We start from the raw sequence: 68,416 nt of genomic DNA on the forward strand, positions 1-68,416 counted from the left end.
CCGAAATTTTGTTGAGTTACTCGCTCATATCGCCAGTCTTTCGTCGTCTCGGTTACTCGTGAACGGCCACCTCTCAGCTGCTTTCCCGATAGAACGTAGCGTTCGTCAAGGCGATCCAATATCAAGCCTGCTCTTCGCTATCTATCTCCAGCCACTCATTAGCAAACTAGAACGTATTCGAGGTAACAGCTTGGTCGTCGCATATGCCGACGACATCAGTATAATCTCAGTAAGCACTCAGAGCATCGTCGAAACAAATTCGATATTTTCCCGTTTCGAGAGAGAGTCTGGTGCGAAACTCAACCTGGAGAAAACACTCTCAGTGGACATTGGCGACATCAACGGACCGAACACTCTCGACGTCTCGTGGCTTCGAACAGAGAACACCGTGAAGATTCTCGGAATTGTTTTCGCCAACTCTATACGCTTAATGATAAAGCTAAACTGGGATGCGATGGTAAACAAGTTCTCTCACATACTCTGGCTACACTCCATCCGATCACTACCGCTTCACGAAAAGGTTAATCTTCTCAACATGTTCGCCACATCTAAGGTGTGGTATCTCTCCTCGGTTCTCCCACCAGCAGCAGTTCATATGACAAAACTAACGAAAATCAAGGGCAACTTCTTATGGAGAGGAGTTCCAGCACGGATACCAATGTACCAGCTTACACGTTCCAGAGAAAAGGGAGGTTTGAAGCTGCAGCTAACAGCCTTCAAGTCCAAATCGCTGTTACTAACACGTCATTTGCTCGAGATTGACATTACACCCTTCTACAAGACCATGCTGCTCCCAGAAAACGGAACCCTACCCCCATGCCCTGCCGACTTGCCTGACATCAAATTGATACGACAGCAACTGAACATCGTACCGCCGCATCTGCTGCAAAACCCTTCAGCCAATACGATCCATCGCTTCTTCACGGAACAAACTGAAGAGCCGAGAGTAGAGAGACTGCATCCAAACAACCAATGGACCCGAATTTGGAAAAACATCGCCTCTTCTCTCTTGTCACCCCAGCAAAAGAGTGACATCTACATGATCACCAACGGGAAAGGTAATTATCGAGAACTCTACCACACTATCGGGCGTGCAGACAGCAATGTTTGCACACATTGCAACCGAGCTGTAGAGACACTCAAGCACAAATACAGTAACTGTCCTCGGGTAGTACAAGCATGGAGACACCTTCAACACCGACTCTCAGCGGTCGCTCCCGGCAGACAAGAATTTCTTTTCGAAGACCTGGTGAAACCAACTCTAAACGGAATAATCCACTCCACGAGAGCCTTCATCCTGAAACTTTTCATTGCTTACATAAATTTCATTGATGTTAACGTTAGGATAGATGTAAATGCGTTAGATTTCCATCTCTCATGTGAAGCTTAAGAATCTGTCACATAATTCATATTTTACTTTCACCAAAATGACCAATAAACGTTTTATAAAAAAAAAAAAAAAAAAAAAAAAAAAAAAAAAAAAAAAAAAAAAAAAAAAAAAAAAAAAAAAAAAAATTCAGTTCCTCAATTTGAGTTCGACATGCGATAACAAGTTTCGACCTTGAGTTGGCCGAAGCGAGAGCTTTTATAGCAGCCTGACTATCTGAACAGAAGTATATGACTTTACCCATTACGCGCTGTTGAAGTGCTGATTGCACTCCACACATAAGGGCAAATATTTCCGCCTGAAAAACGGTGCAGTTTCTACCAAGTGAGTAAAACTGATTCAGCCTTAGCTCACGAGAATATACTCCTGCACCAGCTCTACCTTCAAGAAGGGAGCCATCAGTGTAACATACTATATTGTTTGATATAATTCTTTCCAAATAGCCAGACGTCCACTCTTCCCGTGAAGGGAATTGTGTGATAAATGTCCTGTAAGGAAAGTGACAAGCAATTGTGAGATCACTTGGAGCAAGGACAATTTTGTCCCAATTCACCAAAAGTGGAAACAACGAAGTGTGTGTAGATCTACGATTCACTGGATTTTTCTCCAGTAGATCCAGTACCCATAAACGGTAAGAGCAAGAAAGTGCTTCTTGTTTAAGATATATGTGTAGTGGCGCAACGTCGAAAAGGGTCTCGAGCGCTGCTGTGGGAGTTGTAGAGAACGCACCAGACATCGCCATCAAGCACATCCTTTGGAGATGGCCCAATTTTGATTGGATTGTTCTCACTTCGCCCTTTTGCCACCACACAAGACATCCATATGCCAATATTGGTCGAACAACTGTTGTGTAAATCCATTTGATATATTTGGGTTTGAGGCCCCAAGTTTTACCAAAGGTTCGCCGGCATTGACCGAAGGCCATACAAGCTTTTTTGACTCTGAAATCAATGTGAGCTGTCCATAAAAGTTTGGAATCTAGAATGACTCCGACATACTTTACTTGATCAGTCACATTAATCTCAGTGCCAAAAAGACGTAAAGGTCGAATTCCATCGCGGTTTCGTCTTTCCGTAAAAAGAACAATAGATGTTTTATTCGGGTTAACCGAAAGGCCATATTGGCGACACCAACTCTCGACTACCTGAAGAGCACTTTGCATCAGGTCGAATAGGGTGCTTATGCACATACCAACTATCAGAGCTAGATAGTCGTCGGCAAATCCATAAGTTGGAAAACCGCAATTATTGAGTTGCCTCAATAGCGTATCTGCTACGAGATTCCACAAAAGTGGTGACAAGACTCCCCCTTGGGGGCATCCGCAAACACTCAATTTTCGAATCGCTGCTTGACGCAATGTCGAGAAGAGATGTCGGTTTTTGAGCATTTGATGAATCCAATTGGTAATCATTGTAGGTAGCCCATGGTTTCGTGCGGCTTCCAATATGGCATCGAAAGACACGTTATCAAAGGCACCCTCAATATCCAAGAAAACACCCAAGCACGATTGCTGTTCACAGCTGTTCCGTTTCCCAGATTCTGACAATCAGCCAGTGCAGACAGGCTGCCAACCTCTCCGGGCCCATTTTTATGAGTTCAGCTCCAATACCATCCTTACCAGCGGCCTTGTTATTCTTGAGCTGGTTGATGGCATCCTTAACTTCCCTCAATGTGGGGGCAGGTTGGTTTCCTTCATCCGACGTGCTGACGTAGCCACTTCCTCCGCTGTCGTGACCCGCGGCGCCTGTGTTCTCCGTGCCATTCAGGTGTTCATCGTAGTGCTACTTCCACCTTTCAATCACCTCACGTCCGTCCGTCAAGATGCTTCCGTCCTTATCCCTACACATTTCGGCTCGCGGCACGAAGCCTTTTCGTTATGCGTTAAGCTTCGCGTAGAACTTTCGCGTTTCTTGTGAACGATGCAGCTGTTGCATTTCTTCACATTCCGCTTCTTCCAGGCGGCGCTTTTTGTCCCGGAATAGGCGTGTTTGCTGCTTTCGTTTTCTTTTATATCGCTCCACGTTTTGTCGCGTTCCTTGCTGCAGCATTGCAGCCCGCGCTGCATCCTTCTCCTCCAAAACCTGTCTGCATTCTTCGTCGAACCAATCGTCACATGTCCTCCTTTCCAAGTACCCGACGATGCTCTCGGCTGCGTTGTTGATGGCTGCTTTTATGTTGCTCCAGCAGTCCTCAAGAGGGGCTTCGTCAAGCTCGCCCTCTTCCAGCAACGCTACCTCGAGATGCTGCGCGTATGCGGCAGCGACGTTCGGTTGGGCCAGTCGCGCTAGGTTATACCGAGGCGGGCGTCGGTACCGTACATTGTTAATGACGGATAGTTTTTGGCGCAGTTTCACCATCACCAGGTAGTGGTCGGAGTCAATGTTAGCGCCATGATAGGTTCTGACGTCGGTAATATCGGAGAAGTGCCGTCCATCGATCAAAGCGTGGTCGATTTGTGATTCCGTCTGCAGTGGTGATCTCCAGCTGTATCGATACGGGAGGCTGTGCTGGAAGTAGATGCTGCGAATGGCCATGTTCTTGGAGGCGGCAAAATCTATCAGTCGTAGGCCGTTCTCGTTCGACAGCCGGTGGGCGCTGAACTTTCCAATCGTCGGTCTGAACTCCTCTTCCTGGCCAACCTGAGCGTTTAAGTCTCCTATGATGATCTTGACGTCGTGGCTTGGGCAGCGGTCGTACTCGCTTTCGAGCTGCGCGTAAAATGCGTCCATGTTAACACTACGGAACAAGATTTTGTCTCAAGCACCAAAATATTGCTATTAACTGAATTAAGGGTTGCTGAATCCATTGCTGTTTTTAAAAATATCATAGCACGTCTAGATTTTGAGATATTCACTGTTGAAAATGCAAAATTTTACTATTTTAGCTAACTTGTATGCAAGTTTGTCAGCTTGTATGGCAATTTATTTACTTAATTTGTCACAGAATTCAAACTTCATGTGTAAAACAATTCATAATACTTTCGATGATAAAAATATATTTTTTGGGGGTTTAAAAAGTATTGTATTTTGCCATATAAGAGAAACGAAGAATTTGGTATGGAGACTGCAAGCACGTTGAAAAAATCGATTTAATCTAAATTCTATCGTGCAATTTTAACTAAATTATATCTAAATTGAAAGTTTAAGTCCTACTATGCATGCTTGGTGGATAAGATTACTAAAAAGTTTGATAAATCATACTTCTCATCTCATCTTCGTCTTCTTTCTGGCGTTACGTCCCAACTAGGACAAAGCCTGCTTCTCAGCTTAGTGTTCTTATGAGCACTTCCATAGTTATTAACTGAGAACTTTCTTTGTCAATTGACCATTTTTGCATTTGTGTGGCAGGTACGATGATACTCTATGCCCTGGGAGTCGAGAAAGTTTCCAACCCGAAAAGATCCTCGACTGGTGGGATTCGAACCCACGATCCTCAGCATGGTCTTGCTGAATAGCTGCGCGTTTACCGCTACGGCAATCTGGGCCCCAACTTTAAATCTCATGTAAACATTAATAAAACCATAGTTTTATAGAACTTTGGCGATCTGTAGCTAAAAATTGTGATGTGCTGGAACTTTTCTGAGTAGGGCATTAGATACAGCTACCCTAAATCTACTAGAGACACATAATTTGATCCTTGAGACTCGCAAACATGTCATTTTTGTTACGCTGTGTAATATACCGAAACATAATAAAAGATCCTCCGCTTGAAAGCAGCCGTTTCATGATAAATCATTAACCGTTATAGGTGTGCCAAAGTATTGGGAAAGTGATATGTTTTACAGACGGATATTATTAGGGTGCAACTTCTACTTTGGCACCGTCAAACCCTGTGATCTTGGCCAGGGATATTTTAACCCACAAGTTCTCTAATGATACTTCCTGGAGTTATTCCAAACAATTCTCCTTGGCTTTCATAATTTTCTTCAGAGATTCTTGCAGAACTTTTTTCTAAGATTTTATCAATGAATTCCTTCAAAACATCGTCAAGAATTTTTTTCAAGAACAATGGAAAAATTTTGAAATAAAGTCACTGGATCCGATATCAACTACACCAGGTTTAGAAATCTCATCAACCCGTATAGGCCTAAGTGAAAGCAAAAATACTAAAACCCTCACCGCTCAGCGAATACTTAACGGATTCAAATAATTTTTGGCAGTATACTGGCCCACATATCTAGTTTCTAAAAGTGACCAAGGAATCTGGGGAATGTTCATGTGGTCGGAGATATGGAGGCAAATCCGGCTACGACGGGTGCGGGAGAAGACCACCAATCAGCTATTGAACCGATGAGCGACCGGCAGCTGCGGAGGTAGCGGTGAGGATTCGGAGAGATGGTTGATCCTGACAGCATCCCTGATTCAGGCAAACGATATGCCTTATGTAGGAAGCTGTTTCTCTCCTCCAAAAAACGTATCGTGTCGGAGAGGAGATCGACTGACAGCTTGGGGTGAGTCGGGTATAAAGTAGCTTAGTTGTGCCCAATTTAATAATTTTTATTTCTTTTCAGGATCCGGGTTTCTTTCTTGTTGTATGGGTTGGGTTATTCAGTTTATTGATACAGTCACAGACGTGGGACTTACCACCTATGTTTTGAGTGCTCAATGTGCCCAGTTACGATATTTTGTTGCTTTTTATTGCGTTTTTCTAGATGCGGGCGTGGGTCTTATCTACCAAGTTTGAGTGATTAGGGTGCCCAGGGGAATCAGTTTCCTTCATTTAAAAACACAGCCGCAGACGTGGGACTTACCACCTGAGTTTTGGGTGCTCAGGGTGCCCAAACAATATACAGATGACAACATGAACTTAGGCACCTACGTGAATTTCACGAAAGTGCGATAGGTAACATCAGTAACAATTACCGAGTCACTGTCTGGTGGTTATGAATGGCTTAGTGATGCTCACCTTTGTCAGGTGAAGTGGAGGTAAAATTAATTTGGAATGATCTACGTGATTTTTCACGTAGCAATAACGTTTGGATTATTTTGAGTGTAGCAAAAATCAACGGCGTGTTCTATTGCAGTTGTTACGCGCCCCCAAGGTGGTCGATTGAGAAATTTGAAGAGCTAGTTGCTGTGATATCACGAGAGTGTGATGCTTCCATGCCGAGAAAAGTCCCTCCTAGAGAAAACAGGCCGCCGGTGTACTGGTGGTGCGAATCAATTGCAAATCTTCGAGCAATCTGCCTTCAGGCTAGACGAATAATGCAACGCGCACGCACAGAAGCACAAAGAGAAGAACGCGGTGCAGCATTCAGAGAGGCAAAGTTGGCTCTCAAAAAGGAAATCAATTCTCGAAAACTGGCATGCTTTGATAGTCTATGCGAGAGTGCCAATTCTAGTCCATGTGGTGACGCCTACAGAGTGATAATGGCTAAGACCAAAGATGCCATAACGCCCCAAGAGAAGTCGCCCGAGTTGCTGCGACCGATAATCGATGTACTCTCCCGCACCATCCCATAAGCCCATGGTCCCCAGCGCCGTATGCGGCAGATGAAGGAGAAGATGTGGCGAGAGTGACGAACGAAGTCGTGAAATCATTCGCGTCAAACAAGGCACCGGGACCCGATGGTATCCCGAATGTTGCCTTAAAAGCGGCAGGGAACGCGGATCCATACATGTTCAGAACCACGATGCAACGCTGCATTGATCAAGGAATCTTCCCGGATGTATGGAAGCGACAGAAAGTGGTGCTACTACCAAAGGCGGGGAAAGCACTTGATGACTCGTCGGCGTATAGTCCTATATGTCTACTAGATACGACGGGCAAGTTATTGGAGAGGTTGATTCTCAACAGGCTACACTGAACGAAGAAATATCATAGATAGTATTAAAAACGTCGCATACTTCTACGATTATCGAATTCACATTCATTTTATGTGTATCCATTAAATTTTATGTACAAAACACGTAAAAATCAATATGATACCTAATAATATTTATCTGTTATACCGGTAAATTATACATGACCAAGTGTTATGGATGTTACCGGATAAAGTCTATGTGATGTGCACATGTGAAAACTTATAGCAGAGTTTCAAGATGGCGCATCTTTTTGATCCACTATTCGCAGATTTGGGATTCTCGGAGATTTCATGGTAAGCTGTTTAGTGTAAATTTCGTAGAATGCCAAATAACTAAGCACAATTATCTTTTAGAATGCATTTCAGAATTTTACTGAAAACTTCGGGTTCATCTTGTTAAAGCGACGTGTATTGGAATTTTGGATATCGAAATGTAAGTTGAATGCTTAGAAAAAAACTAATTGGAGTAAAATTAATATTTTGTATTTAAAATTACAGAAAAGCAGCAGTTCTAAGAACTTTATCGCCCAAGTTACTGGTGCAGCAAATCAACAATCTGGAAACACAACACTGGTGATAAATTTGGTAGTCCACCGAATACGTTGCTAATGTAGAACATTATTTTCTGGTTCAATTCTGATTTCAATGAAAAGAATGTAATAAGAGTTTTGGAGCAAAAGCGGATAAATTATCAATAAATCGTTTCGAAATTCAAATATTTTGTTTGTTAAATTTTGTGAAACAAAAAAAAAGTTCATTTAAAATTTATTATAATATCACATGGAAATTATTACCCAAATCAATTATTCTCATCTGAATTTTACATGAAATTCATTGACAGAATCCCATAATTCGTATATATTTATCACATCAAAGGTATGTGTTCCATCAGATAAATCCAATCAAAACCATCTCGACACTTGATGAACGTCATGTGAAAAACTACATGGAAAAAAACTATATGTGTTTTCAGATAAATCGGACATGATTCCTTGGTTCAGTGTAGTACCGTATACGGAGAGTGCGGACGGCCTGTCCAACAACCAGTATGAATAATTCAGAAAAGATAAATCTACTCTGGACGCCATCCAGTCGGTCGTTCAGACAGCTGAGGTGGCAATCGAGCATAAAAGGAGCGGCATCTGTTACTTCGCGGTTGTCACTCTGGATGTGAAGAATGCGTTCAACAGCGCAAGCTGGGAAGCAATAGCACACGCGCTTCACCGCCTCAAGGTACCGGTACAGTTGTGTAAGCTTCTAGAGAGCTATTTTGATGATAGGATTCTAATGTATGACACAGAGGAGGGGCAGAAAAGCGTTCGAACAACCGCGGGAGTACCTTAAGGTTCAATCCTGGGCCCGCTGTTATGGAATGCGATGTACGATGACGTACTGAGGCTGCCCGACGGGTGTTAAGATTGTTGGCTTCGCCGACGATATCACCCTAGTGATCTATGGTGAATCGATGGAGGAAGTATAGTTGACAGCAGCGCACTCTATTTCCATAGTTGAGGAATGGATGAAGTCTAGGAAATTAGGACTGGCTCGTCACAAGACTGAGGTGGTGGTGGTCAACAACCGCAAGTCCGAGCAACGGGCGCTTATCTCGGTAGGTGATTGCCCCATAGAGTCCAAGCAATCCCTTAGGCATCTTGGGGTACTGATCGATGACAAGCTCAGCTTCGCTAGCCACGTTGAATATGCCTACGGCTATAGCGGCGCTTTCGAGGATGATGCCTAACAACTTTGCTGTAATTGCCAGCAAACGCAAGCTACTGGCAAGCGTGGCGCTATCTATACTAAGGTATAGATGACCAATCTGGTCAAAAGCGCTTAGAACAAGCAGAAACCTAAAGCGGTTGGAAAGCACGTACAGGATAATGTGCTTAAGAGTAGCAAGTGTGTAGTATATTACACATACACACATTTATCACCTCGTATCTTTGAATATAAGAGTACCTTATTATACACTACCTTATTATTATCTACCTTGGTTCTCATGAGATTGTATTAGTAAGAACGAAAACGGAAGACAATGAACAAAGCACAGCGAAGGGAGAAATCTGACGACACTGGTCAGAAGAGGACGCGTTTCTACAAAGTGCATACCGGACGGTATCTAAAGAGGCCGTGTGCATCATAGCCGGGATGACGCAAATCGGGCTCATCATAAAAGAAGATGTTCAATGCTTCAACCAAAGGGGTACCAGAGGAGTCCGCGACACGTGTAAAGAGGAAACGCTCAGAAGCTGGCAGCAGGAATGGGATAACTCCACTAAGGGTAGATGGACCCATCGGCTAATACCAAATGTGTCAGATTGGTATAGTAGAAACCTGAGAGAGACTCGCGAAGAGGAAAAATATCAACGTCATATGCAGCCCAGATTCCCCTCTCACGAAACGTCAAATTCAGCCCATCGTTTCTTATGGATGAAAAAGTGAAAAGTATTGTGTTCAAAGTAAACTGTTAATAAAAACCTCAGTCGGCGGGGCAGTTTTTTTTCCAAAGTTGCTGATAAATCTAAGCAGAAGATTAATTATTTCTAATGTCTGCTACGTTTGCTGGCATAAAATTTCACTCAAACGGCTATTTATGATTCGATGTGATGCAAACTCAATCATTTTTTGCCGAGAGGTTCATGTGAGGATTTGAACAGCATGCGCATAATTGGTATAAACACAAAGTGGAATAAGAAAAAAACTCAGCAATCACAGAAAAAGAAGACCGTCTTCGCGAGTCTCGTCTCAGGTAGAAACCATAGGGAAGTGAACTTCCACCTGACGCAGTTTCTGTCAGGACATGGTTGCAATAGACAGTACCTGCATAGGTTCGGGCACTCAGAATCTCCTGCGTGCCTCAATCGTGCTGGGGTGGAGGAAACAGCGGAGCATGTCATGTTCGATTGCCCCCGTTTCATTGTAGTGAGAGGTCGCATGCTCACTACATGCGGAGGGGACACGTCCCCCGACAATATAATAGAGAGAATGTGTGCGGATGCCGAGTGCTGGAATGCAGTAACTACGGCTGTCACTAAAAATAATTCTAAAAGAATTGCTCAAGCACAGTGCATAGGCTGGTTTTAGCGGGTCGTCGTTGGTGCGTCATCCCCGCATTCCCTGAGTTACAGTGGCCCAATTTCATATTCGTACAGGATACTGTTTCCACATCAAGTTAGTAAAAAACTATTAAATGAAGTATTGAGCTACAAATACTTTATCCACATTGAAGGTAATAGGTGTCATCTATTGTTTGCCAGTCACAAAATGTTTCCATTTACATTCATCTTTGGATTAATAGAAAAGTATTGAATTGATGTCTAAAATTCACCCAATTCCCAAGGCTGGTAGCAAAAAGTGATGCCGAAAAAAGTTATTTTAGTGACCAGATTTGAGAAATAAGTGACTAAATAGTGACTTCCGATTCTCGAAAAAGTGACTAAAAATGACTTGAAAATCAAAACGCAATTAATTTTTTTTTTTCAGTTCTACAACACTGTTTTACGATGAAGAAAGGAATACCCAATATGATCTACTGTAGGTAGTAGGTCTAGTAGAGTAGATACCAAATTTGGTTATTTCCAAAATTTCAAGATATTGCCACCAATTTGTTTAAAAAGAAAAATTAGCATCAACACAAATAATCCTTTTTTATCAGATTTCCAAACTTTTCAAAATTTTAGAAACATGTTTTGAAGAAGATCACCGTTTGTGTCTTTTATATCACCAAAATATTTTATTCAATAATATAAAAAAAAATTAAAACAACTTGGCATACCTATTTGTGAAATCAAATTTTTTGTCATTTTACATTTACATTTAAACTCTCAAAAAATGACTTCTTTAAAAACCGCTAAAATTGAATTCATTGTAAACTGTATAGATCTCATTTTTTTCCATTACTCCAAGTCTATAATAATTTAAGATTTGGTTTAGAAAAAATATAAGCGCATATATGAAGTTGGATCAAATATAAAATGCGCGTGAGGATACTTTCTATTAGCTTTATTTTGTGTAACTAGATCAAGATTACGGAAAATATAATATTTGGCCATCAATCAATATTTCAATTAAAACGATGATAGAAGATCGAATATGATTTTTAAGACCAATGTATCATAGATGCGTCCTACGAACGCAGAGCGAAATTGAAATTTTCCATCAGCAAGTTTGATGGGAGGTACGTTTGGCCGAAATGACATTTAGCATAAAGACGATAGGTTTGTAAGGGCGTTCATCTGGGTTATGCTTTTAAAAAAGTTATTAGCACAAAGCTTCTGATATTTTAATCAAAATTACTAAGACACGTTCATGATTCACTTGGTATTGGTGGATATAGTTGGTCGAATTGTCATAAACTATATAATTAAAAATACTTCAATACCGCGCATATTATTGTCAAACATAAACTGCGTGGTTTTCTAAAAACCTCCCGCCGAAGTGAATCAAAAGTACCAAGAAGAAGATCCGACTCCCCATATTACTTTGAAGAAAACATACATGATTTCATGAGCGATTCAATGAAAACGATAAATTCTCAGAAGCATTTTTGTATTATGTATTAATCCATTCTCAAACAGCTTCAAAAGAGGTTCTTTTAAAATTTATTCCTAGAAAGAATAGATAATATACTTTCCTGAAAGATGCTTAAATACATGCATAAGAAAAACAGAGGAAGAAAAATGCTTATACTCTACCCAAGGTCTATCCGGCCATTTTCAAAGGTTTGGTTTGTAAATAAAGACTATCCTAAGAAGTATGTGTAAGTTTCTAATCCCAAATAGAACATTAAATAATTATTCTTTGTTTTGTGTTTTAGTGTTAAATATTTATATGATAGATTTTGTAAAATTTAAAAAAAGATAATATGGTTTGGTTAAAAAAGACGAATTTCAAAGACAAAGAGAATAATTTGGATGCATATTTTAAAGCGTAGTGTTCGATAATAGAAGACAAATATCACAAAAGTTTTTCAGAGATTTTCAAAAGCAATACTTAACATTTCAACCTTTAGTTTCACAACAATGAACTTACACCATACTAATGATAACTTAGATACTCTTATAAATTACGTGGAATTCTATGAAAAATAAACTTTTTTCACAAGAAAACCATGAACTAAAGTTTTTAACTGACAGGAAGTTAAATTAAAACTTAGCCTAAATAGAAAGAAAGCCGATTCGTAATTTTCTCTTGAAAATTTAGCTCAAAATAGTTGAGAAAAGTGACTTTTTGACGAAAAAAGTGACTTTAGTTGAAATGGCTTCAAAAAAGAGACTTTAAAGTGACTGGCTTAAAAAAAGTGACCAAGTCACTAAAAAGTGACTCGCTACCAGCCTTGCCAATTCCATATTCGTACATCTACCAAAATTCAAACGCACAACGTTCAAAACTAAATTTAGAAGCTCTATTTGATTACTGAAGTGCTTTATTATGATGTTCAGATGTAGTGAAATACATTTGGACAATTTATTAGTGGACATATATGAAATTTAGGTAACATTATGAGAAATGCCAGTTTTCCAATGATTTTTGATATAATATCCTATAATTCGAACAATTAAAGCTTTCTGCAAAACCATTGCAGAAAGATTTTTTCCATAATATCACTGCCGGACAGTGGGTGTTAGTTGGATTACACACACACACACACACACACACACACACAATATCCTATAATTCGAACAATAACGTTTATTTTTGTCATTGGATCCAATCTATAGATTATACTCGTAAGCTCTGATAGAAATTTAGTTGAAATATATACAGTTTACAGAAATCATAAACAGTTTTTATCCCTTTTGAGTTCAGGAAATTGTTGTGCCATAAGCTCAAAACTCTTCTAAAATGATATTTTTAATCAATGTAAACCAAATTTTCATTCTAAACAACAGTTAAATGTTAATTTTGAATTTGTCTATAAAAATAATTTGAACTACGAACTTCGTTTTACAATAAAGTACCCTAAACTACGCTGTACATACCTTCACATAATTGATGTCATCGTAATATTCAATTATCTTTGAAATAATGTTCAAATTATATTCAAAATAGCACCCTATTTTGCAATTTATTGGTTTTATAAGAAAAATACAAAATAACTTGAATGAGCAGAGAGCATTGATGTACTATTTAATAGAATATATCATGTTGTTTTCATCATTTTAAAAAACGTTTGTGTTGCGGTTATGGCAATAATATTTATTCTATAAATCTCTATAATCATGTTTGGTAGAAAAATGTAAATTAAAAATGATAATTACGCAATGTTTTGATAGGAGCATTAACTATGGGTTTTGTATATACATTTAGGAGCCAAACATAAAGAAATTGACTAATATGTTTGGTTTTGGATTTGTTATAAATGTTATATTACCTAACATTCAAAAGTATAAGTTGTCGATATCCACTCCTAGCTATTCTAAAACTGATTATAATTTTTTGAAACTTGTGCAATATTCGCAGTTATCATTCTTAAGGAAGTGATTTTGAAAAAAATGCAATTTATTGTTCGATTTACCGAAAATTTTAGCAAAAAACATGGAAAAACTGGTATTTTTTCTTAAATTTACTTAAGTTTCAAATATGTCCGCTTATAAATTTTCCAAACGTATTCTACTGCATCTGAACAACACAACGAAGAGCTTAAGTAATCATCTAGTCCATTAAAAATTAGTTTTGAATGCTGTATATTTATTTTTTGTTAGGTGTACGAATATGGAATTGGGTCAATTATAGACACAATCTCAATACTTTTCCATTATACCAAAGATTTAAGCCAATTGATACAGTTTGTCATTGCCAAACAATAGATGACACCTATGACATTTGTTTTGATAAAGTATATCGAAGTCCATGCACCATTTAATAGATTTTTACCAACTTGATATGAAAACAGTGTCCCGTACGAAAATGAAATTGAGTCACTGTACCTTCTCAGGCAGGGGATTTATTTGCAGATTTCCCCCTTGTAAAAAACAAAATAACAAAAAAAAACACGTATTGGAGCACCGATATATAACGAATTTTCTTTTGAAATTTGTGTTTTATGATGAAATTCAGTTATTATTTACAATGTGTTGCAAGTCACCCCACGCCCGACGATACCCGATCAAAAAAATCCCATTTTTATACGAAAAATCCGTTTTTATACTAGTGAGCAGTAATAGGGACATGAGCGACTATTGGTACACTGATGGTAATCATGATACTACAACAAGTATCACTGCTCGCATTTTTAAAGATTTTTTAAGTAATTTCATCGGAAATCAACTCATATTACTCCACAGATATCTTCAGAAATTTACATTTTGAATCATTAACGGCATTCATAAATAATACTTCTTTGAACAATTGTCCAGCACCTTTAAGATCCCAAAAGGTGTTTTTATAGGAATTTCTATAGACATCCTATGACCTCAACCAGTGATTCTTCTATCGATTTCGATAGGATTTCCATCCATCCAGATGTTCTATCTTCAAGAAATCAAGCAGTATTTCTCCAAAGATACCTCCATTGATTACTCAAAATTATTTTTCGAGATTTCTGTAACATTAGCCAGGAATTCCTGTTACGATACTTTTTGGGGTTTCGCCAATTCCGACCTAGATTCAAAGACGATAGCGACTTTTGGAAGCACACTAAAATCAAAATTTAATAGTTAAGTACAATGATGGTTCCTTAAAACAGCTTTCCAAAGTATGCCTTGATATTTCCATGAGTCGATGGTCCCTCCCCCCTGAAGGTCTCCTTCCAACTGTGATTTCGGAAGATGACAATAAATTATAGAATACTACAACAAACATTCAACAGAGCATTCGAGAATTTTCGATAACATTTAACTCTAATTCATAGAATCTTCTGGTTCTTCTGAAATGTTTCACAACAAATGAAACACTACAACAGCATCTGAGGTCGTAATTATTTCAGATTAGAACATTACAACAGCTTTATGACCACGGGCTCGATAAAGAATGGTCGAAGCATAAATTTAGGCGATTTTGTGTCATTTTGTTAGTATCATGCGCTTTAAAAGATTATACATAGCTTTTCGCTTTAAAATTTCGTTGTAACGTTCGGTAACCTCAGAGTTGTCAAAGGTGAAAAGGCACAGAGTACACTGTGTAAGACGCGTAATGCGAAACCATTTAAATGATAATTTATATATCAGTCAATATACTTACCCTTATTTCGGCTGAAAATTGAAGAAATTATCGCAGAAACATAAGGTCATCAGGACTGTTGGTTCGCAAAGAAGAGAGCCTTTCCAGCACAGCATGCCAATGCAGTCATCAGAATAAAGTCCCCATTCGCTTCGCATCAATTTGCAACGCATTATTTCGTACATTTTCGACCATAATCTACAAAAATCAAAAGTTGTTTGTTACCGTATGCAACTATATCGGAGACTGCTTAAAGCCTCGGGCAGCGTAATCGGCTGGGGTGGAGCGCTGGGGGAAGTTGGGATAACCCTCATCGCCAGGAACGACCGCTTTTCGGGAGTGAATCACCCGCCAACCGCCCTTTCGGGTCCAGTCCTAAAAGATACAAAGCCAATGTCAATCTCTACGCGGCCGTTGGAAAAGGAATTCACTTACGTTTTGGTTATATTTAAAATAGTAAGCTCCCGCGTAGATGCTGAACCCAATGAGAGCAATTTTCCCGGTCCAGAAACGGATTGCATGAGCCCATTCAAGTCCCTGCGGTATGAAAACCATTCATTACATAATCAACGCTTCTCCCATTTGTATCCCAAATTAAAACATACCAAAACCGGCGTCAGGCCCTTCTGCACCATGTCCAGGGGAGCGCGATAGGCGCGGCGAATCGGGTTCAATCTCTCCTTCCAGTATTCCGGTACGTGACGGGGTTCGTTGTGGGACAACTGTTGGTCCTTTAGCCACTGAGCACGCCAGGCACGTTCCTCCGGGGACATTCCCAGCAAACGCTCCCGCTCACGGACCATGCGGCCCGTAATGGTCATGGGCTTCACACCACCGGTATTCGATGCCATCTTGGGGCTGGCTGTTACCCGTTTCCAACCGGAAAGATTGAGGAAAACTCCGAAATTGTTACGTTTTCACGCGAAAAAGCCGAGCCACGGACACTGCGATGGATGTGTTTTTCTTCCGCGATGAGGATTGAACTGTCAAATTTGAGAGAATTCGAGCACCATATCAGCTGATCGAATCGAGCACAAAGACCGAGAGCTGGGTGCGCTTCTAAATTAACCCCAGTGCAAGTTGGTTTGGTTTCTCTACCTCGGGTCAGTGATGCCAATTCGTTTTCGTTTTTAGTCCAATGGATCAATGCACGAGTTCACTAATTTGACGTTTGAGCGGTGCCGTTCATACGTGACCAAATAACACGGCACCGCTCAAACGTCAGATAGTGAACTCGAGCATCGGTCCATTAAACATTGTGCTCTGCACAAGCAGCGAACTGGACTATCGAAATTCATACATTTTGCCTTATAAAAGATGAAACGATTATCGCAATAGGGGTCATACACAAATTACGTCACGCTCCAAGGGGGGAGGGGGTCGAGCCAAGCGTGACATGCCTTACAAAATTTTCGAAGGACTCATACAAAAAGTGTGACAAAGGGGGAGGGGGAGGGGGTCGAAAAAGTTGAAATTTAGCGTGACACGAACGCTTTATGTATTGTTTTAGCATCACTCCACACCAAGGCATCGATAGGCACGGGGTGTACGCGCGAGCCTATCGATCGCAAGGTCCTTGGTTCGATTCCAGGTTGTCGCGAAAACTATTTTTGTTTTCAAATTTCGGTTTCATAAGGCAAATTTATGAATTTCAACCCGATTCCTTGTGGCGAATTTTCATAAGGGGTTCTTATGTTTATCGATAGTCTATTTGCCTGAGTGCAAGAAAAATCCAATGTTATATATAATATTTTTTCATGTTATTGTACTGTGCAAAAGGATAGGACAAGAAACGGTCAAGGAATGATTCCACTACCGAAATTACTTGAGCTGTACACTGCTAAGGGCCTGTTCACAAATTTCATAACGCTGAAGGGGGTGGGTGGGTGTCCCATAAATGTTACAGCTCATAAAAAATTCGTAAATTATTCATACAAAAACCGTTACAAGGGGGTGGGTGGGTGTCAAAAATGGCCATTTTCGGCGTTATGAAATTTGTGAATCAACCCTAAGAAGTAGAGCTGATTTCATAACGTCGGTAACGCCTGCCGTACAAATCAAATGGAGCTATCACTTTACCGTGCGGAAAAATGTGCCGCTCAATTACTCCGCAAAAAGGCCCAAACGTAATGATAGCGGAACGGCAACGGAAAGCGGAACCGGTTCGCCACCATGAACTACAACATGCTTGTCGACTCAGACTTGGTTCACTTTCGTTTGTTGACAGCTCAATCAGGAAGGGGGTGATTTTTAAATGTGCTTTTTCGATTAAGTTATGAAAAAACTGTACATTTTCAGCACTAAACAACCTAATTATATTATGATTCTTTTCAGGCAATCAAGTTCCGTGAATGTTCTTGTAGAGCTCTTATTAATTCTGATTGTAAAATATTGTGTGACTTTTTTTTTTTTCGTGCAACCATGTTTCGCCCTAATTGTAGAAAATGCTAGAAATGTCTGGGAAATCCCAGAAAAATCTGGAAGATCGGCATCACTGAGTTTGACACAGACAACCATATTATTTACGCCGGGGCCCTTCCACAGCAGTTTGACATCGCCTTTCGAGAAAACTTCGGAAACAAAAAAACGCGTGAAGGCAAACTGCAGTCAAAAATCGGACGAAATTGTCAGTCGTCAGAAGCGATAGAAGTAAACGGGAGTGAAAAAGTTGTTTTCCACGCAGTGGAACGAAAAATACACAGCAAGTGTGATTCCGGAGAGGAGGAGATAGATTCAAGTTTTCGCCATTGCAATTTTCGAAGGGGAGAAAAAAAAAGCATCGGTGACCTCGGGCTCGAAGAAAAGTGCGCTCCGTAAAGGCTTCGTGCCTCGCCGTTTTTATTTTTCTAGTCAGACCATCGGCAGGTAAGTCTCAGCATGGAGCATTTTGTTTATTGAGCTATTTTTATGTAACTCTTCACCTCCCCGAAACGGAATATGTATCGTGCATTATCTGCTCTGGGGGGTGCTCGTTTTGTTGCATAGGGCAAAGAAAGATGAGAATGTGACACGAGACACGAAGACGGACGGTCGATGTTTCGTCTCCTCCCCAATGTCGATCTTGCCGAAGGAAAACGAACGAAACCCGGTTGCCAGTTTGTCTGTTCAAATGTTGATGAATCCCGCTCTTAGACATCTGCATATTGTCGGCGCGGTAAAAAGTTCCTCGCTGAAGTTGGATTTTTCTCAGAACCTATGCGAGATACCTAACATCGGATGCGCTCGAATGCGCCCTACTTCCCTACTTCTGATGTTTTTCTATAATTTTCTGAGAAAATTTTGCGATTTCCAAGAATGTTTCCGTATCATCTTAAAGCAATTTAGCGAACACTAAACAATATTGGCAACCATATCAAGCATAATTCTTCAATCCGACGTATCTGCAAAAATAAACAAACCGAGATTTGCTTTGCATGGGCTTGACAAACGCATAATCTACATATTGAGCCAACAAAAGTATTCCTAAAACCATTTTTCGATTTTTTGAAATAAATTTCAATTTTGCCCTATGTGCACTTTACTCAGTGTTTTTAATTTGGCTACATACACCCTGTGTTTGTAAAGCGACTCAACTGTCAACATTTTCATCCTAGCACATACACCGTACATATGCTCATAGTAAAGCGACCTATATGCCGAATCAAAACATAAAATTTGAATCAGCAGATACGTCATACCGTTTCCGAACTACTAAACATGTTGGAAATCGAGAAATTCGGATTTCTACAATTGTAGCTAGGCTGACGCGTCGGCAAACTGATGTGGAACATCATCAGTATTCGGTTCTAGACAATATTTCTTACCAAATTTCTCACAAGAACTGTTCTCTATCTACTTTTGTTACTCACAGCTCCGTCCAGTGCTCCTGTTAGTCGAGTTGAAATTGGAAACATTCGCAAACCAATATTCGTTGTAGTTGAACGTAGAAACTGTCAAATTAACGAGCTCTATAGGCCTTTTCATGTGACAGATCCGTCTATGCTTTTGTTTACATCGGTGGAGGACCGGTGCTAACACGGGCCTGTCATTTTCATAGAAGAACTGTCAAAGTGCTTCCCGATCAGCTGATTTGAGACGTCATGTGAATATGCCTATTAGGTTTTAAGGGAATTTGCAAACCGGTGTATGTGCAACTTCAAAACAATACTGGTGTATATGACGTGACGCATGTGAAAAACGAACTGTCAAACCGACGCATCAAGCAAGGTGTATGTATCAATTAAGGTATGGTATCGACGAATCATCATGGTGTATGTGAGCAGCACAAAGCAAAAGGGTTTATTCGATAATTTCACCAGTTTTTCAATCTAATTCAAAACGAATCGGAATTGTTTAATAGTGGTTAGAAACAGTGTTCTTTTTTTCAACTTGTACAAGACACAACAATAGAAAAAATGCAAAACATTTTAAATAGGATTTAAAATGCTTTACAATATATTGCATCGCATTTTTCTCGAATCCATCAAAATGTTAGATACGCCTATTTGAAAAATTATGCTTGATATATGTAGTAAAACGGTATATAAAATCTGGGGTGGCGAATAACTGGTACATGGCGAATACCGGTACACCTTCCCTATTTGTTTGACTGAAATAAGCATTTAGATCATGATTTGGACCTAAAATGGTTGTAGAATACACATCCATTACAGAAATGTTTGATTGGGAACGAGATCTGACAGAACGTCCCGCGTTTCGCGGGACATATATGGTCGCTTTAAACTCCGGTGAAAATAATTTTCTAACAATTGGCCGAACTTACAATAAATACAAATAATTATTGTTTTGAATGGCAATTTGTGTATTGTTCTATGTTCTACAATACACAAACAATTCAACAAAATGCGTTTTGATTTGATGGTGCTAGAAATAATATCTGTATGAATTGTTCCCCGACTTACTACTAGATATCTGTGCTAACAGTAGCACGTAATAAAACTCAAAGCCCCCCTTCCACCCATAAACCCTTACTTAATAAATGTACAGCCCCAAACTACCTTTCAAATTTATATGTTCACCCAATTATAGCGCATTGCGCATATTAAAAGTGTGGTTAGAAGAGGGAAATCGCAAATATATTATGTGCGAGATTATGTCGCATCTTATTCAGCATAAGATGACGAATCAGTGCGGCGAAGACACCAACCGATCCGACGTTATCCCGCACTTTTATTTACGATTTCGCACTTATAGGGAGTCCAGTTTCCAATGCAATCCTGAACTTGTTTAGTTTATTTCAGTCGGTGAATCTACAATTGTTTTACACAAAAATATAAATTTTACCAAAATTGAAAGGTTAAAAAATTAAAAAATAATAAAAGTGATATGTTACATAATACTAAATTGTTTTACCATTCTTTCTCTGCTCTGCTCGTTCTTCGATAGCAGTTGTATCTACCCTTGAAAGATGCACAAAAGCCTTTAGACGTTAAATACGTCTTACGGCAATATACTGGGTGTCAATTGAAAATCTAAAATGTTGCGACCGTCACGAAATTATGTAAGATTTTGAATATTAATAATTCAGCCATTTACCGGTAGATTTTCAATATTTTCCCACCAATCGGTCGGATATTTATACAACATTTTACTCAAATTAAGAAAACTTTTGATTTTTGACGATAGACTGTCGAAAATTTTGAAAATGTCGACCCCTTTCTTACGCAACCAAACACGTGGGTTGGGAAGCACACTATAAAAGCAGACCAATTTCTGCTTCTTCGCTCATTCTTCTTTTGACGTTAACTACGTCTTACGGCAATATACTGGGTGTCAATTGAAAATCTATAATGTTGCGACCGTTACGATATCATGTTATAGTTTGAACTAAAGGAAGGCTGCAACTATGACAATCGACTCAAAATTCAAATGCAGAAAATCACTTGGCGTAGTTAACGTCATGCGGTCGTGTCTTGTACACAACCCTTTCTGATTTTTTAACAGAGTGATTAGAGGCCGCGGCTATAATGCAAAGCCTTGTTAAAGGTATCTGGGCTCGATTCCTGGTCGGTCCAGGATATTTTCGTAATGGAAATTTTCTTGACTTCCCTGGACATAGAGTATAATCGCATCGTACCTGCCATACGAATGCGAAATTGGCAACATTGGCAAAGAAAGCTCTCAGTTAATAACTACACTGTAAGCTCGTCATTACTCTTTAATGTGGTAAAAACACCCATTATTTTCTGATCTATGTAGACGTCAAAATAAAGGGTAAATTATTTTTTCTAATAATGGGTGTTTACTACCCTTTTATATATTCCGTTCATTTACTCTATAATGGGTGAAAATTCTCTTGCAATCAGATTAAATTTCTCTCTCAGACTAGCAGCTGTTTTAATAATTTGTTTAGTTGATCCCGTACCAATAAAAAAATCAGAATTGGCAGTAACTCCAAGGTATGTGAATTCAAGTTCATTCCCTGTCGTGTTCTAACTGGTTAAACTATCAAATTTCACAGGATGTTTTTTACCAGGCTTCTGCTATTCCATATGGTTGTCTTGCTGCACAAAACTTCCAAGTACTGTTACCCAGGCCTGCAAATTTGCCTTTAGCATACGATTCTCTTACATTGGACCTATTATTATGTGTATTTTATTATTAAATAAAATGTTTTTATTGTCATAGGTTTGCACTAATGTTTTTTCTTCGAAAAAAAAGCATAAGAATCGATTTATATTTTGAAAATGTGAAGAGTAAATTTTACTCTGTTTCTTAAAAAAATGTTTTTGAATAATGGGTAAAATTCACTCGTTAACTGACGTACAAGCCGTTTACTCTTTAATGAGTACAGGCCCTTTACTCTTTTAATGAGTTAAACTAGTTTCTCTCAAAGAGGGTACTTTTTTACCCTTTAAAGGGTACTTTGATCTTACAGTGTATATGAAAGTGCTCAAAAGAACACTAAGCTTAGAATCAGGCTCTTTCCCAGTGAGGACGTAATGCCAAGAAGAAGAAGCCTTAGGCCTATTGCACTTATGGAAAATATATATTTTCCCTTCAAGATTTCTGGTTTTTAAGGGTCATCGAACTGGTAGTTTACTGTCGATTTGATGGATCTACAATTGATTTGTCTGTCTAAACCGTTATAAATCACACCTTGTTTGGTTACTCCCGAGCGAGAGGCACTCCTATAGACTAGTGAATTGAAAATACGCTTCCGAAAATAATACATTTAAATTACAAAAATAAATGTAACATTTGTTATTCGAAAATTAATGCAACAATAGTTACATGAATTGTAAAAATGCACAAAAATTCTACACTAAGTATAAAAATCAAGAATAAACATTTTGCAACATGTTGAGATGCTTTTTTTCAGCACGAGTCGTACCATAAGTAGTGCTGAGAAGTAGCACTTTCTAGTATTATTCAATTTGAAAGGAATGGTGGTTCAACGGAATTGTAAAAAATAATTATTACATCCTCATTATAAAATCCGGTCTAAATTACATCGAAACATACTTTTATAATCAATCCATCCGACCACCCCTCAATTTTCGAATCGTGCAGCTGGCAGCTGGGTGTCAACAACAGCTGTTTTGGAAATCTGATTAGACGTCCTCTTTGCTCTACTAAAGAAGGGGTGCTCATCTGCGCGCGAACATTTTTTCGCTCGTCGTTGTTGCTGCCAAATCAAATCTGACAGCGACTGTTTTACCAATCGTTCACTCAGGCAAATGGACTATCGATGAACCCCTTATGAAAATTCGCCACTCGGAATCGGGTTGAAATTCATAAATTTACCTTATGAAACCGAAAATTGATAACAAAAATAGTTTTCGCGACTATCTGGAATCGAACCAAGGACCTTGCACAGCCAATTCAAAGTACCGACCCCAATAAAATTTTACTGGGTTTTAGAACTACGGATTATTCGGTAATTTTTACGATTACCGAAAAACCCCCGTAAACTAAAATATGGTTTGATTGATGAAAGTTACTGACTTTGTTGCAGTCGAGAGAGGTGCTGGCAAATACCGAGTCTTTGAGCAAAAAATAAGACAATATTCGTTCATCTCTGATCAGTTACAAAGCTAGAAGTAGTTTTTATTAATATCAATTATATAAAACATCAAATAGACCTACAAATTCAGTGGTTTTATTCGGGGCACAATTTTGTTCTTATAGTCACCTCCTCACAGTAGCTATTCAGTCTTACTTCTAAGCATGAGCCTATTTATTATTCATTAGAAGTCGAATCTAGTACACGACACTGAAGACGGCCTTACAGTTGAGGTCGAAATACGCGTATCTGTGAAAGAATACAAACTCTAGTGGAAAATAATGGTATAGTACGTAATTAATGGACCGTCCCTTAGCAGAAGCATTCTAGGTGATGGATCCGATTGGCCATATGGTCATTGGTACCGGGCCCCAAAGAGAAGCGGTCAGACGATAGCTTCGACCTGAGGGAAGAAGAAGAAGATACATCCGAGCTCTAACCTTTTGCTCCCTTTTCTTCGCTGTTGACTACATCTGGTAAACCAAATGAAATTACCTTAGTAGACTACTCTGATATAACTGCTACGTACCTCATGAAATGCTAAATAAATGTGCTGGTAAAACTGTATATAAATGCCTAAACGTTTGTATTTATTCCAAAAATTTAATTAGAAATATGCAGTGTAACCCGGAGAAATCGCTAATTAAAAATCTAATCGTTTTCATTAGAGAAAAAAATGGTTTCATTTGAAGGTTATATGATTCAGTCTATGACTTCAGCTGCAATTGGTTTCACTAGATATCTACTTTTTATATAAAAGTTATGTGAAGTTCGTAATGAACTCTATATATAGGATTTCAAAATGAAAGTTGTATTAAAAGCATTATGGAAGAAAGCTATATGATTTTTGTAATGATTCGGATATGATTAATATTTGGCGTGTATGTTTTACTGCATATATCCAGTGATGCCTGCAGAACAGCCCAATAATTATAGCTAAAGTTTTACAACTCATTCAAAAATCAATAACTAATTACCGGGGCGTCCGATTTAAAGACGGTCTTCGGCAAAGTTGTAGCTTATTATTGTACCTCACAGTATCAACATACACGCAAACAAATTTTGTTGTATAATCTACCGAATCCATGATAAAATTAAGAACTGCACCAACGATTTTGAGGCTTTGCCAAACTCGAAGCTTTGACGTCGAAACGTCATTGTTCTCATGCTCCAGCTGATTGTGTTCTCGTGTCAAAACCAGCTGATAGTAACTGAAATCAAGGATGAAAGGTAGATGGTGTTTGAAAATGTACCATCAGTACATTATTGGCAGCTTCTTAATTTCGTCATGAAGGTTTAATCATTCGTGAAAATTACATTATTGTTCTTAAGAAGATTCTTGAGAAACACATTTTGGTTTGGTGTCGATAGATATGTTTGTTGCGAAACGATAGCATATCGTCCATTTATTACGTAAGGAATTATAGGGGGGGGGGGTTGAGATTTCTTACGCTTCATACATTTTTTTATAACTTTCATACAAAAAACCTTGCAAAGGGGGAGGGGGCGTCGAAAAACCGCTAAAATTGTCTTACGTAATTAATGGACCGCCCTTAAATCACAATTGTTTTACAAAGTTCAACAGCTCGAAGGTTAAAGGTGTCAGATTTGACATCATATCATAACGATAATTTACCTCACTGAAACACCTCACGACTGTCATGTCTACCTATCTCAAGTGATATGAGCCTCTGTGCGTGCCATAAATTCCTTTGTTCGTTTGACTTTTACTGTGCGCCGTGTGTTGGTGCTGTCTCGCTTTCTCTCGCGGGCAACTTGAAAACAGGGCGCACAGTAAAAGTGAAACGTTTTATAGTATGCATAGGCTCATTAATTATTCTACCTTATGACTCTGGTATCTTCACTTGTTCGTACCTACGGGATTTAAATACTGGCTGCTATAGGCGCATAAGGGAGCCTTCCCGAACTGTGGACAGACTAACATATTATATTATAAAAAAAAGACCTTCGAGTTAAAAATTGCGTGAGTTCTAAGGGCCCATTCACAAATTTCATAACGCTATAAGGGGTGGATGGGTGTCCTAGCGATGTTACGGCCCATACAAAAATTTAATAACATTCATACAAAAAGCGTTACAAGGGGGTGGGTGGGTGTCCAAAATAACCAATTTCAACGTTACGAAATAAATTAATGAGCCCTAATTACCCCTACGCAATGTCTACATCGAACAGAATAGTTATTCTTTAATAATTATTGACTCGTTTCACTTTTTGTCAATTCTGGCCGCACTGCTCCATCAGGCCGCAGCCAGCAGTCGTCGTCCGTCGAGTCGACAAAAGACAACTCAAAGTCGAAAAAGGCAAAAGCGAATGGAGATTGATCGGATTAGTGTGTCTTTTTAATTTCATCGCAAATCAAGTGGTGCGTGGATTGAAAAACTCAATTTTTGATTAGATTCATCTGCTCGTAGTTGTTGACCAGTTTTCTGATAGTGGATTGTTTGTTCTATCGTTTCAGATTAGAGGAAAAGCCAATCGTCGTCGAATTTGGTGCGTTTTTTCGCTGGTGGCACAAGAGAAGAGGAGGAAAAACAGCAGGAAGAAAAAGAAGCAAGAGTAAAATTTTCTGCAGCAGCTGTACTCACACAAATACAGACAGCAGCAGCCAGTCGCCATTACACAATACATCGAAATACCTTCCCATCGTGGATCGTTCCGTGTGTAGATTTTTAATAATAGAAGGAGATTGTGGTCTCCAGCTAGGAGGAAAGTGCGTCGAAGTGTCCATTTAGTAGAGGAAGGTCGTCGGAAGTAACGATGCATATAAACAATCCGGATGCGTTGAAGACGTGGCTGACGGAGGTTCTGGAACCTCTTTGCGATGCTGATCCCGCTGCATTGGCCCGATATGTGCTGGCACTGTTGAAGAAGGACAAACCCGAAAAGGAACTAAGAGACTGCATGAAAGAACAGCTGGATGTTTTTCTGGCCCACGAAACAGAACCATTCTTGGAGCGATTGTTCCGGGCGATCAAAAGTGAGGAGTATATCAAAATAGTGCAAGCAAAGGAAGCTGCCGCAGCGTTGGCCGCTGCTACTTCTGCTGCTGCTGCAGCCGCCCAACTACAAAGTGTCCACCCCGCAACCCAGTCACAGTCTTCGTCAACCCCGGAGGAAAGCAGCAACAGCACCTCCAAGGTGCGCATCAAGCGGGAGTTCACCCCACCCCTTCAGGACACCAACAGCAACGGCAAATCATCCAACAAAGATTCATCTGCGGGAAATGCCATCTCGGGAGACAAAACTTCCATCACCTCCAGCAGCAACAGTAGTGCCGTGCATGAAACTGCATCCGAATCAGTGCCGAGCAGTGTCAGTGGGGGAGCGACTTCGACCCCACAGGCCCCCAACAGTGTAGGTTCCAGTCAAAACGCAGCGGGGAAAACTCCAGCCAAAAGTTCCAGCAACAAGGATGAGCATGTAAGTAATTGTACCTCGAATCGTTTTTTTTACGTTTATCTGACAAATTACCTACGACCTACATGATTCTTGAAATCACACGTTGCAAACCCCACTCATCGTCTCGATGCGTCGTTTGTCTGTTTTTTTTGCCCTCACTTCTATCTATATATATCATTGCTTTGCGCGACTCGGCACCATGTCAGAGTGTATTCAAAGACACAAACGAACAAAACTATCGACGACACATGACGTCACTGAAAATTCTCGATCGTTTAGTCGTAGGCCCGTGTACAATATTGCATATTTATTGCGACCGAGTGCGAAGCGGGGAGTAGAGGAGGTGAATTTTCATTTGCCCTTAATCGGTCGATTAATTGCTGTAGGTGGAAGTCGGCTATGGTCGTACGCTTCGAGCACCTACGCGATTGATTGTTAAAACTACGATACGATTTATACGATTGCTAATTTATTGTACATGTTTTTCGAATAATATATACAGGGTTAGTAGCAGGTCTCCTTTCTTAGACTTGGTCACCATTTCACTGCAAACTTCTAAAAAGTTCCTGTTTTATAAATCCTAACTTTCATACGGTTTTGAGGAAATCAAGAAAAATTACAACCTGTATTCTAAAACTATTTTGAATTGTATCCTTTTTTAAACATATTTTTGCCGTGTGTACGTCGCTATGTTTTGCATTCAATCGGCTTGTGTTATAAAATTTCTGATGAAATTTTTACTAATATTTTGAAGTATCATTCATAAAAATATTTAGAGATTTTATGACGATTTCTTGGAAGATTTTTGTTTTTTTTTTGCAGAATTGTCAAAGAAATTCCAGCGAAATTGGAGCTTCTGGGCGATGAAACATTTTTCAAGCATCTTTAGTTTCTCTTGAAAACTTTTGCGGTTAGTCAGGTCACTTCTGTGCAAAAAAAAAACTGCACAAATTTGCAGAATTTTTGCTGTTTATCTATTTGTTATTGTAGAAATTGATAAAGAAATCAAGCGTGTGCTAGAATAAGGGCGTAAGTCTCATGATCGATTTCTCTTCATTGATTCTCACTTCTGTGAATAATGATAATGATACTAATCCATACTTTTCAACCTTATTCTTTCACAGAACAAAGACAGCCGCAGCAGAGGCCGCCGGATATCGAATCGCTCTCGGTCACGGTCGCGGTCCCGATCCAGATCTTTCGAACGGAACCGCGAATCTCGTCGATCACGTTCCCGAGACCGCGGCCCTCTGCGCGGGGAATCCAATCGGGACAAGGTTAACCGTCAATATCGGAGCAACAAATCGCCGGCAGGTCGGGGCGAATCCTTCCGCCGGTACGATCGCAAAAATCACGGATATGAAAGTCGTCGCGGCGGTGGCGGTGGCGGAGGTAGCGGAAGCGGTGGGGGTGGTTCTGGTGGAAGTTCCGGAGCTAGTGCAGGCACTAGTGGCAATCGCATAGTTAACAGAAGCCAATCCGGTAGCCGATCGCCATCACCAGTCGTTGATCGTAGGAAAATGGCCCGTTCCGAATCGCCGGTTTCCGTGGCGGCACCAACTGTTATCCCCACCCCTGCACTGGAACCCATCGTTGAAACTGGGTCGCTGAATGCTAAAAGACAACGCTGCAGGGATTTCGATGAGAAAGGCTACTGTATGCGAGGAGAAACGTGTCCCTGGGATCATGGTGTTGATCCGGTTGTTTTGGAAGATATCAATAATCCGGCACTGATAACGATTCAATCCGCGGCTCAGATGCGAACGGGGCCAATTCATCCCGAATACAGTCCAGATGCTCCAGAATTGTGGAACAGACCGCCTAGTTTCCCGCCAGGCAGACCTTCCATCGCCCAGAGGCTAGGAAACATTGCAGGAGTTACTGGATTTGGACCACGCGGTGCACTGAGTGGGTCATTCCGAGGTGTGGCTCCTGGTTTTCCCACAGGTTTCCCAGGAAATCCAATCGGTGCGACTCCACTCCAGAGAGAGCTTATATCCGTTCCCGTCGTAGATGCCAACAAAGGAGGAGACGTTTCGGCACAACAACCAAAGCGTCGATTTGAACCAGAGGATGCCGTCGCGGTGGCTGATGCTCACTTGAAGAGGAAACTTCCATTGAATAACCGCTTGGGACCCCGAGTGGCCGGACACCCTGCCAATAATGGCGGTATTGTAAACCCACAGCAAAACTGTTCATTGGAGTTGCGGAAGATTCCGAGAGGGTTGAATGCGATCGCTCATTTGAACAATCACTTCTCCAAATTCGGAAAGATTGTCAACATCCAAATCAGCTACGATGGGGACCCAGAAGCGGCCATCGTGACATTCTCAACCCATGCCGAAGCGAATGTCGCCTATCGCAGCACGGAGGCCGTTCTAAATAATCGTTTCATTAAAGTATTTTGGCATTCGTCGCCGGTTGGAGGAGAACAGCCTGCAATCACACCAGGTGCCAAGACAGAGCATTCGCTGCGTAGAACGTACCCGAATCAGTACAGCATCAACAATAACCTTAACATTACATCTGTTGCCGCGACTCCAACGTCCACGACGCCAACGGTATCCAAGGACGGAGCTGCGGCCATTGTTGCAACCAGCTCTGCAGCATCTTCCATTGCTAGCGGTGGCGAGAATGTTGCTCCTAGCACAACTGTGGTAGCCACCCATTTGACAAACACTGCTACCAAACTCGTCAATACCGGTGCGGCTCCGATCGTGACAGCAAACCAATTACGTATGAAAAATGCTGCTAAAATCAATCATGCCAAGTCCGACCTTATGAGAAAGACGCAGGAAATCAGCCAGGGACTGCTGAAGCGAAAGTACGATCTTCTACAGCGCTACCTGAAGGAACTCCGAACGCTGGTGATGATGGTCGAAAAGTTCGAAGCGCATGATCCGAGTCGTGCCAAGTTGCTGTCGTCGATCAAAGAACTGGAAGGCAACATCGACAAACTGAAGCAGGAAATCGCCAGTGATCAGCATCAGATTGCGCCTCAAATGGCCCCAAAGCGCAAAACTAAAGAACAGCACGAGAAGGAGATCCTCGATGCAGAATTGGAACTGATTGCCCAAGAACAACGTACTCACCGAGTGCCCGGAACAGGAAATGGTCCGGCTCCAGTGGTAGCCAATGCGGGTGGTCCCATAAGTAAACCTCAGCTGTTTGGTCCGCAAGGAGCTCGGGCTGCTCGTTCCATTAATCGAGTGGCTCCTCTTGGTTCCACCAGTGTAGATCGACGTCCAACGACGATCGCCGTGACCGGATTCACATTGGAAGACGCCGATGCTTTGTTAGGACACTTCAAGCATTTCGGTGAGATTACCAAACATCAGCTAGAGGAAAAGGTGCCATCATTGTCGATCACATACTCGATTCGTCAAAACGCCGAAAAGGCACTCGTCCGGGGCAAAATGTTCCGCGACTTGACGCTTCAGATTGGATGGGCGGTGATTAACAACAACAATAATAACGTAGCCCAACCGACAATTCAAGTAGAAAAAACCGAGAGCAAGGAGAAAATTGCTTCCGTTGAAAGCACTGCGGATGCGGATGGTTTGGACAAAGCGATGGAAGAATCACCCGGGAAATTGGAAGAAGCAGCAGGAGAAACAGTCGGCCCAGCAGTCGGAGCAGAAACCGGTTCAGCAGCTTCGATGGACACGTTGACCGAAACGGCTTCTATGGAGGAAGCTTCCGAGGTACAGATGGCTGAAGAAGAAGAGGAAGAGGAGGACATGGAATCGGAGGACCGTTCCTGGCGCCGTTGATAATCGCCGTGGAGTGTGGAACCAAGCGGATTTATAAGCCATCACTAGGGAGCAGCAACAGCCGGAAGAGAAAATCAGCAAACTGAATTGAAATATCAACCTTTTATTTCACTTTTGTCATTAACTTCTAAGTAGATTTTGTTCTCTCCGAATGTAGCAAGTAAGAATTCTCCACTACGCAAAATGTTTTCTTTTTGTTATTTACCTTTGTAGTCGAATGTTTTGTAACGTTTGAAATTGTTAGAGATCTGTCGAGCAAAATTTTGATTCCCAAAGCAAAACGTAGTATCAGAGGAGTGTTTCCATGTTTGCAAACCAACACTGAATTACAAGCAATTAGAATTAGATTTTATTGTTCAAAGACCTTAAAGTTTACAATGGAACCCATTTTTAAGCTGGTAGCCTATTATTAAGTCGTTTGACTATTCGTAACGAACCAAAATTATTGATTATGAAAGTTTTATTTTGATAGAAGGGGCACGCATCGAAGCGGAATCTAGCGGCTTTCAAACTACAAACAAAAAACGATGATAGTTGTTTTATCGAGGAAATCTAGTAATTAACTATAAATTAATTATGAAGCAAATTAAAATCTATACAAACCTATAGATACAAAAGCTATAAGATGATAAAAGTAATAAACATTAAGTGTACATACAGTGATTTGTAATCTAGGAAACAACCTAACGAAGGAAGGAAAACTAATTTAATATATTCAAACTACAAATGAGCGATTAGGACCTTGTTTAAATAATAACACCGCCGTCGTAACGTGCAAGGATTGACCATCATCGACCACCTTGGGACACATCCATCATCACACCGACTACATCGAGAGGTGGCTGTAAACCTTTTTGTGCGCGTGTGCCGCCTGATGCAACCCCGTGGACTACAGACAAGATCGGCGAGTTTCTTTTGTTTTCTTCTATTTCTTGTATTTCTTTACAGATGCGATAACCGTTCCCAGTGCGTAACGCTTCTTGAGACGTTCGACTCAGCAACAGATTGTAACCAGCCCCTTTAGTAGCTTGGCCGTAGTTGATAAGAACTCATGAAAAAAAACTGTTATCAGTAATTTGTGGAAATGTAAGAGATAGGACAGTTTGATTTAGGAAACATTGCAAAAGAGAAAAAAAATATGCGGAACTCTGATAAAAAAAGATGCCGAAAAAACAGTACAATGCAAAAAAGAAAACAGCATGCAAAAGTTACTCAAAAAATAACGGAGTAAAAAAGATCACAGTCGGCACAACGCTAAGAGAAGGTTTACGAGTAATAACTAAAAAATAAAGTTGATTTCAAAAAATGAAAGATTACGGAAAACTCGTACACAGAGTTCATGATAGCTATAACTTAAAACTTGTGTTTTATTGGCTCTGCCTTCCTTGTCCCTGCTGTCGTTATCGTCCACCTTGAAAAATATGTTCTAATCCAACTGCTGAATGTTAAGAATTAACTTTTTTTTTGTATGAAACGGTAGTTCGTGGCAAAACATGCAAAATTTACACTCGTGCCTATTCTGCGCGGCGTGTGAGTCGAGACGAGTCGCTCTCACCGCGAGTGACATGAGACGACTAATGTTAATCAAATGGGAGCGAGTTGACAATTGTCACCTCATTCGACTCGTGTCACCTCACACGCCGCGCAGAATAGGCACGATTAATTAGGTCATATGAATAAAACCGAGGGGGTCGTCCATTAATTACATAAGGGATTATGGGGGGAGGGGCGGTTTGAGATTTCTTACCCGCCATGCAAATTATATTTAATTTTCATACAAAAAATCTTACCATCGGGGGAGGGGGGTTGAGAAATCTCAAAAATTGTCTTACGTAATTAATGGACCGCCCCTATGTATCGTTATAAATTTTAAAGCTACATTTCCAAACTAATGAACCGCAGAAAAAATCAACAACTAATTATCGCATTGTCAAACATTCAAAAAAGCAAAATATGTCATATATTTTGCTCTATGCAAAACAACTTTCACGGGTTTATTCACAATTTTCATAACGCCAAAAATGGCCATTTTCGACACCCACCCACCCCCTCGTAACGCTTTTTGTATTAATATTTTATAAATTTTGTATGAACCGTAACAGCACGAATACACCCACCCACCCCCTTCAGCGTTATGAAATTTGTGAATGGGCCCCACCGAAATAATTTCAAGCGGATTACTCCTTAAGAAAAGTTCAAAACAAACATAACGCATGTTCGTTTGGCTCACGCTTTGACAGCTCTCGCTGCTCGATTGGCTCACACTTTGACAGAAATGTCAGCTTCCGCGTATCTCTCTTATAAAGGATCACTAATATTAGCCTGCTATTAGAATTCCCATTTAAAAAGGTATTGACAAGAAAAAACAACTTAATAAACATATACATATGGACAAGGACCACCTTCGCCTTGTTGGAAGCGAAGCGACTATGAAACTCCAGTAGGCTATGGCTAGCTGACGTATAATGGACCAATGCACGTGTTCACTATTTGACGTTTTAGAGGTGCCGTGTTATTTATGTTACCATAGAAACCAGTGAATTCGGCACCGCTCAAACGTCAAATTAGTGAACTCGTGCATCGGTCCATTGTAAATGAGTAGAAAAATAAATTTGTTCATTCTGTTCTTGCCCACTGAAGTAGAAGGTTGTTTTTATTCTTACACGCAAAAAAATTGTGCGGTAAAAACTACCATTTTAGGGGGTTAACTTAAGCGCTCGCACCGGCAATTTTCAGCAGACCAGAAATGCGCTTGATTTTACCATGTCTGTAGTCGGAATCAGATTGTTGTAAATTATTTCTGTCAAATGTACCAGTAATGCGGTGGGGTGTACCGTAAACATAGTAAATTGGTCTGAATTTCCATGGTAGTTTCAAGAATGGGTGTAGTCAACTAAAATAGTTATTTTTACCACAGAATTTTTTCCCGTGTACGACTACGGCCCACTTTCCCATACGCCTGGAATCCCATAAATCTCGCGTAACAATTCTAAAGGGCCAATAATCAAATTGTAAACAAATCGGGTTTTGATACCATTCGATAGCATCTCCCAACACCCACAAACTGTGCAAACATTGTCAACAAAATCATAAATCTTACCGTTATAAACTCGGTTTTCAAAACGGCCAATAACCGCTTTTTTCCAAATCATTCATTGGCCCCCGCTCGAAAAGGCCAATGATTGGTTCTCGCTCCATCAAGAGGGCCTACAATCGTAAAATTTCGCAAACTGTCATTGGCCTTAGCATGGTGAGAGGCCAATGACTCTCTCTTGCTCATTCATTGAAAACCGAAAAGGCCTAGCCTTGGGCCAAGCACGCTAATAAAATTCTATTTTGGCCAATAAAAAAGGCCCATGCCTTGATGAAAATCGAAAATGGGCCAAGCATTTAAACTCATCATTTTTTCCACATTTTTGTCAGTTTTCAGAATAAAATCGATTATTAGCGTCTAGTAATAGTAAATCGTCACTCAACTAGCAAGAAATCACATTGATTGATTTGAATTCTGAAAAATAGGAATTGAAAATGTGGTGAATAATATTCAAATCGAATTTTCTCAGAGTCAACGATCTGAGGATTGGCCCTTTTGAATTGTTACGCGAGAAATGTTTTTGGTTAATGATTAATTTTTTGAAGGTCGATAAAGTAGAAGAAGCCCGCTATTTTGGTATCGAAGTTTTGATAACATTTATCGAATATTTTTTACGTACAGTTATTTTTTTATGAATCGATGACGATCGCTATCGAATTGTTATATGTGCATCTTTAAAGCTCGATATAAAGATATGTGAAGAAATTTAAAGATATGGTTGACCGATTGCGAGGCTCCGAATAAAAGTGCGCGATTACGTCAGATCTATCTGGTATCTTCACCGCACTTATTCAGCATGAGATGACGAATAAGTGCGACGAAGACACTAAGCCGATCCGATGTAATCCCGTACATTTCTCGCATAACTTCTGATCTCGCCCTAAAAGCCATTGGTAACCATGTGTGTAGCTCGTTGTTTCTGAGCATTTCAAAGGATTTTCATGTAATTTAACAATGCTATGGGGAAGAAGGATAAATATCTATCTGCCCTTGATGTTGGTTTGGATGCTATTTCTTTCATTTGCTCAGAAAGAACGAGCTACGCAAGTGGTTACCAATGGCTTTTACGGCGTTATCTCAGAGTATGCGAGATTTATTCACGATTCTGCACTTATAAAGAATCCAGTTTCTAATGCAGTTTATATTTTAGAAAAAAAAATGTACTGGTTAATGGTTGACTACCACCAATAGAGGTAATAAACTATTCGTCATCAAACGTCAACATCCCACCGCAAAATCGCTAGTGTTTGGAGGGGATTTTAACCTCCAAATTGCCAAATAACCTCCAAATCATCACCTCCAAGTTAGTTCGAATGCCCTCCGTTATACGAAATGTGATGGCGCGTCGATCGTCGCAAGTTTATCGTTAAACAGTCATAGTTTATCTCTATTCTACCACCCCTGTTTGAATCTTTTCGGAGTTTTTTTTTCGTTTCAGTGCATTTTTTTTTGAACGAACTGCATGCTTGATGGCAACACTGTTGAAAAAGTCCGACTCTTTGACAAAATGCCGAAACGTCAATCTACACTGAGAAAAATCTACACGTCAAGGTCGTGTGTTTTACTTATAGATTTGCGCAATGAGGAAAACCACATGATTTGAGTGTGGTAGCCATATGGATTTCATCATTGGCTTCACGGTATAATAACATGTGTATCAACATTAGGTTGTCATGTGAAACAAACATGAATTTCCAAATATTAAATCATGAAAACCAACTGATTTGCTTATTGAATTCGAAATGTAGTAGCTTTAGATAGTCATGTGTGATAGAACATGAATGTCATGGGACTGAAAGAAGAAATTTGGTAGAAGAACTTTTGCTCCACAAAATATGGATCCGATTTTTCTACTAAACTATACATTATAATCAGTGTTTTCTTATAGAAAGGTAGAATTCTCGTATATCGGTGAACTTCACTAATAAAAGAAAAATCGAATTCACAAATTTTCATCTAACACTTTCAGCTTCAAAATTTGCTTCTTCACTTTGGAAGCATGATGATGACTGTCGTTCGACACGAGGTCCAACCGCAATTCAGTTCACTATGCATCCCATGGGTTGATCACAAACAATTTTAAAGCTTTGAACATGGAAATCGATAGCATAGCTCATCGATTTCATCATAACAATCTCATTGCGCATATCAATGAATCGACCAACTTGAACATGATGATTATGACACAAGATAACCATAAGCAAAACACACTGAATCCGTGTTGGAGTGATGATCTATGCGTCCATAGGTTGACACACACGAATCTGAAGAGAAAACTTCAGGAACTTATGTGGAAAAAATATGGAATCCCTGTTGTCGGTTGATGAATCAATCCATGAAGCAAAACAAAGGAATTTAATGTGTAACACACACGAAGTTTGCAAGAAAATCATAGCAAATCGAAATGGACGTTCATAAATCGATCCATAATTTTAAACACACAGATCGAGCGTGTGGATTTTTATCAGTGTAGAATCGAAAACACAAACACGCACGGGGCACGCTGTTTCACATTTTTGTTCAACAGTTTGCGGATTGTTTCGCAAAAAATCGTACAATTTCCATCGAAAACATCGTTAGTTTATTGTGGAAAACGTATCTAACGTGAAAAGTTATCTTGCTAGCGGTCTAATTGGTTTCTCTCCGACGAAGGATGGCGGATGTCGACGACCTGTTCAACTTGTTCGATGCCGATAATGACGACGACGACGCGGGAAATGTGCCCATCGTGGTGGAACAAGGGGACAAAGCCGAAGCACACCGGAAGGATTCTCCCGTGCCTGCCAAGGAGTAAGTGTTTCGTACTATCCTGATCCAGAACCATGGCTAGAGTATTATTGTTTCGTTACAGAGAATCGTCCGGAACCAAACGCGAGCTGGAAGACGAGAACGATGATGACGTCGAAGAATCGGAATCCAATAAACGGGCAAAAGTGGAATCGCTTTTGGATGATATCAAGTAAGATTAATTCTCACAGCAAAGTAATTAGTTAGTGATTAGTTTAGCGAACCCGTCAGAAACTATTAGATGACTATTCTATTTCAGAAATTTCTGTAATGATTTCTCTCCGATCCTTTCAGCAGTTTTTCGAGGAATGTTTTGAGGAATTCCTCTAGAATTTGTTACAGTAAATACTTGAGCACTCCATATCTACAACGTTCAGTAATCTTCTCAAAGATTACTGTGAAATTATTCCCAGTATTTCCTTCAGATATGTTTCGACTAACTCTTCTACCGAACATCCTATTTGTTACTATAGGAGATATGTGAATGATTCCTACTTTTTTCGAAACTTTTCTCAAGTTTCTAAAGCAAAATTTCCATGGATCCTTCAAAAGTTCGTTCAAGGTTTTACACAATTTAATACTACTGTAACTATTCTAACAATTCCTCCTATCTTTCCTTCAAAATTTTATTCAGGAATCTTTTTAAAGGTACTAGAGAAACCTTTCCAGAGACTATTACGCTACTATCGCACAATATCTTTGGGATCTTCTCAGATTCCTCAAGAAAAAGATCGAGGAATTCTTAATGTGATTCCTACAGAAATTTTTCCTGACGTGCTTTTAGCGACTCCTCCAAAGATCCCTCGAGAAATTCCTCTAGTGATTTCTCCACCAATTCTCCTAGAAAAATCTTCCAGCGGGTTTTCAAGAAATGATTAGAGAAATATATACAGAATCTGCCACAGGAAATCATTAAGCACTCCAATGCTACTACTTCAGTAATTTCCACAGGGATTATAGTGATTTTTTTTCCATAGTGACGTATATACTGCCCTTATACGCATAATTGTCCCATGTTACAAAATATGCAATCGAGAAAAACGTGTTTAAATATTTTAACACATTTAGGCCTCGTATTGACCAGGTGTGTGGTAAATTAAATTAAAATCTTTACAATAATATAAAGAATAGCGTGTTCATTAGAGTCAAGAGTTTGTATTATGGGAATAAAGTAAGTTTAGCTAAGAAATTCAAAGTAGGACTGTTATGCCTAGAAATACGGGGTTTTTGGTGAATTTGTACGCTTAACAGTCCCACTGATAGTAGTGACCACTCATTTGCTAAGCATACTGCTGTAGACAACCGTTCTTACGTATAGATTGTACCGAATGTAGAGGACGTATATCCTCAAGACTATGTTAAGGCACCTAATGAAGGCTCAAGTGACGTGTGCCAAACGGAGCCACGTGTGGGGAAGTGAAGAAATACGATTTTATAGCTTGGGATGGAAAGCAACGCTTTTTGTATGTGTGATAATGAGAAAATGTATGAGTTAGTGAAAGAAAGAGTGGATGAGTAAGTTAGAGAGTTTATCAGAAGTAATAAAAAAAAACAGTATGTGGCCAGGTCCAAGGCTGTTAAGTATCATGACTGACTTGCAACACTGACGAAACAAGCCTTCTCACTGTCGCAAGTCGAAACTATTTCATTTCATGTGCTCACTTCGTCAATTTGCAATGACAGAGCTCTCACGAGAGCAATTTTAATGCTGTTTTAGTATTGAAATTTGTATCTCATTTTGGAGAATTTCGGGAAGTAAATGTGTTTGAAACGATATCCACTCCCTTCTTGATTCGAACGATATGAACAACAATTATACCAGATAATTAAATAAAAATAGTCAAGTATGCGATTCCGTCACAGGCCGTAGTAACGGAAAAATGAAAGAGAATTTTGAGAAAATCTCTTTCATAGTCTCGCTGTTGACAGTGAGGTAAGCAAATATGTAAAAGTCGCGTGACACCCTGTATTTACATTGACGCTTTCCAGCCCTGGCCAGGTCATCTAAAACCTCTTGAACTATTCTTTTTTTGACTTGACTTTGACTTCTTCTTGACTTCATCAAGTTTGAAATGTCGCTAGATAGGTCTCAGAACCGCCAGTATAATGGCCACTTCCTCTGGGAAACAGGGTGTCCAAAACAACCTGGCATGTTATCAAATCATCCAAGAACCTTTGTATTACCCTTCTTCTTCTTCTTTCTGGCATTACGTTCCCACTGGGACAGAGCCTGCTTCTCAGCTTAGTGTTCTTATGAGCACTTCCACAGTTATTAACTGAGAGCTTACTGTGCCAATGACCATTTTTGCATGTGTATATCGTGTTTCAGGTACGAAGATACTTTATGCCCTGGGACGTCGAGAAAATTTCCAACCCGAAAAGATCCTCGACCGGTGGAATTCGAACTCACGCACGACCCTCAGCTTGGTCTTGCTGAATAGCTGCGCGTTTACCGCTACGGCTATCTGGGCCCCAGATATATTACCCTTCTTTAGCCTTGATTTGGGAATTGATGTTGCCAGCTAGGTTTCAGAACCGATAGTTTAGAGGCCATTTTCCTCAGGGAACCGGGAATTCAGAACAATCCGACATGTGGTCAAGTCATTCAAATACATTTGAGCAACCTTTAGACTTGATTCGCAACTTCATGAAAATGGATATGTCGCAAGCCAGGTTTCAGATTCGCCAATATAATGGCCAAAAACGGTCGAACTATATTAATTTAGACTTGGTTTGCTAAATCATGAGGTTGATTTGTCGCAAGCCATGGACTCGAAATCAAAGTGGTTACTGATTCTTCAAGTGGGATTATTTTAGTACTCCCCGTAATGAATCCAAAATTACGGTAAATTTCTAATCGATGACCGTGGTTAAAATACTTGAAGAATTTTGTGATCAACCCTAAAAATTTAACTGCAATTCATTGAAAAACGGATGGTAAATAATATTTCTATCAAATTTGACGTCAGCATGAATGATGAATGCATCCAATAATAAAAACACATAAAACAGGCTGTGTTCCACATGGGGTGTAAATCCAACATGAGAAGATATTCAAAACGATTTTCCCAAACACCAGCTAATTCAAAACTGTCTACTGAATATTGTGTTCCTCTAGAAATTTATGCAGTTCTTCCAAACATTTCTTGCGTAATTTCTCAATTTAAGGTGAAACAGTTTTGAATCAAACTTCCACGTTTGCACTAAAACTTCAAAGGCACTAATCTCACGAAGGAAGCATCTAACAACAGTGCACTTTTTATTTTGGATTTTTGCACTAGCTGAAAGCATAAAATAAGAAGATCAGGAACGTTTGTCTGCTATTCATCCAGTATAGTGCCTTTAAAAACGTTTCACACCAGTTAAATACTACTGTTTTTATTTTTAAAGTAATTCTTCCGATCTCTCCTACACAAATTTTTATCAGGAATTCTGTTCGATGTTTTTCAAGGAATTCCTGGTGAATATTATCCAGAGACATAGGAGGAGGTATCGACCGTGATTGTTTTTATGTTATTTTGTTTTACGGCTATAGCGGTCATGCGACTCAAAGCTAAAGGGAGTCTATAGAAGCAAATGATGGAAACGAATAGGTGCATAGGCGTCGCAAGGGAGCGACAAGATTGAAAATTTTTAATTAGGTGGTGAAAATTGAGCAAGCCATTTTAAAGTCAGTAAGCATCATTTGCTTTCCATCATTTGCTTCTATAGACTCCCTTTAGCTTTGAGTCGCATGACCGCTATAGCCGTAAAACAAAATAACATAAAAACAATCACGGTCGATACCTCCTCCTATGTATGATAAATTTGGCTAATAAGAAATGCAGTTCTAATAGGATCATGTGGTGACTGGCGGGAAGAGCACACATGATAAAGACAAACCATCTTTGACTGCGTGTTAATTCCCAATATCAGTCATCGATCGATAGAACCGTTCGATGATTGCCGTCAGTATAAGAGCACATTGAAGCCTCCTGTATTTTGCCTGTGTTGGTAGCAAAGCTCAAAGCTTTGAGCCAACCCTTTTCCAGTAGAGAAGCTAGGCAAAATACAGGACGCTTCGATGCTTACTGACTTTAAAATGGCTTGCTCAATTTTCACCACCTAATTAAAAATTTTCAATCTTGTCGCTCCCTTGCGACGCCTATGCACCTATTCGTTTCCATCATTTGCTTCTATAGACTCCCTTTAGATTTGAGTCGCATGACCGCTATAGCCGTAAAACAAAATAACATTATCCAGAGATTCAGAGCTGCTACCAGGTCTTTTTTGGAGACCAGTAGGTAAATTCTGGCGAACAATTTCTTCGAAGAGAAGAATTTTTTTCCATTATCCATCAGCAAGAAAGTTTTCCTTTCTTCGAAGAAAATACGCGCCGGATTTCGCCAACTGTAGGGTATTGCTGAAGACTAGTAGGATCTGCCTTCATCTTATCGGACCGGATTCTCATCTCCCTTCCGAAGATCAGCTTTAATGGGCTTTCTCCGGTTGAGCGTGACTTACGCTGGAATGCTGGATCCGATGACAACGCATTTTTCACTGACTTTACAGCATTCTCCGCAGCACCATTGGAAAAGATACTATATGGTGCTGCACGCAAGGGCTTGATTGCTCGAGACGAACAGAAAGCTTGAAATTGTTCCGAAGAAAACGTAGTTCCATTGTGCGACACCAGTCAGTGTACCGATGGAATTAAAACTGCTGATAAACTCCGAAATATTCTCGATCTATTTTTTCGAAGTTTGCGAACGAACAGGGAATGCTTCGATCCATTTACTATAACTGTCCAGTAGCACCAGGAAATCCGCTCCTCGGAACGAGAAATGATCCACGTGTACTCGGTCGCAGGGTGCATTCGTCAAACACCATGGTGAGATCGGTTCGCTTCGTTCGGGCCGCTGCTGGATGCACAACTCACATTTCTTGCATATATCTTCAATTTCTTTGTCTAGCGATGGCCACCAAAAATACGATCTTGCCAAGCTTTTTATCTTCACAATTCTCAGATGAACGGAGTGAAGCTCGTCTAGCAAGAACTAGTCCCACAGGAGAACGTCTTCTTCTACGCTCAGCTCTTCTCGTTTTTGGAAAAAAAAAATGTCTTCAGATTGTCCTCCTGAGTTGAGTTTGGCCAGCTCGATTTCACGTATTCAGCTACACAACTAAGCAACTTACTCACTAACTCACGACGGCTTTCAATAACGATTTGCTTGCGAACGAGTTTCAGCTTTGACGAAATTCAGAAAACTTGCTAATTCGTCCCCGTCTTCGTCTACTGTACCCTCGTCGTTTCCGCTGGGATACCGGGACAAATAATCTGCGGGAACATTTTGAACTTCTAACTTCTTTCACGTGTCGTATATCGTAATCGTAACCTGATAGAAACGCTGCCCAACGTTGAAGCCTACCAGCTGCCGTATCCGGGACACCTTTGGCACTGAACAGACCAGTCAATGGCTTGTGGTCTGCCATTAGCACAAAATGCCGGCCTTGAAAATAGTTTTTGAATTTGTTGATTCCGTAATAAATGGGCATTGCTACCTATTGAGTGTAACAATCTTTTACTCAAAATCCAATTGATTCACTTTGACAGTGAAAAGAAGAGAAACGTCAATAAAATTCAATATGTTGTTGTTCTTATCGAATCCGCACGTGTTTTGTTTTCTCTGCTAATTGAAAGTAAAATTCAATAGGTTATGTGTCCAGTTTTCGCGCGATTAAAGTTTTTTCGGTGATTTTTCGGTTTTCCGGGAGTAGTTCGCGAAAAGAAAACTTTGCTGTACGAGATGGAAGAGGAATCTAAAAGTTTCCGCATCAAACCGTTCGATGGAGTCGGTTTCAATAACTGGAGCTTCCGAATGCGGGCTTACCTCCAGCAATTAGAAGTGCTACATTGCGTGGAGAGAAGTGCGGAAGAAGAAGAGTTTTGGAATACTCCTGAAACGGCGACGGCAGAAGTGAAAGCGGCGAACGAGATCCGGATGGCAGCGCGAGTGCGGCAAGACAACAAGTGTCGGTCTGTACTGATACAGGCGGTGGCGGACAGCCACCTTGAATATGTCAAGGATAAGGTGTCCCCGAAACAGATCTGGGATGGTCTGCACGATATCTTCGAGCGGAAGAGTATTACCAACAGATTTTTGCTCAAGCGGCAACTGCTCTCGATGCGATACAACGAAAGTGACAAGCTACAGGATCATTTTTTACGATTCGATCAGCTGGTGCGAGAGATAAAGGGAGCCGGTGCTCGAATGGATGAAGAGGACGTAATTTGCCACCTAATGTTAACGATGCCAGAATCGTTTGATGCTGTCACCACAGCGATGGAAGCTATTTCGGAACGATTGACCATGGATTTGGTGCGTCGGAAGTATCTCGATGTTGAGGCCAAGCGACGAGGCCAGCGGCTGGAAACGGATACGGAGACTTCTGCCTTCGTTGGTAAATCCAAAGGCAAACTGAAATGTTTCGGCTGCGGGGAGCTCGGGCATAAACGAGCGCAATGTCCAAAGTTCAGCGAGAAGAAAAACAGTGTGCCGAAGCCGGCGAAGAAAGGTGACATGCAAAAGGCAAATGTGGGAGCAAGAACGGTATCGTTTGTGGCAGCCGAAACCCACCAGGCGGTGGCCGCGTCTAGTAAAGTGTCTGAGGTGCGCTGGTTTTTGGACAGTGGGGCCTCTGATCACATGTCCAACGACAAGTCACTGTTTTCGAGCATGGTTAAGTTGGATCGTCCGGTCGAAATTCTAACTGCCAAGAATGGTGTGAGTTTGCTTGCTGCTTACAAAGGCCGTGTTTGCGCTAGTGCTTTGGTGGATGGTGAAAAGATCCAGATCACGATGGATGACGTGTTGTATATTCCGGATTTGTCACTGAACTTGCTTTCGTTGCGACGGTTGGAAAATTCCGGGAAAAGAGTTGTGTTTTTCGGCGGAAAAGTGAGTGTCGAAGACGAAGAGGGCGTAGTGGCTACCGGAAGGCAACTTGGACGTTTGTACTGTATGGATCTTGTGTGTGAAAATGCCAAGCCTGAAGAAAAAGCGCTAGTGAGTGGACGGGTATGTAAGAGCTTGGAAGTGTGGCACTACCGATTCGGCCACCTCGGCAATGAAAATCTCATGAAGCTTGTGCGGAAAGAAATGGTCGATGGAATGCCAGTTGACTTCAGGCGCGGTAAATCTGAGAAGTTTGTGTGCGAACCGTGCATTAGTGCGAAGCAGACGCGCGAACCGTTCGAGTCGCGACCGGAAAAACGTGCTAGTAGGCCTCTTGAAATCGTGCACAGTGATGTTTGCGGCCCTATCACCCCACTATCGTGGGATGGCCATGCGTATTTTGTCACGTTTACCGACGATTACACGCATATGGCTGTGGTTTACCTCATGAAGCATAAGAACGAAGTGTTGGACCGGCTGATTGACTACGAGGCGATGGTGACGGCGCATTTCGGAACGAAGATTGCGCGTCTCCGAAGTGACAATGGCGGTGAGTATACCGGAAGAGCTATGAAGAAGTTTTGCAGGCAGAAAGGTATTAGGCTGGAAGTAACAGTGCCGTATACGCCTGAACAAAACGGGGTCAGCGAAAGGCTGAACCGTACGGCAGTAGAAAAAGTGCGCGCGATGCTAGAAGCCAGTCAGCTTCCGAAGAACATGTGGGGTGAGGCGTTGTATACCGCAGTATATCTGCTTAATCGCAGTCCGAGTGTGGCGGTGCAAGGTGACATTACGCCGTACGAAGCGTGGTATTGTAAAAGGCCAAACGTATCGAATCTACGCGTATTCGGAAGTGAGTGTTTTGTTCATGTCCCAAAAGCGTTAAGGAAGAAGCTTGATGCCAAAAGCCAGAAAGCAATTTTCGTGGGCTACGCGCCAAATGGTTTTCGGTGCTGGGATGGTGAAAAAGTGTTTGTGGCTAGAGATGTCGTCTTTAATGAGTCACAATTTGGAAAAAGTGTTGCGATTAACAAAAATACCGAAGATGAGGGAGTGATTATCACGGAGCGTTCGTGTATACCCGAGGGTCTTGGTGTTCGGAATGCCGGATCGCGACATGAGAACAGTCGTGCACCCAGTGAAGCAGTGGAAGACTGGGAATCTGCTGATGAACAGTTGGAAGGAGCTGTCGGAAGTTCGGACACAGGTCCAGAAGAGGGTGAGGAAGAAATCGTTAACGTGAGAAGAAGTGGTAGAGCGATTAACCCACCCAGATGGTTGAGTGATTATGACATGGATACAACCGAGGATATGACGGCGTTTGCACTAAGTGCGGAAGAATTTGTTGAAAACATTCCGTCGGACGTTGAAACACTGAAAACAAGAAGTGATTGGCCCATGTGGAAGAAAGCCATTGATGAAGAACTTGCATCACTGGAAAAGAATAACACTTGGACTCTTGTTGAACTGCCGGAAGGTCGGAAACTCGTGGATAACAAGTGGGTATTCAAAGTTAAACGAAACAGTGATGGAAAAGTGGAACGATACAAAGCCAGACTAGTGGCGCGCGGTTTTTCGCAGCGACGAGGCTTTGATTATGTGGACACTTACTCTCCGGTAGTGAAAATGACCACCCTGCGTGTTTTGTTGGCTCTGGCCAATCAGAATGATTGGGAAGTGCATCAGCTAGACGTGAAGTGTGCATTCTTAAACGGCGTGCTAGAAGAAGAAGTTTTTATGCGCCAGCCGTCTGGTTTTGAGCGGGGAGGTAGACTGGTTTGTAAATTGAACAAGGCGATATACGGACTAAAGCAGGCGTCGAGAAGGTGGAATTTGCGTTTCCATCAATTTATGGTCCGGTTGCAGTTCAATCAAAGTGAATATGATGTTATCTTGTACGTAATCATTTACGTGGACGATATACTCGTTATCGGGAATTCGTTGCAAGCGGTGCAAGAGTTGAAAGCGAAACTTTGTGATGAGTTTGAATCAAGAGATCTTCAGGAGGTGAAATCGTTTCTCGGTTTGAACATACACCGCGATCGCAAAGCAGGAGTTCTGACTGTAGACCAGCGTGTTTATGTGAACAGCGTTCTCGAGCGTTTCGGAATGAGTAACTGCAAGCCGTCTGTCATTCCCATGGAACCTGGTCTGAAGCTTGAGAAGAATAAGGAAGCAAAGGAGATGACATCTAAGCCGTATAGAGAGCTTATCGGCTGTCTGATGTACCTAATGGTGACATCCAGGCCGGACATATGTGCGGCCGTAAACTACTTTGCTGCGTTCCAGAGTTGTGCTACGGAGGAGCATTGGGTACACCTAAAACGGGTTTTACGCTATCTCCGAGGATCGATGGACTGCAAGCTCGTGTATTGTCGACGAGACCGATCAAGTGTGCTGGAGGCGTATGCTGATGCCGATTGGGGTAATGACCCGAACGATCGGCGCTCAATTTCTGGGTTCGTAATCAAACTGTATGGATCCGTCGTTGCTTGGGCTACCAGAAAACAGTCATCGGTAGCGCTTTCTACTACGGAAGCGGAGCTGATGGCGTTGTGCTCGACCAGTTGCGAGCTGATATGGTTGGCTAACTTGCTCAGCTCAATTGGATGTGTCGTTATGGAACCTGTCAACATCTTCGAGGACAATCAACCTTGTATTGCTCTCATAGTTGATCCAGGAAAGCAGAAAAGGTTGAAACACGTTGATATCCAGAGTTTCTTCGTCCGTGAGTTGGTGGAATCAGGTAAGGTCCGTCTTGTGTACCTGCCAACTGAACAACAAATTGCTGATGTCATGACGAAAGGTTTGGCTGGACCAAGGTTCAGAATGCTTCGTGGATTGCTGGGAATAATCAATTGAGGGGGAATATTGAGTGTAACAATCTTTTACTCAAAATCCAATTGATTCACTTTGACAGTGAAAAGAAGAGAAACGTCAATAAAATTCAATATGTTGTTGTTCTTATCGAATCCGCACGTGTTTTGTTTTCTCTGCTAATTGAAAGTAAAATTCAATACTACCTTGCCGATTACCGAGTAATTAGCTTCATGCTTCTTATAGATCCTGGAAGCAAATGAGATGGGTCGCTTGCTTTTATCCGGAAGCTCGTGAACAATCACTGCTCCAATTCCTTTGTTCGAAGCGTCGCAATAAAGCTTGACTGGGAGTTTCTGATCGTAGTGGACAAGTACTGTCTTCGGAAAGAAGTTTCTTTGCCGCCTCGAAAGCCTTCTGCCGGTTCTTCGTCCTCAAAAACTTGACGTCGTCCTTTAATAGCTCGTACAACGGCTTTAAACACTGGGCCAAACTTGGACAAAAATTGGCATAATAATTGGCCAGGCCAATTAACGCTCGATCCTCATTGACATCCTTCGGTGATTTGACATCCATAATTGCTTTCACATTCTCAGAATTCTTGTGTAAGCCATCCTTATCGATATCGTGACCAAGATAACCAACTTCCCGAACGAAAAACTCACACTTCGTTTTGTTCAGCAGGAATCCGGCATCATTGAGCCGGGTCAGTGCGGCATCCAGTTTCGCCAAGTGCTCCGTAATGGTCCGGCCTTACACCATTATATCGTCCATATAAATAACTATTCCACGGCACCATTGATCAACTTGCTCCAATGTCTCTTGAAAAATAGAACACGCTGACTTCGTTCCGAACAGAAGCCGGTTCATCCAGTAGACACCTCTGCGCGAGCTCCAGACCAACAGCTTCTTGGTATCATCCAGTGGCGATTCCCTAACCTCAAATCTACCTGTTCCACGAATAGAAATTGTTGATTTTATGCAACCAATTTGCATCTATCGGGTGAAGATTTTCTAGAAAGGAAGATTCCAATCATTTACTATTTGCTTTATGATCTCAATTTGTCGAAAAAGACATTTTTAGATGCGTAGAACAGGTAAAAAGTGAGGTTACGAGTCGCCTCTGGTATCATCATCCACTTGATAGTACGCGTTCTACAGGTCGAGCTTTGAAAAATATTTGTCTCCCTGAAGCGCCGCAAAAATCTGCTCGATCACAGGAAACGCATGGCGATCGTCCAGGTTGACCGTGATACGGTAATCTGCACACAGTCGTATCGACGAATCCTTTTTGAGAACGGGGACAAGTGGCGTGCCCCATTCGGCCAGTTTCTTCCAGTCGATCAAGTTTTGCTTCCACCTTCTTCTTGACAGCGAGAGGAATCTTTCGGGGCTTGCAGAATTTTGGGACTGCTTCTTCCTTGAGGACTAGTCACACCTTGTCATGCTTGAAATGGCCCAATTCACCATCGAAAACCTCAGCAAGCTTACTCTGGTCTGCCGGCCCATCAACAGCTACCTTGTTCTCTCGAACACGTAAATCTCCTCCGTTGACACGTGATCCTTGTATCGCATTGAATGTGCCGACCGCTCGGAAACCAGATCCATTGTAGCAAAGCGGCAGTGCAGAAAGCAAAGTATCGTAAAGATCCTTGGAAACGGCATTCACCGGGCTCCCTGTGTTCACCCCGAAACGAATAGGGCATCCGTTGACTTGACTCCATACCATCACCGGTGGTGGGGGTCATCCAGCTTGTTGATTCTTAAGTGGTTCACTCTTGGTCCTCGCTACTCTGCTCCAAACGATGTTTTCTTCTCCTTTGGCTGCTCGGACGTTTTAGCAAACTTTCGCCAAGTGACCCTTCTTATCACAGAGCTTGCACACGTAACTCTTGTATTGGCACTTCCGGAAATCGTGGTCTCCTCTACCACAGGCAAAACACTTCGCTCCAGAACTTGACTGCTTCTTGTCTGCGCCATGCTGGATTTTATTGACCTCAAGAACTCCTCGCTGTTGTTGGGTACATTCTGTCTTCAGCGCGATCTTCATTCAATCGTCGAAACTTGTTGCACTATCTTCTTCGCAAACTCGCCCGAAAATGGGGCCGCGACGGAGGCTCACCACGAATAAATTCTTGATAAACGTGTTCAGGTCTTCTCCAAAATCGCAATCGGCGGCCAGCTTCTTCAGACGTGTGGACCATTCCACGACCGATTCTGCAAAACCAAGTCAGGGTAAACCGCTGTTTTAGCAATTCGCATATCTAGGAAAACTTCTTCTGTTTTGGCAGTTCCGGGAAGCACAAATTTTTAAGGATTTGATACACCTTCATGGAAACGGCCGTCAACAGGAACGCTGTTCTTCGCTTGTCTTCATACTCACCTATTTCTTAGGCCACAAAAAGCCACTTCAAACGTTCTTCGTACAGTGGCCATGAATCTCCAACGTTGAACTCCGGTAGCTTGGTAAAATTCATTCTTACAGAGCTTCTTTTCTCCTTCCGTCGCCAAAATGTAGGGTATGAAGATTAACTTGTTTTTTTATTGAAGCTGAATCTTAAACTGACTAGGGTACATAAATTGGATGGCTTATACAGCAGATAAAATCAACAACCGGCTAATTGCTAGGCGCCAATAGATCTACGTGTTGCATACACCACGCGCCACGCTTGTGACGCCTTACTTGTTGCTGCAACGCGTAAATGCATTGCTTTCAATACGCCACACCTCTGGTCATTATTTTAATGTCAAGTTTCTTGAAAATCTATTTTTAATAGGTTTTAAAGGTAAAGTCTCTGTTTTAACCCAAATGTTTTCTAAAATTATTTCTTTCCTCTTTCTACTTGCCCCTTCAGATCCTCTTTTGCAAATATTCCATAGATTCTTCTGGGATTTATATACCCATCACTAGGAAATGCTTTAACAATTCTTCGAGTTATTTCTCTAGATTTTTTTCTGGCAGACTTTTAAGCACATTTTTCAGACGAATTTCTCCATAAAATCCTTGAGCACAATTCTACTACTTTCAGTAATTTCCAATGGGTTTCTGAAAACTTTACCAGGGACTATCCAAAGATTTCGTTCATACATTTTTACACTGACTTTCCCATCGATTTTACTAGGAAATCTTCTAAAGATTCTCACACGGGTAAACAAAGACAATCCACATAGTTTTACTGCAAAGTTCCAGAGGACGTTTAATGGCACGAAGAAGAATATCCGCAAGGCTGGTAGCGAGTCACTTTTTAGTGACTTGGTCACTTTTTTTAAGCCAGTCACTTTAAAGTCTCTTTTTTGAAGCCATTTCAACTAAAGTCCCTTTTTTGGTCAAAAAGTCACTTTTTTCAACTATTTTGAGCTAAATTTTAGGCCTTTTTTTTCTAATTTAGGCTAAGTTTTAAGTTAGGTCATCACCAGAACAACTTCATGTCAGTTTCAAAACATTGTTTCATGCTCTTTTTAATGTATTCGAATTCTCGCAGCAGAATATCAATAGATTCATGGTTGGTTCATTGTTTTCTTGTGGAAAAAGTCGATCTTTCATAGAGTTCCATGTAATTTGTAATAGTATCTCGTTGTCTTCCAAATTCGTTTTATTAACCAAACCATCCTGGTATCGCTGTGTGCGTTTGAAATGCAAATATCAAATACGGAAACACCGAACGCGGTTAGATTTTAAAAAAAGGAAGGCGAAGGCAACGATATATGTAACATAGTTGCTAAGTATCCTTTGGTTACTTTGTGTTACAGCCCCTAAAACGTATACTTCTTAGAACAGACTTTATTTGCAAACCAAATCTTTAAAAATGGTCGATAGATCTTAGCTAGAGGATACACTAAGGGGTTTTTACGTTGGTCAACGTTCCGCCTAAAAACCCGCGTTATTAAGAAAAAAACAACGTAAAAACCTTGTTATCTAAAAAACGATGTTTCATGACCATACGATTCATAACGAAACATTGTTTAACACGAAAACAAAATTTGGCTTTGGTTTCAGTGTTCTTTATTTTTTATTATGCATGTTTTTAAGCATTCATTTAGGAATGTATTTTATCAACTGTTTCTAAACATAAATTTTTGCAGAACCTCTTTCGAAGTTGTTTGAGAACGATACCAAAACATATATTCATGGGTAAATAAATAAAAATGTTAATACAGAAATGCTTCAAAGAATTTATCGTTTTCATTGAATCATTCATGAAATCATGCATGCTTTCTTCGAAGAAATGTGGGGTGTCAAATCCCCTACTCGGCTTTTTTAAATCACTCCGACATGAGGTTTTTTGAAAGTCACAATGTTTATATTTGACAATAATAATAATGCGCGGTATTAAATTATTCTTTATTCTCTAGTATATTACAATTCGACCGACTATAACCCCCAATGTCAAGTGCATCATAAAAGTGTCCAAATAATTTTGATTGAAATATTTGAAGCTTAGTGCAAATAGTGCTAATTTAACAGCATAACTCAGAAGAATATCCTATCAAGCCTATCGTCGCTAAATTTCCATTCGGTCAAACGTATCTCCCATTTTCTTACTGATGGAAAATTTCAATATCACTCAGGCTTATGTCAACCATTTGTTTTCTCTTAGTCGGCGTTTGAAGGACGCGTGTACGATACATTGGTTTTAAGCAGTATTTCAATCATATTCGATCTTATATCATCATTTTTAACTTGAAATGACCATTATTACATTTTACGTTAGCTTGATCTAGTTTCACAAAATATTGACCTTATTAGGTACAAGCGTAGAATCTAATAAAGCTAAATAGAAAGTATTCTTCTGTGAATATAACATTTCACGGAACTTCATCTATACGCTTATAATTTTTCTAGTCTGAATCTTAAACAATTATCGACATAAAGTCATGGACAAGTTTTGGGATCTACACCGTTTACAATGAATGATGTAATTTTTCTTGGGAGTTTGAATCAATATGTGAAATGACAAAAATTTTAATTTCACAAATGTTCCAAATTCTTATAAAATTTTACAAAATGAAATAGGGGAACTTACGTATTCTCGGCAGCCTAAGCCGATGCCGTGCTTCTTTTGTAATTTACTCGGACATCAGCAGACAAATTCCGTGTTTGTCTGCTTACATTTATGCGTCGCTCAATCCTCTATCGATTCACACTGACAGACTTGTCAAAATGCTTTTGGAAACGTTTTTACAACGTTGCGAACATCTTTTGTCAGTGTGACTATTGTCGGCAGCCTCATTCTGTTCGGCAACTTTCCCATAAGAACGTTTTAAATTTGGTTGCCGATAATAGTCGCATGGGTGATATAAAAGACACAACATTTTGGAAAGATTGAAATTTCGCTAAAAAATCTTATTTCCGTAAATGTTAATTTTTCTGTTCGAAAGAATTGTAGTCAATACATATCTTGAAATTTTAATATTACAATAAAAAAAATCCAAATATGGTATTCAACTAGACCTACTACCTGCAGCAGATCATGTTGAATATTCCCTATCATATTGTATATTGATCGTAAAACAGTATAAGGGCTTGTTCATATATTTCATAACGCTAAAATTGGCCATTTTGGACACCCACCCACCCCCTCGTGACGCTTTTTGTATTGATACTTTACAATTTTTGTACGAGCCGTAACAATGTTAGGACACCCACCCACCCCCTAAAGCGTTATGAAATTTGTGAACGGGCCCTAATAGAATTGAAATAAAACTGTTTACGGTTCGATTTTAAAGTCACTTTTAGTCACTTTTTCGCGAATCGAAAGTCACTTTTTAGACACTTATTTCTCAAATCTGGTCACTAAAATAACTTTTTTCGGAACCACTTTTTGCTACCAGCCCTGATATCCTTAAAAAAAAACTGAGAAATAACTGGTTGAATACTTGAAAAAGTCCTCAACGAAAGTCTTATGGGAAGTCCTAGGAAAATTAATGAACGAATCACTGTATGAATTCATGAAGGACTTATGACTTTCTCGAGAAATTACTGGTAAATTCTTTGGAACAGTCAATGTTGCTGAACAACGATCGGAAACGCGAGGCACGATGAATTTTCGTAGGCATCAAAACAGAATCTGCGAATAAACACAAACAACCGTTCGGGCGCTTCATTCGTTCGTGTTTCATTTTCGGATCGCTGTTTCTCCCGACGCTATCATCGGGTGATTTTCCATCGCTCGATAATTTGAACGGTACGATCCACACTGCCTACTCTTCGCGAAGAACAGGAAAATATTCATTTCGATCATCTTCATGTGGGCTTGCAACAATCACGCTAAACTTGCTCCGCTCAAAAATGAGTGCCAAGCGCACAAAATTGGCCTCTTTTCGTGCAGCACAGATTCTGTGCAAAGGGACTGTTCACAGTTTTGTGCAAACGGTGGTAAACAAAACTGAATTAGTGAATTGCGCACAGAGGAGGAACACTTGGAATGCGGAATTCGTTTCCATTTTTGTTATGCTTCTGAAAACATAAAAAAAACATTCCAATTTTAAAGATTTTCAGAATTTTTTTCATTTGAATGACCGAAGCGGAAGCAAATGGGGAAAAAACTTTCGCATTTGCGATCATTTTCCGGCTTTTCGCTAGAAAACATCTCAGATAACTCCCCATCTTACCAACGGCCAACTGTTTGCTGCCACGCGGGATATCATTGAAAGTTCCGTTTCCAACGATCCCGGACAGCCGAAGGCCAAAACGTCGGCAACTCACAGAATGAGTGCGACCTACTCAGAATTTTCACTCAGTCAGCCAGTTCTGCATTGGTTGCCTCATTCTGTGTAGCTTTAACACATGCGCTGCGTGGAGCTGGCTTAGCGTGGAGTGTTTGCTTGTCTTTGCGAGAAGAAGCAACCTTGCAATGAATCACGAGAATGAACAGCGCGTGGATAAATGAATCCTACGAGTGGAAAGGCTTCGCGAACCACTTATCGGTGTGTTCATTTTGCTTCTTCGGCGTTGCATCCGTTCGCTTTTTGCGATGCTCTTCGTGACGCAAAAATGAAAAATGAATTTTGGCGAATGTTGGATCGCGAAGATGCGTCGATCATTGTTCACGAAGAAGATCCATCGCAACCCTGGGAACAGTTTTTGGGGTTAGCCATATAGAAATTTCAGGGTGAATTCTCAAAGATTTCTTGGATGGAATTCTTGGAGGAATTCACATGAACTCCTAAAGAAATCTTCGAAATAGTATCTTAAAGAAACTTTGCGCAATCACCTAAAAAAAAAAATGTTTACTTGGTTCCTACTAAGTCTCTTAAGGTGAAGATGATTCGAAGCCAAACCTCAAATTTCCAAGAGCACGAATCTGGAGAACCGCACATCCTTCTTCTTCTTTTTCTTCTTTCTGGCATTACGTCCCCACTGGGACAGAGACTGCTTCTCAGCTTAGTGTTCTTATGAGCACTTCCACAGTTATTAACTGAGAGCTTACTATGCCAATGACCATTTTTGCATGTGTATATCGTGTGGCAGGTACGAAGATACTCTATGCCCTTGGAAGTCGAGAAAATTTCCAACCCGAAAAGATCCTCGACCGGTGGGATTCGAACCCACGACCCTCAGCTTGGTCTTGCTGAATAGCTGCGCGTTTACCGCTACGGCTATCTGGGCCCCCTTTTTTTTTTTTTTGTTTTTTACAAGGGGGAAATCTGCAAACAGATCCCCTGAGAAGATAACTCAGGGAATGCGGGGATGACGCACCAACGACGACCCGCTAAAACCAGCCTATGCACTGTGCATGAGCAATTCATTTAGAATTGCTCAAGTGGTGAACAGTGCATCGACATGACCCTTGGACTCAGACCCTCATCTCCCCGGAACCACCTTACGGTATTTCTTCGGGAAGGGACCAGTGCATATAGCACAACACGTGTAGCAGAAGTAGCCTAGGCAAACTGCTTCTCCTAGCCGACTTAAACAATGTTACAAGGGACCAGCCTCGGCAGGGCTAATCCTCTGCAGCCAACTCTTGGTCGGCGCGCCATAGATGCTGCAATTCTAACATAATGTGAGTGACAGCCGTAGTTACTGCATTCCAGCACTCGGCATCCGCACACATTCTCTCTATAATATTGTCGGGGGACGTGTCCCCTCCGCATGTAGTGAGCATGCGACCTCTCACAACAATGAAACGGGGGCAATCGAACACGACATGCTCCGCTGTTTCCTCTACACCAGCACAATTGGGGCACGCAGGAGATTCTGAGTGCCCGAACCTATGCAGATACTGTCTATAGCAACCATGTCCTGACAGAAACTGCGTCAGGTGGAAGTTCACTTCCCCATGGCTTCTACCATACCAATCTGACACATTTGGTATTAGTCGATGGGTCCATCTACCCTTAGTGGAGTTATCCCATTCCTGCTGCCAGCTTCTGAGCGTTTCCTCTTTACACGTGTCGCGGACTCCTCTGGTACCCCTTTGGTTGAAGCATTGAACATCTTCCTTGATGATGAGCCCGATGGGCGTCATCCCGGCTATGATGCACACGGCCTCTTTAGATACCGTCCGGTATGCACTTGCTACTCTTAAGCACATTATCCTGTACGTGCTTTCCAACCGCTTTAGGTTTCTGTTCGTTCTAAGCGCTTTTGACCAGATTGGTCCTCCATACCTTAGTATGGATAGCGCCACGCTTGCCAGCAGCTTGCGTTTGCTGGCAATTACAGCAGAGCTGTTAGACATCATCCTCGAAAGCGCCGCTATAGCCGTAGATGCCCTTTTACAGGCATATTCAACGTGGCTAGCGTAGCTCAGCTTGTCATCAATCATTACCCCAAGATGCCTAAGGGATCGTTTGGACTCTATGGTGCAATCACCTACCGAGATAAGCGCCCGTTGCTCGGACTTGCGGTTGTTGACCACCACCACCTCAGTCTTGTGACGGGCCAGTCCTAGTTTCCTAGACTTCATCCATTCCTCAACCAGGGAAATAGAGTGCGCTGCTGTCAACTCTACTTCCTCCATCGATTCACCATAGACCACTAGGGTGATATCGTCGGCGAAGCCAACAATCTTAACACCCGTCGGAAGGGGCAGCCTAAGTACGTCATCGTACATCGCATTCCATAACAGCGGGCCCAGGATTGAACCTTGAGGTACTCCCGCGGTAATTCGAACGCTTTTCTGCCCTTCCTCTGTGTCATACAGTAGAATCCTACCATCAAAATAGCTTTCTAGAAGCTTACACAACTGCACCGGTACCTTGAGGCGGTGAAGCGCGTGTGCTATTGCTTCCCAGCTTGCGCTGTTGAACGCATTCTTCACATCCAGAGTGACAACCGCGCAGTAACGGATGCCGCTCCTTTTATGCTCGATTGCCACCTCAGCTGTTTGAACGACCGACTGGATGGCGTCCAGAGTAGATTTACCTTTTCTGAATCCAAACTGGTTGTTGGACAGGCCGTCCGCACTCTCCGTATACGGTACTAGTCTGTTGAGAATCAACCTCTCCAATAACTTGCCCGTCGTATCTAGTAGACAGATAGGTCTATACGCCGACGGGTCACCTGGTGGTTTCCCCGCCTTTGGTAGTAGCACCAATTTCTGTCGCTTCCATACATCCGGGAAGATTCCTTGATCAATGCAGCGTTGCATCGTGGTTCTGAACATGTCCGGATCCGTGTTCACTGCCGCTTTTAAGGCAACATTCGGGATACCATCGGGTCCCGGTGCCTTGTTTGACGCGAATGATTTCACGACTTCTGCCAGCTCTTCGTTCGTCACTCTCGCCACTTCTTCTCCTTCATCTGCCGCATACGGCGCTGGGGGCCATGGGCTTATGGGATGGTGCGGGAAGAGTACATCGATTATCGATCGCAGCAACTCGGGCGATTTCTCTTGGGGCGCTATGGCTCCTTTGGTCTTAGCCATTACCACTCTGTAGGCGTCACCCCATGGACTAGAATTGGCACTCTCGCATAGACTTTCAAAGCATGCCCGTTTTCGACTCTTGATTTCCTTTTTGAGAGCCAACTTTGCCTCTCTGAATGCTGCACCGCGTTCCTCTCTTTGTGCTTCTGTGCGTGCGCGTTGCATTCTTCGTCTAGCCCGAAGGCAGATTGCTCGAAGATTTGCAATTGATTCGCACCACCAATACACTGGCGGCCTGTTCTCTCTAGGAGGGTCTTTTCTCGGCATGGAAGCATCACACGCTCGTGATATCATAGCAACTAGCTCTTCACCGTTTAGGTCCAGAGTGTTTCGTTCGCGCCTCAGGGCTTCAGTGAATACTTCGACGTCGAAGCGCGCTGTTTTCCATCCTCGGGCTTGGGTCGAGTTACATCGCGCTGCCTTCTGCCCGCCTGGTATTATACTATAGCGAATCGATTGATGATCGCTATGAGTATAACCGTCATCAACGCGCCAGTTCATGGTACCTAAAAGGTTAGGACTACAAAACGTCACGTCGATGATCGATTCTGCACCATTTCTGCGGAAGGTACTCACTGTACCCACATTTGCCAACTCTACATTTAATGCGGCCAGGGATTCCAACAATAGCTGGCCTCTTTGATTGGTGCAGCGGCTACCCCACTCCACTGCCCATGCATTAAAGTCGCCAGCTATCACTACTGGCTGCCGATTAGCTAGTTCGGCCATCATCCTGTCAACCATGTGGGAAAATTCCTCAATCGACCACCTTGGGGGCGCGTAACAACTGCAATAGAACACGCCGTTGATTTTTGCTATCGCAAAACCGTCATTTGAGCTAGAGACTACTTCTTGGATTGGGTATCGTCCTGTCGTCCCTATAGCTGCCAGCTGTTGAGACCTATCCGCCACCCAGTTCCCGTTGTTGGCTGGTATGCGGTATGGGTCCGATAATAACACCACGTCAGTCTTGGTTTCCGAGACTGACTGCCAAAGCAGCTGCTGGGCTGCATCACAGTGGTTTAAATTTAACTGTGTTACTTCCGTTTTGGCTGCTTTGATACTCCGCTTGTGCCCGGACATTTGGGTCCGCCCGTTAAGTGTCCGTTGTCTGCTCTGTCGACACATATTAGGCACTTAGCGATTTGCTTACAATCGCTTGCCCTATGGCCTTCCGCGCCGCATTTTCTGCACATCTTACTTCTGTCGGGACCATTGCAATTCCACGACTTATGGCCCTTCCCGAAACACTTGAAGCAAACTTCAGGAGGCTGTTGTATGCTCAGCCGGCAAACAGACCAGCCTACCTTGAGTATGCCCAAGTTCTTCGCTTTGTTGGCCTCTGCGACCGGCAGCCTGATCGCCGCCACCTGGGTGCCCTGCGGGCCCTTTCTAAGGTGGATGGCCTTACTGGCTACGTCGATGTCACACTGCTCTTTGAGGGCAGCCGAGACCTCCGCTGCATCGGTGACCTCATCCAGATTTTTACACTGGAGAGTCGCTTCAGCAGTAAGGGATCTTACATCAACCTCGTCACCAAGTACTTCTTGTGCCAGTTGCTTATAGACTGCACCCTTTTCCTTGGCGTCCTTCTTTAAGACTAGGATCATTTCACCAATCCTAGTTCGCCTTATGCTTCGCACGTCTGCGCCCAATGGCGATAGCTTCTCTGTGCTTCGCATCGCCTTCAGAACCTCGGCGTATTTTGCTTCCTCCGTTTTGATAACGAGGGCTTCGCCTAAATTCCTACGTTTCGCTGTTTTCGGTTTAGCGCTCTCCTTGGGCTCCGTTTTCGGTTTCCTCTGTTTTTTCTTATTTCCAACTCGTATCCACGGGTTGCTGTTGCCTTGCGCCCGTGGTTCCTGTGGATGCACTGCCTGGTTCCGGTTAACCCGTGGCTCCTTTTTCTTGGCTTTCTTGGCCTTAGGATTGGTGTTGGCCTCTCCTTTGTTGCCATGTCCTCTTGATCGCGGGGCTTGGCTCGTGCCAGCTTTTCCGCTTTGGAGGACGGCCGCGTAGGTTACTTTTCCCTTAGCAACCATACGTCTTTTTGCCACGTATTCATCCCCGGAAGCTTCCCTCTTCCGCATCGCGTATCGAATAATATCATCAGATATATTCGCGTTGCCTGTGAAGGAAAACACTTCGGTCTGACACGACCTAGTGTCTTTTTGGCCTTCTACCTTGCCCAGTTGTTCCTTGGCTTTCTCGTAGTCCTGCTTTGCAGCTAGGACTGATTGTCGCAATTTCAGTAGACTTGTTTTCAAGTCTTTGCTGATATTTGTTTTGCTTTTAACATATTCGATGATGACATCAAGTTGCTCAGCAGCTACCTGCATTTTTGGGAGGTACTCCCTATTGCGATCCATGGCCTCGATTAGTCCCGGGCCATCGGTCACCACACATGTTGCACTGGAGCGGCCAGTGCCTGCCGTCGTCACAGTATCTAGGCTTTTGCCCACACTGTTTTCAATAAAGTTGGTCGCCTCCTTCCTTGGCGGGAACCTTAGCCGGTTACTGATAGGTCCAGAAGCCTCTCCTTCACATTCCGCTAGTTGTTTGTTTTGGTTGATCATCTCTTATGGGTCCCCCTAAGAGCCGCTATCCATCTCCGCTGGAATAGTCGCCTTTATAATCCCATGGTTATCTATGCAAGCAGGGAGGCCATGCTAGGGTTGACATAGTTAAGCCCCTGGACTGTCGTCCCTGCTGCCCCAATCTGGGCCCCCTAGAACCGCACATCCGTTCAAGCTGAAAACTTAATCGATTGGTCACTAGCTGTTGGGGATCGTTAGATTAAGTTTTCAGCTTAAACGGGTGTTTGGTTCTCCAGTTCCGTGCTCTTGCAAATTTGAGGTTTGGCTTCAATTCATCTTCACCTTAAGCACTTAAGCAGTGATCTTCAAAGATCACTTTTGGTATAAATCTAGGTTTAGTGAAAGTTTGTCGCTGCATGAAAGTACACTACAGATATTAACGGAACTTGATTCTCGAAAGAGTAACTCATGAACTTGTCAGCAACTTCAAAGTTTAGAACAAGTTTTAGTTTAACTTTTTTTCTCACTTAAGGATAATAATATCATTGTTAATAGCAACTCAAACGAATTTTATGTAAACTGTAAACTTTGAGTATTTACTTAAAAAGTGAATTGATTAAGCTAAAACATGCCCCTTTATCCGAACTTCTGATTTCTTGGGAAAGTATTTTTTTTAAGGAAGCCTGATGTTTTTGAAGACTTCTTTGGGAAATTTCTCGAAGAATTTCTAGGAGAATTTCCGAGTAAATAAATAGGATTAGGAATAAATCTCAGGATTGATTCCTGAATGTATCCTTAGAAAAATACCCGGTTAAAATCTTTAAGAAATCGTCAACGATATTTCAAGTAAAATCTCAAGAAATTGCTAGATGATGGCCTAAACAAGGATCTTAGAGGTAACCCTAGAAAAAAAAAACGCTGGAAGCAATATTTGATGATTGCCTTGAATAGTCTTTCATAACCAAAAATCTGAAAGAACCTTTGGAAGAATTCCTTAACCCTTTGTCTGTTTTCTGGGGTCAAATTGACAATATGTCTCAGAGAACTTTGAAGGGCTGTAGCTTTTCTGTGAGTGAATCTATCTGTGAAATTTAGTCCTACTTTGATGCGGATCCACGAGTTGTTTGTTTCGCACATGATTTTTTCTGAATATCTTGAAAAATAGTTTTCTAAAGTTATAGAACTCGGGGGATCAGAAAATAATGTTTTCTGTGATAGCTCCTTCATGCGGTGGAATTTTAAATTAACCAATGTGCAATAGTAGCCCTACCCCTGTTGCAAATCTTTAAGCAAATCCGCTCAAGAAAAGTAAAAATTTCTGCGGAAGAAATGGTGAAGAAATTTTCTACAGTGAGCTCCATTTGAAATGACATTTCTTTTCAACTGCGTACTGCGATCAAAGAAAAATGCTTTTCTTGAGCATTTCTTGCAATAAATTTCCCACGCATTGAGATAGGCGATTACTTTTTTGTTGAAGTGCATACTTCCCATTACCAAAGAAAGTATAGTTTTATGTAAAACTGTTTCTGAGATATAGACGTTCAAAATTTCCGAATTTCACTTTTTTTTACCTATTTTTCACAATCACCACTCTCCGCTGAGAACCACTCTCTTTTAAATTTTCTTATACATTTAAGTAAAGCTAAGTATGCTGTTTCGCTCAAAAGAAGTAAAGAAATTCTTTGACTGAATGTTTCAAGAAATTTCCTACAGAGAGCCCCATTTGAAGTGACATTTCTTCTCAACTGCGTACTGCGATCAGAATGTTATTTTTGGACCATTTATGAGAAGAAATTTTCCACACATCGAGATGGGCGATTCCTTTTTTTGTCAGTAGCAAACTAGCCTCGGAAAACTGAATTAAATTTTCTTTTCAAAACAGCAGAAAAATCAAAAATTGATTGAGATTCCGTTAAATACGAATAATTTAAAAAAGAAAATTACCTACCTACATCAAATTTGCTTTTTTCACGTTTGTGAAAAATTTCTTGGGATCTCGGGATTTTCCGGGATAACTTTATTTCCCGTTTCCCGGGAAGTCACATGCCGGGAAAATTAAAAACTACATCAAAACGAAAGCAAGCTACTATAAGGCGCGAAGGATTGTGATTTTATTTTTTCTCTTCTTTCTTTTTCAAGACTTCAGTGAAGCAGGGTGACCAGCGCACCGGGAAATCGGGAAAAACGGGAAAAAGCCGGTATTTCGAATCACCGGGAGAAAACCGGGAAATATACGGGAATTTCAATTAGCTCCGGGAAATTTGAGCATACCAAGTAATGTTTTAATCAGCACGATCTAAACTTTAGTGGATATTTACAAAAGCTTCTGAATCTATATAAATAAAAATAGAATGGTGTTTGTATGTCACGAAATGGCTTCCGAACGAGCAACGGATTTGAATGATTATTTTTCCGTTTTATTCGTCAAGTGTTCCGACGTGTTTGTGTGTATCAAAATCCCAGGATATTCACCGGGAAAGTCGGAAAAACGAGCGTGAACGGAACTGTTATTCTGTTTGGGCGATTCTTAGTGTTTTCCAACAGCCTACTTGATGGCAAGACGAAATTTGCCGGGACCACTAGTAAATCATAAATAAATCGAATAAATCAATAAAGTCAGGAACATATTCTTTATGTATTATTTTGTTTCATGGCTGTAGCGGTCATGCGACTCAAAGCTAAAGGGAGTCTATAGGAGCAAATGATGGAAATGAATAGGTGGATAGGCGTCGCAAGGGAGCGACAAGATTTAAATTTAATTAGGTGGTGAAAGTTGACAAGCCATTTTAAAGTCACTAAGCATCAAAGCGTCCTGTATTTTGCCTAGCTTCTCTACTGGAAAAGGGTAGAGTAGCGAAGCTAGGCAAAATACAGGACGCTTCGATGCTTACTGACTTTAAAATGGCTTGCTCAACTTGGTAAAATTCTAATTCATTTCAGATTTTTATCTAATCTTTATCAGAAATAATTGCCCTGAGAAAATGTTCCAGATTTGTGGGGATCAAACATAACAATAAATTCTATGCTGATGACCATGGAACGAAATGTTGAACAATTGATAAATTCATTTTTATGTCTACCAAATCTGTGACCGTTTGAAATTTAAACTATAATTCATTCAAAGATTGACTCGATCCCATCATATAAAAAAGGGTCAAACTTTTTTAACACTGAACTTTTTTATAACAAATTCCACGATTACTTAAAGTGATCGTCGTAAAATATCGTTTCATATATTGTCGCGTCACCACCCATCCGGATCGCGCCAGTGAGACTCGCGACGCACCTCAAGTCGCCGTTTTTTAAAATCAGTTTTTAAATTTGGCGCTGCATTCTTACGATGTTTATGAACACAGCGCGCTATTGAAATATTAGTCGCGACGCTTGAAGATTGACAAAATAATAATTAAAAAAAAGGTTTGTCCGTATTTCTGCCGGATCTATTAAGCAGAATCAGTATAAGCCCAGGAAATTTGAATGCACAGCAAAATATCTGATTTTCGTCTACCCCTAATAGAAATTCTTTGATTTATGACCAAAAAACTCGTACTTAAAAGTCTTTTTAAATGGTAAAAAAATCGCAATAATGTTTCTTAGCATATCATCAAACCGGGAATATATTTGAAATACCAGGAAAAAACCGGGAGAAAACCGGGAATTTGAAATTGACTTTTCACTGGCCACCCTGGTGAAGAACACTAGCCGGATATTTTAAAATTGACGTACATAAAGACAAAAAAAAAACACTTGTTCAATTTGGTATAGGTTGGTGGAGAACCTATACAATTTCAAGTTTTATTTTTCGTTGAATTGTTAATAGATGTTTACAATCACGTGCACATACAGTCGAAGCTCTTTGGTTTTTTTTTCTATTTTGCAGGCAAGAGTTTTAAGGGGTCATGCACAAATTACGTCACGCTCCAAGGGGGGGGGGGAGGGGGTCAGCCAAGCTTGACAAGCCTTACAAAATGTTCGAAAAACTCATACAAAAAACGTGACAAAAGGGGGGGGGATCGAAAAAGTCGAAATTTAGCGTGACATAATTTGTGTACCATCCCTAAGAGAGTGGGAGCCTTCCTTAGCCGAGGGGTTAGAGTCCGCGGCTACAAAGCAAAGCCATGCTGAAGGTGTCTGGGTTCGATTCCCGGTCGCTCTTTTCGTAATGGAAATTTCCTTGACTTCCGTGGGCATAGAGTAATCATCGTATCTGCCACACGATATACGAATGCGAAACTGGTAACTATGGCAAAGAAAGCTCTCTGGTAATAACTGTGGAAGTGCTCATAAGAACACTTAGCTGAAAAGCAGGCTTTGTCCCAGTAAGGACGTTAATGCCAAGAAGAAGAAGAATAATAAATTTTATAAATTTCCTATTACAAGACACTTATAAGCGGTTTCTTCGCCACCGCTTAGGTCTTAAATCAAGTTTAGCCATATGGGTAAACCTGGTTCACGGCTTAAGCGAAATCAACCCTTAGTCACAGCCACAGCAGATTTTTTAATTAAAACAAATTGTTCTCTTCTGATTCTAGTTTGGACAACATCGAATCTCGCATCAAGGTGCATACGATCCAATCGCCGGAAGCTTGCACACACGAGGTAGCCGTTTACCCCGACCACAAATACATGCCACTGGTACCTCCAACCGGAAAGGCAGCTAAAGAGTATCCCTTCGTGCTGGATCCTTTCCAAAAGGAGGCAATCCTGTGCATCGAGAACCAGCAGTCAGTTCTGGTATCGGCTCATACATCTGCGGGAAAAACGGTAGTTGCCGAGTATGCGATCGCCAAATCACTTGCTGCCAAGCAACGAGTCATCTACACCACTCCCATCAAAGCCCTGTCTAACCAGAAGTATCGAGAATTTCACGAAGAGTTCAAAGATGTTGGTTTAGTCACTGGTGATGTGACGATCAATCCTTCCGCCTCCTGCTTGATCATGACCACGGAGATTCTACGAAACATGTTATACCGAGGCTCGGAAATTATGCGCGAGGTTGGATGGGTTATCTTCGACGAAATCCATTACATGAGAGACAAAGAGCGTGGAGTGGTTTGGGAGGAAACGCTTATCCTGTTACCGGATAATGTACATTACGTATTCCTCTCGGCTACCATCCCGAACGCTCGACAGTTTGCCGAATGGGTTTGCCATATCCATAAGCAGCCTTGCCACGTAGTCTACACAGATTATCGTCCGACGCCGTTACAGCATTATCTATTCCCCGTCGGAGGCGATGGAATTCATTTGGTTGTCGACGAGAAAGGACAATTCAAGGACGACAATTTCAATACCGCAATGGCGGTACTGCAGAATGCCGGAGATGCCGCTAAAGGGGACCAGAAAGGCAAGAAGGGTGGACTGAAAGCGACCAATTCCGGCGAGACGAACATCTTCAAAATTGTCAAAATGATCATGGAGAGGAACTTTGCTCCGGTCATTATTTTCTCCTTCAGCAAGAAGGACTGCGAGATCTACGCGATGCAGATGTCGAAGCTGGATTTCAACTCGACCACGGAGAAGAAGTTGGTTGACGAAGTGTTCAACAATGCGATGGATGTGCTGAGCGAAGAAGATCGGCAGTTGCCTCAGGTGAGTTTGGGATGGATACGCTGTTATTAACAACACCACAAAAATTACACCAATAACTACTTTAAAAATGTCTACACAAATTCCTGAAATCCACCTGAAATTTCTGCAGAATGTTTCCAAATGTTTCTGTATGAATTAGTTGATGAACATGATTTAACTTTACCCGTCACAGAGCTTATAGCAAGTCTATTTTAAGAGATATTGGTCAATACTTTAATGTAAATTTGCATTGCAATATTTCAGCCAACTTGCATGCAAGGTTGTCAGCTTGTATGGCAATTTATTTGCTTAATTTGCTACAGAATTCAAACTTCATGTGTATAACAATGCATATCAACAAAGTTGATAATATTTTCGATGCTCAAAAGTTATCTTTGGATGGTTTAGAAAAGTATTACTTATGGCTGGTTCATCTCCGTTTTAGAAAAGTATTGTATTTTTCATATAAGAGAAACGAGGAATTTTGTATGAAGACTGTTAAAAAAATCGATGTAATCTAAATTTTATCTTGCAAATTCAACCAAATTATGTCTGAAATGAAAGTTAAAGTTCTTTTTCTATGTGCCTGGTGGATTTGATCACAAGAAAGTTTCTTAAATCATACTTTAAATTTTATGTAAACATCAGTGAATCAAACTGTTATCAAAGGAGAAGAAAAACATACCGTAAAATGGGGTGTTAAGGGATGAACAAACAATCAACTCGAATTTCAAGCAACTTCGAGTATGTCAATAACTGAACAAAGGACAGCCCTACCATTCTCTCGTCGTGTATATCAAATGCCAAATACAATTATGAGGATCCTATGACAGATCTCTGTTATAATCATGAAAATGTGTGATTTTTGACGGAGATGCAAAATGGGGTGTTAAGGAAATTGAGTTTCGCAAATAAAACCATATTTTTCCAACAAAAAAAAACATAATCCTTTCGGTCAATCACTTTGATGCTTTCATTCAATTTCATAGGTTATGTTCAACCTTAATCAAATAATACCATCAATATTATTGGACTTGGAACTCCTGCAAACGCACAATGTTATATTTTACCTGCTAAATCTTTCAAAGTTATTTATCCTTTTTGGGAACTATCAATACATCGTTAAATTGTCTTGAAATTATTTTTATCCTTATATGCATTAGGATCACAACCAATACATTTGCAGTTTATGAATCCTTTAAGCTATGCAGAGCAACTTCGTAAATAACTTATCATGTAAGGATAATTTCAACAAGCTTTTAGTTTTAATAGGGGAAATTACCAATTTGCCCTGTAAATAAAACACTAATTAACGTACAGGAAAGGCATTGCTAGAAAAAAAAAATGGTTGGCGCTATACGGTTTAGTGCCAGAACGGTATAAAAAATATAAAAGTAGAACTGATTAGTAATGTTTTTGTAGCACTAAGAAGTTCTGTTTTATTGCTTCAGATTATCAAATCTTTCGTCAATTAAGAAGGTCTTTAAGATGATTACAGAACGCAGCCAAATTTTCAAGAGCACATTGTTGTCAAGTCTAGAGAACCAAATAGCGCTCCGCGTTGAAAATTCGATCGATTGGTCGCCATCAACAAGCAAGCAATCGATTAAATTTTCAACTCAAACGGTTGTCAGATTCATCCAGACTTGTGCACTCGAACATTCAAAGACTGGCTTCGATTTAGAATTACCTTAGTATCTCCACCACTTTTGATAATAGAAATATTAGTAAAGCCATGCTTCTACTATTGCGATATATCGTTCCGTTTAATTTTAGTTTGATACCTTCTAATTTAAAAGACATTTATTATTTATTATAACAGTAGTTAATCTGAATGTCTTACGATCAACAAGTGGTCGTGAAAAACCATTCTAAAATGAGGTTGAAGTGTAACAACAATTTCATTCGATTTTCAGGTGGAAAACGTGCTCCCTCTGCTACGTCGAGGAATTGGAATTCACCACGGTGGGCTGTTGCCAATTCTGAAGGAGACCATTGAAATCTTGTTCGGCGAAGGCCTGATCAAAGCTCTGTTCGCAACGGAGACCTTCGCCATGGGTCTGAACATGCCAGCCCGTACGGTTTTGTTCACGGGTCCACGTAAATTCGACGGTAAGGATTTCCGCTGGGTTACATCAGGTGAGTATATTCAGATGTCGGGACGTGCCGGTCGTCGTGGTTTGGACGATAAAGGTATCGTAATTTTGATGATTGACGAAGCTGTTTCACCGGCGGTGGGCAAAGAGATTGTTCAGGGCAAACCGGATCCCATCAATTCTGCGTTTCATTTGACGTACAACATGGTGTTGAATCTGCTGAGAGTTGAGGAAATTAATCCGGAGTATATGTTGGAACGTTCATTTTTCCAATTCCAAAATCAATCGTCTATTCCGGAAATTTACAAAAAGGTACAGCTGAAACAGAAAGAGCTTGAGTCAGTCCATATTAAAGATGAACAATCGATCGTATCCTACCATCATATTAGAGATCAATTGGATACCCTAGGGAAACAATTCAGGGACTACATCACAAGACCAACCTATCTTATTCCTTTCCTGCAGCCAGGAAGAATGATCAAAATCCAATCAGATGCTGGAGAATTTGAGTGGGGTATAATTGTAAACTTCAAAAAAGAAACCGTTGACGCAAAGGCTAATCCGCTGAAAGCCGAAACGAAGGTTATCATCGACGTGCTTCTGCATGTCGACGATGGCTTTGAAAAGGAAGGTGTCCCCAAGCCATGCCCTCCAAATAAACGTGGCTCTGTCGAAGTCGTACCGGTTCTGCATACCCTCGTGCATCGGGTAAGCTCCCTCCGCGTGTACTATCCCAATGACCTTCGCCCTGCGGACAACCGACGATCTGTCCTGAAAACCATCAACGAAGTCAAGAAACGTTTCCCCGATGGACCTCCACTGCTGAATCCAATCAACGACATGCACATTAAAGAAAAAGATTTTCAAACAATTGTCGACATGATTGATAAGTTCGAAAAACGATTGTTCTCCCATCCGCTACATGAGTCCCCGGAACTGGATAAGCTCTACACAAAATACATGGAAAAGCTTGAACTCGAACGTCAACTGAAGCAGGAGAAAAACGCCTTCCGGGAAGCAAAGAGTCTTCTCCACATGGACGAGTTGAAACATCGAAAACGAGTGCTTCGTCGACTGGGCTACTGTACAACAGCGGATGTTATCGAATTTAAGGGACGTGTCGCCTGCGAATTGAGCTGTGCCGATGAACTCCTGCTCACAGAGATGATCTTCAACGGCACGTTTACAAACCTGACCACTTCTCAGGCGTGTGCCCTGCTCTCGTGCTTCGTATGCGACGAAAAGAGCTCCGAAGTACCAGCCGCAACCGAGGAACTATCCGGGCCGCTTCGACAGATGCAAGACCTCGCCCGGCGAATAGCTAAAGTTTCGAACGAGTGCAAGGTAGACCTGGACGAAGAGCGTTACGTAGAATCGTTCAAACCATTCCTGATGGACGTCGTGTTGGCGTGGTGCAAAGGTTCTTCGTTCTTGCAACTCTGTAAGATGACGGACATTTTCGAGGGTTCCATTATCCGTTGTATGAGACGGCTGGAAGAGCTGCTGCGTCAAATGGTTCAAGCTTCTAAAACGATCGGAAACACCGACTTGGAAAACAAATTTTCCGAAGCAATTCGGCTTCTCAAGAGGGACATTGTGTTTGCTGCTTCGCTGTATTTGTAATGGAAAGAAGTTAGTTTTTTCCTGACATGAATTAAGTTTTAGTCTATAATTGAGCAAAATGATAAATAAAATTTAACAAAAATTATAAATCGATAAAGAAATCAGTAAGGAATTATAAATGTCTATTTTATTACGATGACAACAACCAATTTAGATATCTTTGTCTTTTTTTATGGAGTTCTATGAATTAATCATAATATCATAATTTTAATGTAGGTAGACAGTTTTTTAGTTTAGAGAAGTGGTGCTCAATTTAAATGGTTCTTCAAAAAGGCTTAATTATATTTATTTAGGTGTAACGTCCAGAGAATTAATTGATGTTTAGTTCAATGTTTTCATATGCTTCAAAACATTTGTCCTTTTAGATAGTTAAATATATTGAACCAGTCTAAGTTAAATCAATTGCCTCTCTTTAGGTCGGACATATAAACGAGCCGTTTTGACGAAAGCCTTTCGGTGAAGACCAACCCTGACCTTGAATATTTCGCGAACATGGGAACGAATAAATCTCGGGTGTTTCTTTCGGGAAATATTTT

The 68,416-nt window shown here is 41.1% G+C and overlaps 3 protein-coding genes across 5 annotated transcripts; 2 read left to right on the forward strand and 1 right to left on the reverse strand.

Moving 5' to 3' along the window:
- Positions 1 to 15,501: 15,501 nt before the first annotated feature.
- Positions 15,502 to 16,345, reverse strand: LOC5571429. Its single transcript, XM_001659631.2, has 3 exons — positions 15,956 to 16,345; positions 15,786 to 15,887; positions 15,502 to 15,725 (listed from the first exon to the last, which is right to left on the reverse strand). The coding sequence occupies exons 1-3, from the start codon at positions 16,199 to 16,201 to the stop codon at positions 15,585 to 15,587; spliced, it is 489 nt and encodes a 162-aa protein (XP_001659681.1). The 5' UTR covers positions 16,202 to 16,345; the 3' UTR covers positions 15,502 to 15,584.
- A 1,537-nt stretch (positions 16,346 to 17,882) lies between these two features.
- LOC5571428 (zinc finger protein swm) lies at positions 17,883 to 31,907 on the forward strand. 2 transcript variants are annotated; one of them, XM_021845054.1, is made up of 3 exons: positions 17,883 to 18,215; positions 25,835 to 26,796; positions 27,900 to 31,907. In XM_021845054.1, the coding sequence occupies exons 2-3, from the start codon at positions 26,134 to 26,136 to the stop codon at positions 30,546 to 30,548; spliced, it is 3,312 nt and encodes a 1,103-aa protein (XP_021700746.1). In that variant the 5' UTR covers positions 17,883 to 18,215; positions 25,835 to 26,133; the 3' UTR covers positions 30,549 to 31,907. The 2 variants fall into 2 exon arrangements, with proteins under 2 accessions (XP_021700746.1, XP_021700745.1); XM_021845053.1 differs by lacking the exon at positions 17,883 to 18,215 and adding an exon at positions 25,626 to 25,738.
- Positions 31,908 to 36,112: 4,205 nt separating this feature from the next.
- On the forward strand, positions 36,113 to 67,992 carry LOC5571427 (superkiller viralicidic activity 2-like 2). Of its 2 annotated transcripts, none has more exons than XM_021845055.1 (5): positions 36,113 to 36,237; positions 36,295 to 36,432; positions 36,494 to 36,601; positions 63,123 to 64,182; positions 66,078 to 67,992. In XM_021845055.1, the coding sequence occupies exons 2-5, from the start codon at positions 36,296 to 36,298 to the stop codon at positions 67,878 to 67,880; spliced, it is 3,108 nt and encodes a 1,035-aa protein (XP_021700747.1). In that variant the 5' UTR covers positions 36,113 to 36,237; position 36,295; the 3' UTR covers positions 67,881 to 67,992. The 2 variants fall into 2 exon arrangements, with proteins under 2 accessions (XP_021700747.1, XP_021700749.1); XM_021845057.1 differs by having other exon boundaries at positions 36,113 to 36,217.
- The last annotated feature ends 424 nt before the right edge of the window (positions 67,993 to 68,416 follow it).

Source organism: Aedes aegypti, chromosome 2 (genome assembly GCF_002204515.2).
Source record: "Aedes aegypti strain LVP_AGWG chromosome 2, AaegL5.0 Primary Assembly, whole genome shotgun sequence".
Taxonomy (NCBI): Eukaryota; Metazoa; Arthropoda; class Insecta; order Diptera; family Culicidae; genus Aedes; species Aedes aegypti.

Excerpts from the sequence above, each read along its gene's own strand:
- LOC5571427 (XM_021845055.1), top strand. The coding sequence starts at position 36,296 with ATGGCGGATGTCGACGACCTGTTCAACTTGTTCGATGCCGATAATGAC. Across the intron at positions 36,602-63,122 it reads TCGCTTTTGGATGATATCAA|TTTGGACAACATCGAATCTC; the intron begins GTAAGATTAATT and ends TTCTGATTCTAG. Across the intron at positions 64,183-66,077 it reads AAGATCGGCAGTTGCCTCAG|GTGGAAAACGTGCTCCCTCT; the intron begins GTGAGTTTGGGA and ends TTCGATTTTCAG.
- LOC5571428 (XM_021845054.1), top strand. The coding sequence starts at position 26,134 with ATGCATATAAACAATCCGGATGCGTTGAAGACGTGGCTGACGGAGGTT. Across the intron at positions 26,797-27,899 it reads CCAGCAACAAGGATGAGCAT|AACAAAGACAGCCGCAGCAG; the intron begins GTAAGTAATTGT and ends ATTCTTTCACAG.
- LOC5571429 (XM_001659631.2), bottom strand. The coding sequence starts at position 16,201 with ATGGCATCGAATACCGGTGGTGTGAAGCCCATGACCATTACGGGCCGC. Across the intron at positions 15,888-15,955 it reads AGGGCCTGACGCCGGTTTTG|GGACTTGAATGGGCTCATGC; the intron begins GTATGTTTTAAT and ends TTCATACCGCAG. Across the intron at positions 15,726-15,785 it reads ATTTTAAATATAACCAAAAC|GACTGGACCCGAAAGGGCGG; the intron begins GTAAGTGAATTC and ends TGTATCTTTTAG.